General features: G+C 46.5%; 2 protein-coding genes across 3 annotated transcripts; one reads left to right on the plus strand and one right to left on the minus strand.

Moving 5' to 3' along the window:
* Positions 1 to 1,049: 1,049 nt before the first annotated feature.
* Positions 1,050 to 28,812, minus strand: KIFC1 (kinesin family member C1). Of its 2 annotated transcripts, none has more exons than XM_073561368.1 (17): positions 28,663 to 28,812; positions 19,099 to 19,212; positions 18,872 to 18,989; positions 18,309 to 18,359; positions 10,458 to 10,487; positions 10,007 to 10,220; positions 9,687 to 9,864; positions 9,240 to 9,407; positions 9,031 to 9,153; positions 8,841 to 8,957; positions 8,588 to 8,761; positions 6,365 to 6,532; positions 6,130 to 6,268; positions 5,640 to 5,779; positions 5,486 to 5,559; positions 2,060 to 2,135; positions 1,050 to 1,722 (listed from the first exon to the last, which is right to left on the minus strand). In XM_073561368.1, the coding sequence occupies exons 2-17, from the start codon at positions 19,201 to 19,203 to the stop codon at positions 1,678 to 1,680; spliced, it is 1,920 nt and encodes a 639-aa protein (XP_073417469.1). In that variant the 5' UTR covers positions 19,204 to 19,212; positions 28,663 to 28,812; the 3' UTR covers positions 1,050 to 1,677. The 2 variants fall into 2 exon arrangements, with proteins under 2 accessions (XP_073417469.1, XP_073417468.1); XM_073561367.1 differs by having other exon boundaries at positions 19,081 to 19,212.
* Positions 28,813 to 28,928: 116 nt separating this feature from the next.
* Positions 28,929 to 54,665, plus strand: LOC141073864 (uncharacterized). Its single transcript, XM_073561370.1, has 9 exons — positions 28,929 to 29,065; positions 45,102 to 45,212; positions 45,736 to 45,981; positions 46,161 to 46,283; positions 46,417 to 46,494; positions 46,591 to 46,725; positions 47,036 to 47,188; positions 48,935 to 49,045; positions 53,036 to 54,665. The coding sequence occupies exons 2-8, from the start codon at positions 45,108 to 45,110 to the stop codon at positions 49,010 to 49,012; spliced, it is 918 nt and encodes a 305-aa protein (XP_073417471.1). The 5' UTR covers positions 28,929 to 29,065; positions 45,102 to 45,107; the 3' UTR covers positions 49,013 to 49,045; positions 53,036 to 54,665.
* Positions 54,666 to 71,844: the final 17,179 nt, after the last annotated feature.

A 71,844-nucleotide genomic window follows, 5' to 3' on the forward strand; every position in this document is an offset into this window, starting at 1 on the left:
TGAGTGGAACAGGCTGCCACGAGAAGTGGTGAGTTCTCCTTCAATGGAAGTCTTCAAACAGAGGCTGGACAGACATCTGACTGGGATGATTTAGCGAATCCTGCTTTGAGCAGGGGGTTGGACCAGATGGCCCAGGAGGTCCCTTCCAACTCTACGATTCTATGATTGCCGAAATATGTAACCAATAGGAACTTCAGGGGCGTGAATAGAAATGTGAAACTTCCCTGCCCACCAGTGTTATTTGATCATCATGACACAGGAGTTACCAGACAAAATGGAGTCTGTTCTCTTACAGCATGTCTCAAAAAAAAAAAAAAATTTATATATATATATATATATATATATATATATATATATATATATATATATATATATATATATATATATATATATATATATATATATATATACACACACACACATACATACACACACACACACTGGATTGGTCTGCCATTAATTTTTTTTTAATACATTTTTTGATATTGAATTTTGTAAACCAGTGAATAGTGGCCCCACACCATTGCCATCTTTCTTGAGTCAGTTTTGATGCACTTTACATATGCATGTACATAACCATTTTATTTATTCTGTAGGCTATTTAACCCTGAAGCACAGTGGTTAATGGAGAAAAATAATGTTTTTTTTATGAATTTATATGCACACAGGTGTTTGCATAACTACTTGTATCAGCTTTCTTTTCTATTTTTTATGCTAGAGGGTGCAGGTGTATTTATTAATTTTTATACATTATTTTGGAATAAGATTTGTTTTCTTATACTTTGGATAAGTTCCATGGTATAGATCTGTAATACAGCAGTGTGCATGAGCTCAGTCATTGATGAAACACAAATCTAACATGTAAAGATAACTGATGGCAATTTACACTTTAATCTTTCATGATGCGAGAGGTACAGACACCATAATTATACTGCACCCAACACAGGCACTAATATACATGCAACGTTCACAAGTAATGATTGCCTATGCTCACGAAAGGGAACAGGGGGTCATATTCACACAAAAAAAAACTGAATAGGCCACAGATGTATGAGAAATGGCAAATTTATTTACAGCAAGTCACCTTATGCATGTATACATATGTACAGACATCTATAAAAAAGATTATTATTCTAAACAGCATTAGATAAAGAGTTTAAAATACATGGAGGAAAGTATTCACACAGTCATTAGACACATTATGTTTCTGACTTTTTTTTTTTTAAGTTTAAAATGCCTGATAACAGCAAGTGTACTTTATAGAAAACAATAGGACCTACCCATCCTAAAGTATATAGATTTAAAAGAAAAAAAAAGAAACCGCATAAAACAAGCTGCGAATGGTGTAGTATGAGGGATGGAAGTTCAATCTTCAATCCATTGGGGAGCATCTCCACTACATTGGAGGGAGACTTAAAAAAACACTTAAGGGCATTTGAAGCTTCTGCTTTTTTTTTGTTTTCCAATTTTCATATTTTAAACAGAGTAAAATTATACACTTAACACAGATACAGCTTCTGCTTTGTGAACTATCAGACGACCCCTCTATATTCAGGACCATATAAGCCTCCACTTACAGCTGATGTACAGCTCTTAAAGTTGGCCGCTGTAGATCACACAAAAAAAAAAAAAAAAAAAAAGGAGGTTTATAGATAAAACTTGCTTCTGATGAGCGGCTCATTTCCGGTTTGCACGTGCTGTGCCGATCACACATTCATTCACCTAAAACAGAATGTTAAATAAATATCCGTAATAATATCAATACTAGAGATGAGTGAATAAACTTACAGGAACCCGGTTCAGCACCCACCAACTACTGACCTGGCACCAGGGACCTGCACATTTATCCACTCATCTCTAATCACTATCATGATAACGTTGCTCAATGCAGTAAGGAAGCATCCATTATAGGTTAATAACCAGATTATAATTTAACTAAGTTGTTCTTAAATTCTTGATATCCAGATTACAAGTTACAGTGGAGGCCACTTCAGGCAAGAGCTTCAACAAAAGGGACTCCCCACAGTGATCCTTGAAAGCAAATCTCTCAATACCTTACCTTGCTGGCGAACCGTAAAGAGTTCACAGACTCTGCAAAGTTTTCTTCCAAAGGGGAAATATTAACAAACATTAACCTATAATAAAAAGATAATTACATATAGTAAGAAAAATAAAAAAAATAATAGATAATGAAAAGTAAAATTTTCAAGCTGCTTATACACATTACACAGCCGGCTAACTGCTGTCTCCCCCAAACATGGGAAGCGTTCCTGCTGTGTTTCCTACCAGAAAGCTGCTGGCAGAATCTTATGGCAGTGGGTAATCTCTCCACCGAAGAGCAGAACTGGATCATTTAAAGGGGCATTCTCAGGTTATTAAATCACCAACCAATCACAAAGCATCTTTCATTTCACCAGAGCTGTTCAAAAGAAGCTAAGCTGTGATTGGTTGCTATGACCAACAGTTTTCCCTGCAACCAATCACCTCCCATTTCACCAGAGCTGGTTAAAAGTAGCTGAGCTGTGTTTGGTTGCTAAGCGCAAAGTTTTCCCACTTGACAACACCTCAGCAGACACTGACATGGTGGGAGAAATCTAACATCCCCAGGAACATAAGCTCCAGCCATCGTCTGTCCCCCAGAAAGGAGCAGTGAGTACATGACAGAAATGAATCCCCCCCCCCCCTCCCGTGTGGTATCATTAAGGCTGTGTGCCCACGATGCGAATTTTTAAGCGCTTTTGCCGCGATTTTCGGCGCAAAAACGTTTAAAAATAGTGTACAGAACGCCCCCCATGCATTCCTATGGCATTCCGCACATGCTGTGCTAATGCTGCGCTTTTTTCCACGGCGGAATCGCATCGTGGGAAAAAAAAAATTGCAGTATGCTCGTTCTTTTGTGCGGAATCGCAAAGAATTGCCGCGATTCCGCACACATAGGAATGCATGAGAACCGCTTACTTCCCGCATGTGGCTATGCCCACCATGCGGGAAGTTAAGCGTCTCATGTGCAGTTGGTACCCACGGTGTGGAGGAGAGGAGACTGTCCTCCAGGCCCTGGGTACCATACCCCTGTAAAAAAAACAAAACAAAACAAAAAAAAAAAAAAAAAAAAAAAAATCGGGTATATTTACTTTCAGGCGTCCCACGCTGCATTCCCGGGCCTCAGCGTTCCCAGTAATGCCTTGCGAGACCTGTGATGACGTAGGTCTCGCGTGACTCTAGCGGTCTCGCGAGATCGCTATAGTAACGCGAGACCAACGTCATCACAGGTCTCGCAAGGCATCGCTGGAAACGCCTAGGCCGGGATGGCAGCGCGGGACGTCAAAAGGTAAATATACCCCGATTTTTTATTTTTTTTTTTAAATTATTTTTAACATTTTATCTTTTACTACTGATGCTGCATAGGCAGCCTCAATAGTAAAAAGCTGCTCACACTTGTCAAACACTATGTTTGACGAGTGTGACCAACCTGTCAATCACTTTCCAAGCGATGCTTCAAATCGCTTGGAAAGCGCTTGAGAAAATTGCGGCAAAATCCCAAATATAATCGCGGTAAAATCGCGGTGAAAAAGCCGCGCGATTTCTGGGAAGGAGTCCGGTTTTTAGTGTGCGTTTTAACACGCAACGTGGGCACATAGCCTAAGTGACACACATGAACGTAGGAAAGCGCACATATTAAATGTCATGTGGATTTAATATTTTCTCAGACACTTGCATTATTGATGCGTTACTGTGCTCTGATGCTGTGAGTTTTTTTAAAGTGTTACTTTCCCCATAATTCACATGAATATACCCATATAACACGTAATGCTTTTCCCATAACAATCCATTAAATATGATACTATACTGCATACAGATGCTGTACATCCATGAGCAACTCAGCTGGACAAATTACAAGTTGACGGTGCATGAAAATGTGTGTGTGAAGGTTTCTCTACTGTAATAATGTATAAGGTTTGTGCCTGTCCATTGGTGAAAAGCATGACTGATATTTATGGTGGCAGATAAGTGAGAATATCAGCCTGATCAGTAGAAAACTTGGGATCTTAGTGAACCAGGTTTCTGTGCAATTTCACTATTCTACTTTTACTAGCTCTGACGGGATGATGTGGGATGTTATAGTGAATGTGGCTATGCCGAGTGGGCGGGGCTCTACACTCAGATTAATTATAATATATATTTTTTGTTATAACTAACCGTAGTTAGTTACTATGCCCGGGCAACGCCGGGCTCTTCAGCTAGTGATAGATAAAAGGGAACAGTGTAAAGCTGGATTACATTGGGCTTGACCACTAGAGCCTGCCCGGAGTTACATTCCAGAGGAGTTAACTCATAACATACCCATCAGCTCTCTCCAGCCCATTGATTTCTCTACAGAATTTAGCTGTTCAGCTCCAGACAAGCTGCTTTTATAAAATCCCCAGCCGTCACCATCTGCTTCTGTCAGAACAGGTCTCCTAATTATGGCTCTCACTGTCCAGATCTGTGTGCTTTTTCAAACACCCTGTTATCTCTACGTGTACCTCCAGAACAAAACCAATAATTCTTTACAGCAGAACTGGTGTAAAGCTTTATAGTTCTACTAATACTACAGCTTTGCTACTCCCCAGACCTGTCACTTAAGGAGGAGAGCCCACCCCTTAGAAACCAGGAAGTGAATGATGGCAAAACAGTTTACTGCTCAAGAGACGAGAGGGTCCCATACACAATAGATGGCCGGCCAATCCTGACATAAGTGGTCCGAACACGTCATTTTTATCATGTGCACTTGGCCTTACAATAAAGGCTATATAGAACACTACATTTCTTAATGCATCCCTCCAATTCCCAGAGTGCAGGAGCATGTAGAGATCACAAGTGTATGGAAGAGGAGTACATGAAAAATATACTGTATTTTTCGGCTTCTTGCAGCTGCTGGGCGTTCCTGTGTGCCGGCTACTTAAGGCAATGAGTATTTACTGCATTCCACTCCCAACATCTCTTTAGTAGTGGCACACGTGAAAGCCCAGCAGCTGCAAGAAGCCAGCGGGTGCAGTTGACACTGTGCTCGCTAAAGAGCAATGAATACTCACTGCGCTCCACACACAGTCCCGGCGTGGAGAGCAGTGAGTATTCCAGCAGCTGTGCTTGGTTTCTAAGCAGCGCATGATGTCACAGCCATGCACTGATTGCAAACATAAAGCAGCTGCTGGCACCGGAGCAGGATGCTGCAATGACGTGCAGGGAAGGCAAGTGTTTATTTATTTTTTTTTTTCTTCTGCTGGTGCCACGCATACCAGGACGGAGATGGGTCCCTGCATACCAGGATGTGGATGGTGGCCAATCATACCAGTACAGATGAGGGAGCCATGCATACCAGGATATGGGATATATTAAGTATAAAATTGACCACATTTTTGGCTTCATTTTTTTAAAAAATTTTTTTATATTTCCTCCTTTAAAACCTAGGTGTGTCTTATAGTCCGAAAAATATGGTAGGACTTACACTTTTGAGTTTCCACCCAAGCTGTTCTGCAGCAGGTACGTCAACTTACTATTCCGATACGGTATATGGACATCCTGCCAGTAGAAGAAATTTTTTTTTAATGTTTGAAATATTACAATATAAGAAATATGTAATTATACAGACGAGTCTGTACCTTATTACATAATGAAGTAATAACCATTCCCAATGTGGACAGTGAAGTGTTAATGCTTTGTGTTTCCTTCAACCGATCTCCTGTGGAAAGAGATCGGTCCAGACGCTCACTCCCAGCAAGGTCGATCAGGCTTAGGACAGCTAAAAACAGAACAAAACCTTAGTAAAAAAATAAAGTATTAAACCTGACAAAAAAACCTTCCCATCACACTAAACCAGTATGTGACAGAGTGCTGCCGCGAAGCATCGCTTCCTGCTCCAGCTGGAGAATTCTCTTATTTGTGGCAGACCCCATCAGAGTGAATATTACACTGACAGTCATGTCAGTCCATAAGCATTGAGGAACTTCTACGTCCTACATGGTTACTTATGACATGAAGTACAGTACAGGACTTTAGATGACAATTTTGGAGCCTACTTGTTCTGGAGATCTGCTGCCTCCTCCTTGTAGGAGCCCAGATAAGCACACCTGTACTCTGCCCAAAACTTACATGATGTCCGGACATCTCTGAGACAGTTTTCTCCCTCTATTTTCAGCTGAAACACACTGTGGCTACGAGACGATCGGTCATTAAGAGCAGTTTTCGCCACAGATCGGTTTGTTTTTGCCATTTGCAGAAGTTCATGCACCTAATAAACAAATGCATTCAATTAGTGAAAAGTAATGAAATAAGGTGTAGTCTTATTCTACAGTGAGCCACGGTTAATATCACAGATCCTCCTCACCTCTTCCACGCTGGAAACGTCTACGTAACGCAGGTTGGTGACATGTACTTCATTGCTGGAAGGACTGACTTTCCGAATGTCATACTCTTGTTTCTTGTCTGGTCGGTTTACCAACAAATCCCTCAGGGTCTCATTATAAATCTCAAGGAAACTAGCCGTGAACTTATACTTGGGAAGACAAAATATTATATATATAGTAAATCAAACCGTCCACTTAGGAAGCAACACTGATTGACAATCAATTTCACATTTTGTTGTGCAAATGGAATAGACAACAGATAAAAATTATTGGTAATTATCAAGACACCCTCAATAAAGGAGTGGTTCTGCAGGTGGGATCCACAGACCACATCTCAGTACCAATGCTTTCTAGCTGATGTTTTGGTCACTTTTGAATGTTGGTCGTGCTTTCACACTCGTGGTAGCACGAGATGGACTCTACAACCCACACAAGTGGCTCAGGTAGTGCAGCTCATCCAGGATGGCACATCAAGGCAAGTGGTACGCAAGAAGGTTTGCCGAGTCTGTCAGCATAATGTCCAGAGGCTGGAGGCGCTACCAGGAGACAGGCCAGTACACCAGGAGACGTGGAGGGGGCCGTAGGCGGGCAACAACCCAGCAGCAGGACAGCTACCTCCGCCTTTGTGCAAATAGGAACATGAGGAGCACTGCCAGAGCCCTGCAAAATGACCTCCAGCAGGCCAAAATGTGCATGTGTCTGCACAAATGGTTAGAAACCGACTCCATGAGGATGTTCTGAGTGCCCGACGTCCACAGATGGTTGTGCTCACAGCCCAACACCGTGCAGGAATGCTTGGCATTTGCCACAGAACACCAGGATTGGCAAATTCTCCACTGGTGCCCTGTGCTCTTCAGAGATCAAAGCAGGTTCACACTGAGCACATGTGACAGACGTAACAGAGCCTGGAGACGCCGTGGAGAGCAATCTGCTGCCAGCAACATCCTTCAGCATGACCGGTTTGGCAGCGGGTCCACCAACGTCATGCTGCACCACAGACTATCCAGGAGTTGGCGGATGCTTTAGTTTAGGTCTGGGAGGAGATCCCTCAGGAGACCATCCGCTGCCTCATCAGGATCATACCCAGGCGTTGTAGGGGGATCATACAGGCACGTGGAGGCCACACCCAATACTGAGCCTCATTTTGAGTTGTTTTAAGGACATTACATTCCACTTTAATTTTGTGTGACTCCAAATCCAGGCCTCCATTTGTAATAAATTTGATTTCCATTGATGATAGATACAGTAATATATATATTTTACACACACACACACACACACACACACACACACACAGTATATTCGCGTATAAGCCGAGATTTTCAGCCCATTCACCCCCGGTCGGCGGGGGTGTCAGATCATACTCACTCCCTCCTGGCACGGTCTGTGCAGCCCCCTGCTCTTCCTGCGCTCAGCGGTCACATGGTACCGCTCATTAAATTCGTGAATATGTGCATATTCATGAGTCTACTGAACAGTACCATGTGACCGCTGGAACCTGGAAGAGCTGCCACCGACACCATAGAACAAGCAGGCGCCGCAGAGACCGTGCGCCAGGAGGGGTCGAGTATCACAAGGGAGGACGGGGAGCAGTGCAATATTCACCTGTCCCCGTTCCACCGCCGCTCTGTCCTCCGCGTCCTCTGACTGATGTTCAGGTCAGAGGGCATGATGATGCAGTCAGTGCGCGCCCTCTGCAGAACGTCACTGCAGAGACCCGGGAGACAGGGCGACGTGCAGCGATGGAGCAGGGACTAGTAAATATCGCCAGGGCTGGGGGGCCTGAGCCAGCGGCAACACCAGCACCTGGCCCATATAGCGCGCCAGTGTCCCCGCCTGCTCAGAACACTGGCACCTGGCCCCCAGCGATGATAGGGGAGTATTTTTTTTTCTTTTTTAAATTGCAGCAGCAATATATGGGGGGTATTTGTCTATGGAAAATCTTCTTGGGCCACCATTAACCCTTGTGCAGCATTTTCGGGGGGGGGGGGGGGGGGGGGGTATCTATGGAGCATCTTTTTGGACCACCATTAACCCTTGTGCAGTACCACCCTCAGCTTATACTCGAGTCAATAAGTTTACAGTTTTTTGTGGCAAAATTAGGGGTCTCAGCTTATACTTGAGTATAATATGTATATTATATCTAACCACAGCAGAATGTAGAGGAAGAACCCCCCCTTAAGACATGAGCACAAGGCACTGACCTGCCAGCCTTTACACTTCAGCTCATCTGCGCTGGTGAAAATCTGCCGGATAGCTCTAGGTATCATTCCCATGGTGTCCACGCATAGGTTTTCTGGACCCTCCATAGTATACGTCTTCCCACTGCCGGTCTGGCCATATGCAAATATGCACACAGGATATCCATCGAGGGCAGACTACAGGGGAGAAAGCCTAGGGTAAACTGAGGAAACATGGAGTGAAGCCACCGGTCGAAAACATGGATGTGAGCCTTACCTGAACCAGCAAAGAAATCTCTTCGAACACAGCCGCCTGACTAGTGCTAGGTGGGAAGATGCAGTCGAAACTAAAGTCATATTTGACAGCCTGACTCTTATCACGACCGATGTGAGACTAATGGAGATGAAAAAATAAGTCAGTAACCCCACAGGCAGCTCTGTCATTTCACTTTGGCTGATACGCTTACCTCCTCAGTCTTAGTTAATAGTATAGCCTTCTCATCACTAGGGGAGAAAATAATGTGCCCTGCAGGAGAAGGCTTCTCCGAAGGCAGCGTCGGCCGGACTCTGCAGAAGACACGAATGTTTCCCTAGTGTGGAAAGGACCAGATGAGGCAGAGGTTAGATAAGATCACTTACGATTAGAATAGCTGGCAGAGAGTCCGGGGTCACGTACCTTCAGCTCCTGCACAGTGTTGTGTAACCGTCTGCGCTCATTTTCCAGCGTGTATATTTGTGTGTCCATTTCTGTTACACGACATTTCAGATCATTTATCTCCTGGCTTTGCTCTCTGACCGTGGACTGCAGTCTTGAGTTCTCTCCCTCCAGACAAATCAACCGCCCCTACAAGAATCCAACAAGTAGAAATGATGTCCAGCGGTGAATGAAGGTAAAAATTAACTTTTGATTCGTCATTTGTTAAAACATGGTACAATGACTGTCCAGCACTGTGTACACACTCGCTCAAGAACTGGATAGATCTAGACATATGATTTGTTGGTGAGCCATTTTCTTTATACTTTTTGCCTCTACAAGAAGGTTTAACCAAATTGTGGTCAACCTGCACAAAGTGGCCCATGGGATCAGCAGGAATCATACAATGATAATCCACATATATTTCACCTCCTTGTCCTTTAGTTGCTGTGTCACACTCTGATTAGTGGTCCTGAGCTCGTCCACCACACATTTCTCAGTTTCCAGGTCCGATTCCAGCCTCTGGCTGAGCTCAGTCAGCCGCTGCACCTCCTTCTCAGTCTGCGACAACTTCTTCTGCTCAGATTGCAGCTTGGACTCTGATGAACTAAATTTGGGATATAACACAATGTTGTAGAATAAAAAGCAAATGGGGTAAGACTAGAGAAGCTTTATATACAAAGCCCTGCTAGGAAAGAGGATGCAAGATAAAGGACAGGGTGTATCGCAAGATCTAAGCCACAATTCACCGTAGCTGCTGGCTGAGGCCACAATTCTGGCTTGTAAGAAGCTCCACTTGCTTCTGTAGTTGCTCACTGGTGGCCTGGAGACGAGTATTTTCACCTGACAATGATTGTACTTTTCCTTTGTAATTAGTGACCTTGTCCTTCATGTCATTAACTTGGCCCTTCAGATCCCAGGCGGCACGTTTCTTGTTACCTGCTGAAGCTACAACCTGTGGAGCTGGAGGATGAGGAAAGAAATATGACAGTTAATATTCAGCAATATCGAATATTAGATGCTATAACTTCAGTCTTGCCATATTTATCCCACATCCCTCCAGTCTTATTCACTACTATGAGTGATGAGGCTGACAGCATACGATACACGGTCCTAATGTGTGTCTACTGCTGCGGAGGAGACGCACAACATTAGTATTAGCCTGCTGCAGCCCAGGTGCTCGCTAATATGTAAGCTTACCTGCTGCTTGTACTTTTACTTTAGCAGCACCTATAGGTGGAAAATAAAAGTTACAATATGCTAGATGTTAAGGAATTAAAGCAGATCTGTCACTAGATGTAAAAATATTAAATAGATATATATCTATCCTGGCCCTGATGAGGAGGAAGCGTTACATTGAACACTGACATTCTTTCTGAACACAGCATTTTATGAGTTCAGCTATGAACATTGCTAGATATTATGAGTCCAAGTGTAGTCGGTCTGCAATGTCCATCTCTGCCTACACGGCGTCTGAAAAAGAGGGATTTTTGGGTTCTTACCGTAAAATCTTCCTTGGAGCCTTCATTGGGGGTGTATGCTGCCACTATGCAAAAAAGAAAATTAGCTCCTCCCCGGCAGTATACACCCACCGACAGGTCCCAAGTACCTCAGTTGGTGAGAAAAGCAGTAGAACCAACAAAAAAACCTCTTAAAATAAAGTACCAACCCAACAAGGGACTCGTAAACCCAACATGGTACAACTTAAACAGGGAGGGTGCTGTGTCCCCCAATGAAGGCTCCAAGAAAGATTTTACGGTAAGAACCCAAAAATCCCTCTCTCTTTATCGCTTCATTGGGGAACACAGATTACCATGGGACGTCCCAGAGCAGTCCCGAGGGTGAGAACAGCAATTAAGGAGCGAGAAGGAAGGGCTTAGGTCGGCCGGTGTGCAACCACCGCCTGCAGAACTTTCCTACCTAAGCCTGCATCAGACGAGGCCTGGGTACGAACCTTGTAGAACCTCGCAAAAGTGTGCAAAGACGACCAGGTCGCGGCTTTGCAAAGTTGTAAAGCCGAAGCATGGTGTCGGACAGCCCAAGAGGCCGCTACAGTCCGGGTGGAGTGGGCTCTCACTCCCGGAGGGGGCAGTTTCTCCTGAAGGCAGTAAGCTTCCAGTATCGTAGAACGAATCCAGCGAGAGATTGTGGATTTGGATGCCGGGAGCCCTTTCCGGCGACCTTCAGAGATGACAAGCAGGGAATCGGATTGACGAAGAGAAGCGGTCCTGGCAAGATATACACGCATGGCTCTCACCACACCCAGTTTGTGGAGCGATTTTTGGACAGGCGCAAGACAAAAGGAGGGAAGGACGATATCCTCATTAATGTGGAAAGAGGATACCACTTTGGGAAAGGAGGGAACGGGCCTGAGAACGTCCTTATCCTGATGGAGGATTAGGTACGGGGAACGACAGGATAAAGCCACCAGCTCAGAAACTCTCCTAATGGATGTGATGGCAATCAGAAAAGTTACCTTCCATGAGAGAAGGGAAAGAGGAATGTCCTGAATAGGCTCGAACGGTGCATTTTGGAGAGCGCCGAGAACGAGATTAAGGTCCCACGGATCAATCGGAGAATGATGAGGAGGAGCCACGTGGGCGACTCCCTGGAGAAAGGTCTTAACTTGCGGTAAGGGGGCCAGATCCTTCTGAAAAAGAAAATCGATAGAGCCGAGACCTGGCCTTTGAGGGTATGAGGGACAGGCCCGCATCTAGGCCGGACTGGAGGAAGCCAAGTATGGATGGAATGGAGAACGACAATGGAAAAACATTGTTATCGTTGCACCAACGGAAAATAACCTTCCAGTACCTATGGTAAATGCGGGAGGAGGCTGGTTTTCTGGCTCTGATCATGGTCTGAATGACCTGGTTGGAAAAATCTGATTCTCTCAGAATCGCGGCCTCAACAGCCATGCCGTTAAACTCAGACTGAACTCTGGTGGTAAAGGGGGCCTTGAGAGAGAACATCTGGACGGTCTGGAAGCCTCCAGGGGACGTCCGCGAGCATGTTCACCAGCTCCGCACACCAAGGTTGTCTCGGCCAGTCTGGAGCCACCAGAATCACTGGGATGCCTTCTGATTTTGTTTTCTTGACCACCCTTGGGATCAAGGCAAGGGGAGGGAAAAGGTAAGTAAGTTGGAACTGGGACCACGGAATTACCAGGGCGTCGCAACCAACGGCCAGAGGATTCCTGGACCTGGCTACGAAGCGAGGAACTTTGTGGTTCATCCGAGACGCCATGAGATCGACGTCCGGGGTGCCCCAACGCTGACATATCTGACTGAAGATAGTGGGGTGTAGGGCCCATTCGCCTGACGCTAGGCCCTGGCAACTTAGGAAGTCGGCTGCCCAATTTTCCACCCCTGGGATGTGAACGGCGGAGATCGCCAGAACGTAACGCTCTGCCCAACGCAGAATCTTTGCTACTTCTGCCATTACTTGTCTGCTGTGAGTACCGCCCTGGTGGTTTATGTATGCCACGGCTGTGGCTTTGTCTGACTGAATGCGTACTGGTTTGTCTACGAGGAGAGGCTGCCAGTTGAGGAGTGCAAGGAAGATCGCTCTGATTTCCAGAAGGTTGATGGGGAGAAGAGCCTCCTGGGCGTTCCAGCACCCTTGGGCAGTTTTCTGATGGAAAACCGCTCACCACCCTAGAAGACTGGCATCGGTGGTGATGACTTGCCACTGAGGCGGGAGAAAGGACCTCCCCTGCAGGGCTGACGCAGGTATTGTCCACCAAGTCAGGGACTGCCTTACTCTGAGAGGCAGGAGTATGGGGCGATCCAGAGAGGCAGAGGTCTTGTCCCAGGCTGAAAGGAGGGACAGCTGGAGAGGACAAGCGTGAAATTGTGCAAAAGGCACTGCTTTCATGGAAGCCATCATCTTCCCCAGGACCCTCATGCAGCACCGAAGAGGAATGGGCCCTGTCAGTTTTAGGGATCAAATTCCCTTGCAAAGGGCTGAAAATTTGTCCTTCGGGAGAAACACCCGGGCAAGATTCGTGTCGAATTCCATGCCCAAGAAAGTCAGACGCTGAGTCGGAAGCAGGGTGGACTTTTCTCTGTTGACTATCCAACCGAGACGGGAGAGAGTATCCAGAGTTATCTGAAGACAGTCTTGGCAGGACGAGCCCTTGATCAACAGATCGTCCAGATAAGGGTTAATGAGGATCCCCCTGGAGCGAAGTATGGCCATGACTGTCGCCATCACCTTCGTAAAGACACGGGGAGCCGAGGCTAGGCCGAAGGGAAGGGCCGTGAATTGATAGTAGTTCTCCTGGATCGCAAAACGAAGGAATCTCTGATGTTGCAAACAAACAGGGATGTGAAGATAGGCATCCTGTATGTCCACAGAGCAGAGGAACTCTCTGGGTTCCATCGAGGCGATCACCAAGCGCAGGGACTCCATCTTGAAGTGGAGGATCCGCACGTGGCGATTGAGCAACTTGAGGTCCAAGATCGTGCGAAGGGAGCCATCTTTTTTTGGGACTACGAAGAGATTTGAGTAAAACCCTGAAAACAGTTCGTTTGAAGGAACGGGAACGATTACTCCGGTGGAAAGAAGGGAGGAGACGGCCTGAAGGAACCCTGGAGTCGGGGACTGCTGTCTTGGAGGTCGAGACAGGAAGAAGCGCCTCTTTGGAGGGGAGGAAAACTCGATTATGTACCCGGAAGTGATGATTTCCCTGACCCAAGCGTCGTCGACAACAGATAGCCACGCGTCCATGAAAGAAGAAAGTCTGCCTCCCACCCTGGAAGAACTTCTAGGTGGAGGTGACCCGTCACTTGGAGGAAAATCTACCGGAGCGGGAGCCTGACGACCTGGAAGGTTAGCCTCTTGATCTCCAGCGGGGAGCGTGTTTATGCGATGGTTTCCTCCGTTCCCCGGAGGTAGCGGGCCAGTCCTGCTGTGAAGACCCTTCCGTGGAAGAGAAGGAGCGAAAGGACCTAAACGGCCGAGAAGCTTTCCTGTTGAACAACAGTCTAGGCTGAGATTGGGGAAGGGAGGTACTTTTACCTCCAGTGGCGTCAGAAATTATCTGATCCAGTTTGGCGCCAAAGAGCCTAGAACCGTGAAATGCCAGGTTGGTGAGCGACTTTTTAGAGGTGGTGTCCGCACTCCAGGCCTTCAACCAAAGGATACGGCGTATGGCTACTATGTTGCTGTTAGCTCTTGCTGCGCACCCAGCCGCATCCAACAAGGCGGCCAAGAGGTATTTACCCGCATGATTGATTTGGTCTGCTAAGTCTGCTAGCTCGTCCTGAGGAGCTGACGCTAAGATGCCCTTGCGAAGAATTTTTGCCCAAGCTGAGATGACCTTAGCCACCCAGGCGGAGGCGAAATTAGGAGAGAGGCGCCGGATGCCTCAAAAAATGATTTAGCCAGCGATTCTGCCTGTCTGTTGGATCTTTAAGAGATGCCCCGTCCGGAAGGGATAAAACCGTCTTAGAGGAAAGAAGAGAAACTGGCAGATCCACTTCGGGAGCTTTGGTCCATTTTGTGAGAAGATCCGCTTCAAAGGGATATAGTACATCTAAGTACCTGTGGCCTGAGAAACGCTTGTCAGGGTGTTCCCAGTGTTTAAAGTAGTCTCGAACTCCTTGTAATTAGGAAAGGTTCGAGAGGGAGGTTTCGATCGTTTAAAGGGGACAGAGCATTCCCGAAGGGGCGTCTTATCCTCCTTTATTTTGAGCGTTTGGAAGATAGCTGATATGAGACTACCATGTCCTGTGTTTTAGACATGTCTGCCTCTGAGTCAGATCCCGATAGGTCAGACGATGATTCCCAAAGGTCGTCTTCAGAGGAAGGAGACAAGGAAAGTAGCCTGGGTGGAGCGGAAGTACCTTGCGAACTGGAAGAAGAGCCAGACAGAGCCCGCTTCCTAGAACTCCTACCCAATCTGTCCCTCTGGAGGTCGTGGTCAGGTGCAGGCGACTCACCGTGGAGGCGGTCGGCACACAGGTGGCTGTAAATAGCCGAGGTAAACGTTCTAAGACCTGGACCAGGGACTGGGAGACTTTAGTCAGGTCAGAGACCGACTGAGACATTGCCACGGCCCACTCTGGGGGGGGGGGGTGCTCTCATCCCGGGAGTCGGTGTGCTCCTGTGGGGCAGACATAGTGGAAGGGCTGCAAGAAGGACAGAAGGGGGACGACTGACCTGACGCCCACTTTTTACAGCGCGTGCAGGCGTAGTGAGTAGCGGTGGGTCTAGAATAGGGAGCCCTTGCAGGGTTGGGCATATGTGTAGTCTGTGGAATATAGCAGAACGCGGCTGAGAGATAACTGCCAAATTGAGCTAATTGTAGCCTCAGGTCTATAAACAGAGCAGAGCCTACCCAGTAGTATTCTGATGCGCAGCAGGTCGCCGATGTGTCCCCCAAGACGAGATTCGTGGAAGATGAGCACGAGATCCCAGAAGACAGAAGGACCTTAGTGGTGGGCGGAGCTTAGCAGCCATGCCGCGTGATTGGCTGAAGACTGCGGGGGCGTGGTTACAGGGGGGCTGACGGCAAGGAAGAGAAAGTAGCTCTGAGATAGGCTAATAAGGGCTAGAAAAGAACGCGCGCAGAGCGGGGAGGCAGCGGCGTCTAAAAGCAAAAGTAAAAAATGCCGGCTTTCGTATCTGGCGTATCTGCTGCCCAGGGATGCACCCGGAGCCCGTGCCACCGCCGAGATAAAGCAGGTACTGAATACGTGCCGAAAGCCCGGCTGTGCGCAGTGCGCTGAGAGATGAAGGCGCGCGCCTGTGAGGGCGGGAATTTCAAACAAGGGGCGTTGTAGCGGCTAACAGAGGCGCCAATCCTGCTGACTTCTATGTGGGATGAATGCTTCTAAGTGGGATGGATGCAGGGCCCGGAGGGCTCATTCAGACCGCTTACCTGACGTCCCTGAAGAGAATGACCATAGGGGCCCACAAATTGAGTGGAGGCTGCTGGGAGTAAAGATCCTCTGTACCCGCACCATATCCGAATAGTGCAGAAGACGGCACCAACCCTTTGTCAGAAGGGGAAAAGTCACCGCCGGTGACCACCGTCTTCCTCTCAGCCCTGTCCCGAGAGAGGGGTGAGGAGGGGAATCGGGTAGGACCGGCCACCTGTCGTCCGCCCTTAGCACCCGAGGGTGATAGGGAAAAAAGGTCCTGCCTGCGGTCCTGAGAGTTGCGATGTGGGTCACACCACATTGCTCGCTCAGCCGCCTGATATGGGAAAGCAGAATGAAAACCTACACCCCGTTTCCCGAAGCTGAATCTGAAAAATAAATGGGAAAACGTTAATACACACAACTAAAACCTAGAAGGGAAAAAAGGAATCATTAACTGCGGATCTGAGGAGATCCAGGTCCGCCTCCTACAGACACTAAGCACAAACTGAGGTACTTGGTGCCTATCGGTGGGTGTATACTGCCGGGGAGGAGCCAATTTTCTTTTTTGCATAGTGGCAGCCTCCTAGCAGCAGCAGCATACACCCATGGTAATCTGTGTCCCCCAATGAAGCAATAAAGAAATCACTGTTCTCTCACTGAATTTTGTCACTTGCTCAGAAGAAGCTGCAGTCTGCACAACGATGCAGGAATAAAGGCAACAGCCGCCATTCAGTAACCTTTGAACCAGAATTATGGCTTAAAAAAGTTTGACTTGATGTAGTATTTGGGGGCAATTTGGCATTTACGTGCCAGACCCAGACTCCAGCGCACAGTTCATCAACACTGGAGTACAAATGGCCATCCTCAATGAGCCGGGGCCCCAAGTCTTCCAGCAGCAGTCAGTGTGTAATTACAGTTTCTAACACCATCTTCTGCTAGAATCAAGTTCACCGAGGGGAGCTCTGCATACGTACATTGTATTTGTGTTACCTCAGGAAGGTCCTGGCTGTCAATCACAATGGCACGAGGGAGAGGAAATTAATATTTATTAAAACCCCTGTAGCAAAGCCAGGTGGGATAAAGCCAAGTACTGCAGGTATTAATTAGATGCACCTGCCTAGCCATGGCTTGTGTTCACTCGGTGTCAATCTGTTGGGTGGATCAAAGTAGAGTGTGCTGAAGCTGGTGAGTGACCAGCCAAAACGTGAGGTGTACCCAAGAAAGACATGCCAGAGTCCTTCTCTGAATGGAGACTGCATGGGTCAAATAGGAACGCAGAGCAGGCTGCATGTTGGAGGTGCAGAATAATGTGTGGAAGCTGCAACCTGGTCAGTGTGAACTGTGCTTGGAGATGAACACTTCTGTTTGGTGCTGGAAGCTCGGGCTGAAGAGGATACACCAAGATATGGTAGGATCGTACCCCTTCTTTGTGTAAAATTTGCTACTGGAGAAATGACTAAGCTGCTCAGGTGAGCCAGCACTTACATATGTGCTGCTGAATGAACGGTTTAATTGCTGTGATACCTTTGTACCCAGAAGAGGCTGTTTTTGATTCATTTGGAGTTTTATCAAAGCAATAAAACTGCGCCTGTTTGGGCCAAACTGCATTGCCTGTTTGAATGCTACTGAATGCCTACCTGAGAGCATAAATCCCTATACCCTCCAGGAATAAACCTTATTAAAAGGACTGAAAGACCCTAAAAACAATTCAATAAGCCTTATGAGGTGTTTAATGCCCCAACACTGACATTAGAAGTGCACGGTTGTTTCAATCAGCAATGTGCTTTAACAGAAAGAATAACTTACATTGACTGTACAAAAAAAAAAAAAAAAAAAAGGGGGCATTTGATCCAGCACTTTCAATAAAATGTAAAGTTTTATTCCATCAATAAAAACATTGTTCAAAGGAAATTCCACATCAATGAGCAGTTATATCATCGGAGGAAAAAGTCCCAAGAAAAAAGATACAGGGTCCTGGGAGACATGTTTCGAAGGACCCTGAATTTTTTTCCTTGGATGATGTGGATTTTCCGTTGAACAAGGTTTATTGATGGAATAAAACTTTACATTTTATCGAAAGTGCTGCCCCCTTTTTTGGACAGCATTTCCATGAATCCTGTGCACTTGTGGATAGGTGAGCTGATCATACTTTCCATGTTTCACAATATACATTGACCTCGCTTACCTCCGCTGTTCACCCGGTTCTTCTGCTGTAGGACCTGAAGAGACTGTCGACCTGCAAACGAGAGAATAACTTAGGTATTCTACTACTCTGTGCTAAGGATCTGCACTGGTTATCAGAAAACCTCTATTACTTTATTTCCCAAAGTCAAGCACTTCTATATCTGCCCAGGCACAAGTAGAAAGAGGAATATTCACTTATTGTTTGATTAAAGGCCTCAGTCACATAATGAGTCTTAATCCCGAACTGAAAAGATGATCAGCAACGATTACTGGTAAATAGCCAAGTGATTTAACTGCATAATCAGGGACCCACGACAACCACTTTCCTTTCATATATCAGAGACCCTCTCTAACTATTTTTGGTCACCAAGACCCCCTCCCCCCAGTCCGTCTTGAGATACAGAGTCCCACATGAGTGACCACCAGTCCCTATATTGTTTATGAGAGTAGTGGTGACACATGTGCACTACTGCTCCATTCATCCTCAAGGAACAGAACTCATCCCCAGTGTTACCAGAGCCGGACAACGCTGCATCACAAACTGGAAGTCCTGAAGTCACTTACCAATCACTTGTGGCTTAGGCAGAGCAACAGCTGAAGTGACACGGGGTCGGAAAGAGGCAATACTGGCAGCTACTCGCGCCTTTGGTGGCTCACTGATTGGGGACGATTTCAGACGTTTCTGAGGAGGGCAGAGAAGATGAATCGTCACCTTGACCAGACACCAGAGTGAAGACACGAAGGGTAAAAAAAAGAAGCAGCATGAAACACACCCCCAGCTCTGCCTTTACCCTGGATGACTGCTCCAGGTTCTCATCACTCCGAGACCGCTTTCTGCTTGGAGGGACAGGGAGACGGGACATCTTCAATGGCTGCTGAGACTTCGGATTCTCCATAATCAGAGACTGAAAAAGCAAATGATTGGACACATCAGAATATGGACAAGCACAAAGACTCCATAAGAAGGTCTGTACATTAACAGAAGGTATCCCCTCCATGATCAGCGCCCTCCAGAAGTGGCAGTCACAAGCGGCCACCCCCTATGGCGGCATTTCTGAGCCTGTTCTCAGGATCAGTGGGGTTCTCAGAAGCTGGCTGTGCATATCAGGAATAACTAAGCAGGTAAATTATTGTTTTCCACCTTCCAGTTACTAGGACTTTTCTCTCCTCGACAGAAGTAGGAAGGATGGTGTATTTTTTTTTGTCCAGGACAAGTATTTTTTGGGCACAACATATTTTACTGGGAAAAAAAAAAAAGTGAACTCCTTTATGGGTTTCAACTGAAAAAAAATAAAACAAAGAAGCATTTGAGAGTTCTACCAATTTTGTTCTTCGGATCTAGACAATGACATATAAAGAAAAAAATAGAATTAGTCTTACCGGTAATTCGGTTTCTAGGAACCTTCCACGACAGCAGTATCGGAGGATGTCTCCCCGCCCTAATAGGGGACAGGAAATGCACAAGAGGTTAAATAACCCTCCCCTTCCTATTACCTCCAGTGTTTTTTCTGTACACGCTAGCATGTATAGTTACCACCAAGGTGCAGGAATCATCCGGTAGGACATCAGGTAGGGAGGGAAATTGGTGGTGTCGTGAAGGTTCCTAGAAACCGAATTACCAGTAAGACTAATTCTATTTTCTCTAGTCACCTTCCACGACAGCAGTATCGGACAAATACCAACAACTAATTTCTTCGGGAGGGACAACAGTCTGCAGAACACGTCTGCCAAACGTTAAATCCCTGTTGAAATTTAGTCTATAGTGCCTGGTGAATGTGTGGACAGACGACCAGGTGGCGGCTCTGCATATCTGCTCTGTAGATGCGTCCCCTCTTCCTGCCCACGAAGTTGCTACAGAACAGGTAGAGTGTGCTTTTAATGATGTAGGAGGGGAAACGCTCTGCGACGAGTAGGCGAGGCAGATCGCTTGCTTGATGCAATTGGCGATTGTATTTTTTGCCGCCTTTTTGCCTCTATTTCGGCCTGAAATCTGAACAAATAGGTTCTGATCAATTCTCCAACTTTCCGTCTGCTGTAGGTAGAAGAGGACTACTCTGCGTACATCGAGGGTATGGAACCCTTCTTTCGCATTGGAGGGATTTGGACAGAAGGAGGGTAATACGATGTCCTGGCTCCTATGAAAGTTCGAGGCTACCTTCGGCATAAAGGAGGGTGTCTAATCTTAGGATGATGCTTCCATGATGGTTAAGTATGGCTCCTGTATCGAAAGGACCTGTAGCTCTCCTATGCGTCTTGCGGTAGTGATTGCCACCAGGAACACTGTTTTTAGTGTCAAGTTTTTCAACGTCGTGGAAGCCAGAGGTTCGAACGGTTTGGTTGTCAAGCTTTTGAGAACCAGGTTCAAGTCCCAGGGGGGAATCTGGCTACAAAGTCTGGGACGGATCCTAGACGCTGAGGTCATGAACCGTTTAATCCATCGATAGCTCAATCTTCGATCAGGACTTGGCGAGCTAAGGGCTGACACTTGTACCTTTAAAAAGGTACTGGGTGTGAGGCCCAGATCTAGGCCATCCTGGAGGAACTCTAAGATCTGTGCAATCTTGGGACAGAAGGGATCCGGAATATTTGCGGAGCACCAGGACAAGAATTTCTTCCAAACTTTCCCGTAAATGGCGTTAGTCACTGGTTTTCTACTTCTTTGTAGGGTTTGGATTACCTTGTCGGATAAGCCCTTAGAATTCCAGCTTCAGTAGCCAGGCCGCCAGGTTCCATTTGTGCGGATCTGGGTGAAGTAGAGGGCCCTGGCGAAGGAGGTCGTCCCTCTGGGGCAGGGGTATTGGACCATCCTGGGCCATGTCTTTCAGGGCTCCGTACCAGCTCCTCCCCGGCCACAAGGGAGCTATCAAGATTGTAGTGACTCGTTCTGCCCGTACCTTCTGTAGTGTCCTTGCTATCATGGGGATTGGAGGGAAGGCGTAGGCTAGGTTGAAGTGCCACGGGTGGGAGAAGGCATCTACTTTCCATGCTCCGTCGGTGGGGCTGAGGGAGACATATGTTTCCACCTTCGCATTCTGACCACTGGCGAACAGGTCCACCTCAGGATATCCCCATCTTGAGACCAGCGATGAAAATACCGACTGATCCAGGCTCCATTCCCCGGGATGAACGTCCCTCCTGCTGAGGAAGTCCGCTTCCACATTGTCCACTGCTGATATGGACAGGTGTTTTTCTGCCCAGGAGAAAATCCTCGCAGCCACCAGCTTTAGGTTGAAGAATTTTGTGCCTCCCTGGTGGCGGATGTTAGACACAGTCGTCATATTGTCTGAGTACACGCGTACATTATGGTTTTGGACGAGGGCCACTGCTGCCTTTAGTGCCTCCTCTACTGCTATTAGCTCTCTCGTATTTGAGGAGCTGGAACTGACATCTGGGTCCCATAACCCCTGGAAGTGTGATTTTTCCACTGTCGCGTCCCAGCCTCGCTGACTGGCATCCGTGGTGATGATCTTCAGGGGTAGCTGATCCCAGCCGACCCCCCGCTGAAGGTTCTGGCGGTTCAGCCACCATAGAAGGCAGGCTTTCACGTGTCCGGGCAGAGGAGTTTTTCTGGTCAACATATTTTGGTGCCTTCTTGAACACCGAAGAACGTAGGACTGCAGGGCCAGAGTATGGGCTTGGGCCCAGGAGACAGCTTGGATACATGCTGTCAGTGATCCCAGCATGGACATTGAGTCTCTCAGGGTCGGTGCCCTTTGGTCCCTGAATGTGGAAATCCTCTGGACCAGGTCGAGTTGTCGTTCCCTGGGTAAAAAGGATGTCCTCTCTCCTGAGTCCAGGAGAACCCCCAGGAACTTTTTCCTCGTTGATGGATGAAGGTTTGACTTCTCTAGGTTGGGGATCCAACCCAAGGATTTCAGAATCTGTAGACATTTGTCTACATCCTGGTTCAGGCGAGGCCCGGATGGAGCTACTATTAGAAGGTTGTCCAGATATGGGACGATACAGATCCCCTGTTGGCGAATGAAGATTATTGCCTCCGCCATCACCTTGGTAAACACCCGAGGGGCTGATGATACCCCAAACGGCAGGACGTTGAATTGGTAGTGTCTAACCTGGGACTCCTGTGATACCACAAACCTGAGGAATCTTCTGTGGTCTGGATGGATCGGGACGTGATAATAAGCGTCCCTTAGGTCTATTGTAGCCATCACCCAATTCTGTCCTATAAGAGGGATTGCAGTCCTGACCGACTCCATCTTGAACCGCCAGTATTTTACCACTTGGTTCAACGGTTTTAAGTTTATAATGACCCTGTGTTTCCCTGAGGGATTTACCACTACGAAGAGGCGAGAGTAGTGGCCTTTGCCTATTTCTCGTTGTGGAAGCGGGGAGATTGCTCTTGCTTGTAGGAGTGTCTTTATATCTGACAGCAAGGATCTCTGGAGGTGCCTCTGCAGGGAGGTTATTCTCAGGCATTGAGGGGGGAGGACTCTCGAATTCCAATCTCAGTCCGTCGCGAGTAGTGCGAAGAACCCACTAGTTTGATGTTATGGACTGCCATTGCTCTATGAAACTCGAGAGTCGCCCCCCGACCGGAATACAGTCATTGCTTCTCTGTGGGTTTTGTTGTTGCTGGGACTGGGAGTCCAGAATATTTCTGCCTCTTCCTCCCTTCAGATAGCTCCACCTGCCCGTTTTGCCCCTCCCTTTGAACTCTCTCTGGGAGGGTTGGTCACGGGGGGGGGAAGAGAACGAAAAAACAGTCTTCTAGGTTTCCGCTGTTCTGGTAGCGACTTCTTTTTATCTGTGGCCTTCTCCAGGATATCATCCAGGGCTGGGCCAAATACGTACTTCCCCTGAAAGGGAATCGCACAGAGCTTTGATGTGATGTCTCCTCCCCACGATTTCAGCCACAGTGTCCTTCTGGCTGAGTTGGAGAGGACTGCCGATTTCACTGCTACCCAAATGGACTCCGCAGAGGCGTCGGCTAGAAACCATGTTGCTTTTTGCAATAGCGGTAGGGAATCCAAGATCTCTTCTCTGGAGGTTCCTTGAGAGAGGTGGTCCTCCAGTGTACGCAGCCAGCAAAATAAGGACCTCGCTACACACGTAGAGGCTATATTAGCCTTGAGCAGGGTTGTGGAGGCATCCCATGATTTCCTAAGTAGGCTGTTTTACGATCCATAGGATCCTTGCATTGAGACGAGTCTTCGAAGGGAAGAGCCGTCCTTTTCGTCACTCTGGATACCTGCACGTCTACTTTGGGGATCTCCCATAGGGAGCAATCCCCCTCCAAAGGAAATCTGTTCGTCATGTCTGATGGGGTAGTGAGCCTTTTTTTCAGGAAGGGCCCATTCTTGCATAACTAAATTTCAGATGTTCTCATGGATGGGGAATCCCTTCTGGTCTTTGGGTTTCAATCCCCCAAACATTTCATCCTGGACTGAGTATTCCACCTCCGTCTCCTCTAATCCCATGGTGCCCCTTACCATGCTAAGTCCCCCATGTCTTCCAATGAAAAGTAATATTTTTTGTTATCAGGCCTGGGGGTAGAAGTGGAACTCTCGTTTCCCCATGCTTCCTCTGAGTCAGAGGCATCAATTTCGCCCGAGTCTGAGTCCGACTCTGCCGGGGGCGCTTTCCTTTTCCTAGTAGGAGGGGGTTGTGGTGTCGGGGTCTGGGCACTCGTCATCATAGAAGATTGCATTTCTTGCTTGAGGAGGGATTTTATACTGTCCAGAAGGAAAGGTTGTTCTGCGCGGATTACTTCTTCCGTTCAGGGCTGACAGTTTTTTTCCTGTACGTCGAGGAGAGTTTGGTACCGCACACGCACTTGCAGCTTGGTTTCTTTATGGGGTCAGGGGCCTTGTCTCCCTAAAATAGAGAGAGAAGGCATACTAAGTCACCTCGCCATTTGGACAGAATAAAGGAGGACTGGTCCTGCTACTTACAGTAGGAGGGTGCACGCTGGGCTCCGCAGAAGCAGAACGAGAGGGCTTATCACCGTCCATGGTCAGTCTGTCACAGTCACTAGCCTTACCTGGCCTTAACTGGACGCCCTCTGCCAGGTTCTTAAGTAGCCGAGGCTCCACAGCGTTTTCGGTGCTCCTCCTCCCCTGGTCAGGTGGGGGAAAAAAATCATGATTACCCCTCCTTACGGCTACTTCCCAGCCGTCCGTGGTCAGCCTGGAGTCACCACCCCGCCTCCTCGAACTCCCGCCACTGCCTGGTGCCGCCCCTGTATCCTCTGAGCCCACCATCAGTGCCCATCATTCAGGTAAATGGGCAGGTGGGTGGGTGAACAGGCAGCGAGTGGGCGGGTGGACAGCGCGTGGACCGCGTCAGGCGGGTGGACAGCGTTGCGACTCTCACCTTCCCAGAGGCGCCGCTCGCGTTCCCTGGAGGCCGCCATGTTGCCCGCCCCGAAACCAGAAGTACGCCGCCGCGTCACTTCCGATGCGCCGCAGTCGTGGGGAGGACACAGGGGAGCTACAAGAGGACCCCGGCTGCACGTCATCGCCTTGCTTTACCCCGCGGAGGGGGCGCAGGAAAGGTGGGCAAGGGGTCCCGAGTCACGCCAGCAGGCGGAGACGGGAGCGGCCAGATCCAGGAGGGAGGAAGCGAAGTCCCCGACCGTCGGCCGCCCGGCCCAGGTAAGAGATGGGGTGCTCCGGTAGCCGGCCACGGCAGCACCATCGGACCTCTCATGCCCCCATAGGGGACAGGAAAAACACTGAAGGTAATAGGAAGGGGAGGGTTATTTAACCTCTTGTGCATTTCCTGTCCCCTATTAGGGCAGGGAGACATCCTCCGATACTGCTGTCGTTGAAGGTGACTAGAGAAAAACGCAATTCAGATATGGTTCATTTTGTTTTGGTGTTCACTGTATGGGAAAAATGGTGGCTACATGATTCTCCAAGTCAGCATCACTGCTGTGATTGATCAGGCTGTACTGGGAGAAGTAGAGAAGTCCTTCCCCACCAGTCAAAACTGATGATTTTTTTTATTTTTAAATCCAAGTAGATGTTCACTCAATAGGCGCCAAATATTTTAATTACTCAATGAAGAGGCAAAAAAAACAAAACAAAAAAAAAAAAACCTTTTTTCTGCTCTGCAGCCACTTAGGCCCTTTCACATGTCCTTATAATACCAGTAACGGCGTATTCAGTGTTTTGGATCAATGTGCCATCCATGTGCTGTACAGGTTTTACCCGGACCCATAGACTTGTATTAGCCCTTGTCATCCGTGCTGCTGGTAAAAACAGACATGTCTCCGTGTGAGAATCCAGACATGTGAAGATCACTTTAGAGTTTGAACGGTATGCGTCTCCGGTAAGTGTGAAGATGGATTCCACGCGTACATGTGTAGGGGTCTTACACTGTGTCCAGTTAAACATGACACATTTAATCAAGGGTCCTCCGTAATGACATTGGCTGGACGTTGGGGGTCGTTGTCCGGCTGCAGGATAAGTTTGGAGCCGATCAGACGCCTTCTATGGTATTACAAGATGGATAAGAATCTGCCTGGATTTAATTAATCCTGATCAAATCCCAAAGTATATTCGCAGAAATGCAGCCACAAACTTACAGACCCTCCATCTTGTGTCACTGCTCCTGCAGACCCTCATTGTGCTGCTCTCCAGCCTCCAGGGAACAATCTGCTTCTGTTACAGACAAATATTTCACATCTTCCTTCTCACTTCGAGGACCTGCTGACAATTTCTGCCCCCAGTTCCTATATTTCGGTGCATAGTTGAGTCACTTGTCCTCGTTTCCATGTGGAAGGTCTGGATTTTGGCTGTTATTCCTCTATGAAGACTACTTCTGTCGTGACTTCTCCAGACAGTAGACGGGTGCTGCATGGTTCCTCTGTAGCTGCTTTACTGCACTGATGGCCCTCATGGACGTGTTCTGATTATGAACAGAAGTAACAGGATGGCCCCGATTCATAGGGACCCATGAGCTGGTCCTGATGTGGTGCCTGAACGTGATTAAATGGCAGCAACGGCCACTGGCTCCGGTTGCTGCTTCTTGCAGGGAGATGCCAGCTGTATACCTCAGCCGAATGCATGGTGCGGGCTCAGGTCCTCAACCTGCTCCCAACAGAGAACGCACAATTACATTTTACGTAGGGAAGAGGAATAAAATTCTGCTACATACACAATCTGCACCCATATCACACATTTACATTTGGTAACACAGGGGTTAAAGCATCTAAAGGAACTTCTTAGGAACTCTGACAGGTGACATAATAAAACCATCTACAACTAAGCAAGACAAGGACTAAGGCTGTGTGCCCACGTTGCTTTTTTAAAGCGTTTCTGCCGCTGCGGAAACTCTTAAAATAAACGCATCCCATGCAATCCTATGGGATTCCGCAGTTGCTGTGCCCATGCTGCGGAATCGCGTAGTGGTAAAATCTGCAGCATGACCATTAATTCTGCGGAATCGCGGCGATTCCGCTGCCATAGAATTGCATTGAAACGCTCACTTTACGCATATGACTATGCCCACCATGCGTGAAGTGAGGGTTTCATGTGCGGATGACTCTCCTCCATGCCCTGGGTACCATATTCCTGTAAAAAAATAGAATTAAAACAAAAAAATAGGGATATACTTACCCTTTGTCGGCCCCCTGAGTCCTCCCAGTCCTCAGCGACGCTGCCGGCAACTTCCGTTCCCAGGAATACATTACGCGAATGACCTCTGATGACGTTGTGGTCGCGAGATGCTACGTCATTAGAGGTCATTCGCGCAATGTATTCCTGGGAACGGAAGTTACCGGCAGCGTCGCTGAGGAACGGGAGGACTCAGGGGGCCGACAGAAGGTAAGTATATCCCTATTTTTTAATTTTTAACATTCTGTCTTTTACTATTGATGCGGCATAGGCGGCCTCAATAGTAAAAAGCTGGTCACACTTGTCAAGCACTATGCTTGTGTGTGACCAACCTGTCAATCACTTTTCCAAGTGATGCTTCAAATCGCTTAAAAAACCGCTAGCATTCTGCAAGCTAAAAACGCTTGTTTTGCTGGAAAATGGGAATTTTGCATGCGGTTTACCCGCGGCGGGGAGTTGCAGAAATGCTGCGTGGGCACATAAGATTGACATTTCTCTTCCAGTGAGGGACACAATGTTTCCTCTGGTATTAACCCCGAGGAGGCGCCACATCTTGTCCATTCCTCCATGACTGACAGTGTGAGGTTATACTTGGTGCTTCTTCACCGAAACACAAACTCTTGCTTCCCTCATCCACCTCAGGTCCAGCACGGAGCCTCCGCCACTGCTCACAGTGTCTTTTCCTGCAGTGTTGCCGTCATGTCAGCGATATTTGCGGCTCGCACTGTCAACTCGACCAGAACTCAGCGATTGTCTGCAGTGCTGACAAAGTGAAGTTAGCGCTGCAAGCAATAACAGACACTGGGAGCATTGGTGGAGAGTCAGTCTCTGACCTGGGGAGTGTGAGGAAAGTAAGGTTGTTTTGTTTGCTTTTTGTTTTTTTTTAAATCATGCTACAATGAGAAATCAGAACCCCACCTGATCAGAACAGACTGTCAGCACAGCCGCCCTTCTCTGATGGCTGCAGCCCGCTCCAGACTATGTGCACACATCTGCCATAAATGTACCACAAGGGGAAAAGAAATATCCACGCCACTGACACATACAGTCCCCTGACCACTGCAGCCAATGACTGGCCTCAGCCGTCATAGCGCCCAGTGATTGGCTGCAGTGGTCACATGTGTGGTCGTGCCATCACCCGCCATGTAAACAGAGCTAAGTGGGGGAACATAGCAGACCCCCGCCTTCCCCATCATTATTTCTTATAACCGAAGATTAAAAACTAATTCCTGAGGACGACGCTGAAGTTGGCTTCTTATTCGGCAGATCCTTCTCTTTCTGTTTTTACAAGTTTAACAACAAACGTCCAAAATCACAATAACATACAATACAGCGAGGAGCCCTGATGGGAATATGCTCAAAAGCTGCTAGGAAAATTATAAAACTGGCACAAAAATGGGCATCAAAGTGGGCACTGAAGGGCGTTACTGAGAGGGTTAAATGACTTTGGGCCACTGATGTCACAGCCCCAGTACATACACAGTGATGGCCGCATCATGTTCAGGTCACTCCAGCCCAAATGTGTTCTGGGCATCAGAATGGGCAAGTGTGGAGTGTAGCTATTCGCCCACTTTGATGCCCAGAACACATTTGGGCTGGAGTGACCTGAATATGATGCGGCCATCACTGTGTATGCTCTGGTGCGCGGGGCACATGAGGTTAGGACCTGTGGGACACATAGCAGCACTGACTGGACAGCGCCGGTAACCGTCATGTGTGTGAACAAGACCGAGGTCGGCCTCCTTCCCGTACCCACCGGCTCAGCCCCGCACGTACCTGCACGGCCCCCGGCTCCGCTCGCCTCACAAGCCGCAACTGTGTCTTACTCTTCAAATTCAAACCGAGCGTCAGTTAGATCTTAAAAGTCCCGCCTTAGTGTGAGCGACCAATGAGAGCTCAGTGGCGACGGCAGCAGACTCGCTTCTATTGGACGCATATTCAAAATAAGATTCAGGAGAACGATTGCGTCAGCCAATCAGAGTCCAGAGGGTCAGGATTGGCTTCCTGTGATTGGTGGAGGGCTTCCCAGTATTTTCTCACGGGTGCCGCAGGGAGGAAGTGACGAGGCGGAGACAGGACGAGGCGGGCGGAGGACAGAAGCTTTGTGCGCAGCTCTGAGAAACGGTCCGGCACATCCCGGCGCTGGCTGAGGCTCCTCCGAGTGGCGGCTCCTGCGACAGTGAGTGCAGAGCGGCGCACAGTGTGAATAGTGGGCTGGTCGGGTTGCGGTTGACGGTCGCCTGACATGCAGATTGAGTGGCTGTAAAGTTTGTGATGATCGGCTGCACGATGAGCGCAAACTTCTGCGGGTTTCTGGGCAGATTTGTCCGCGGCGCCCCGGTCCTCTCCGCAGGGCCTCCGCCGCTGTCGGTTGTGTCCGGGGCTTTTCCCCTCAGATTTCATCCTTTCTGTTCAGCGCTGAAATCCGCAGCACATCCGCCTCGAGGCCTCCTGGATAGTTGCAGATTTTTGCTGCGGATCCGCGATACAATCCACGAGAGACTTTACACCTGAAAACGTGCACAGTGATTGTAGTTGTGACTTGTGCAGAGAAATCCACGTGGGGAAACAAGTGGGAGGGAAATCCGAGGAAGCCATGCTGTGTACAGCCGCAGCGCCCCCTACACGTGGGCAGCCCTCTGTGCATGGCGAGGAAAGGGTTCAGCGTTTAATAAAACCCCCTGGTATCTGCCTGATGTGAACGAGCGCTACTATCTCACCCCCCCCCCCGAGGCCGAATATGGGGGTGATGTGCGGGATCAGCTGGGCTCAGAGGTGAGGTGGTCCTCAGGGAGCCGCGTCCTGATCATCGTCTATTCTCTCGTGTCAGTAGCCACGTGATGGTATAGTGTATGTACTCTGCTACATGAGAGGGAAGCCGAGGCGCGCGTGGGGGGCGCAGTCTCCCTGGCCGTGGCATGGGGGGCGGCGCAGTCTCCCTGGCCGTGGCATGGGGGGCGGCGCAGTCTCCCTGGCCGTGGCGTGGGGGCGGCGCAGTCTCCCTGGCCGTGGCGTGGGGGCGGCGCAGTCTCCCTGGCCGTGGCGTGGGGGCGGCGCAGTCTCCCTGGCCGTGGCGTGGGGGCGGCGCAGTCTCCCTGGCCGTGGCGTGAGGGGGGGGGGGCGGCGCAGTCTCCCTGGCCGTGGCGTGAGGGGGGGGGGCGGCGCAGTCTCCCTGGCCGTGGCGTGAGGGGGGGGCGGCGCAGTCTCCCTGGCCGTGGCGTGAGGGGGAGTGGCGCAGTCTCCCTGGCCGTGGCGTGAGGCTGAGAGGAGGGCGATGGCGTGTAGCCGAGAGGGGTGGGGGCGGTAGCCGTGGCGTGTGGCCGAGAGGGGGGGCGGTGGCCGTCCCGTGTGCCCGAGAGGGGGGGTGGGGCAGTCTAATTGGTGTGTGGCTGAGAGGGTGGGGGAGATCGGTCTTCCTGGCTGTGGCGCACAGGTATGGGGGGGGCGCCTTCTTGGCTGGGGACACAGCTGGCACACTCTGCCAGGCGCCCTACAGATATCAAGCAGTTCAGTCTCGGTGATCTGCTCTGTACGATCTTCATTGTGTCTTTCTGTACGTGGTTTCTGAAGTTTCAGGCACTGACCCCATTAGTGAGCAGAAATATGCGATTTTGTGGTGGTCACTAAGGGGCTCCTTTCTGACACATCCCCCTCATAGAGCAGTATATGTCGCAGTGATCGGGGGCTGCTGGTGGTCCACCCGACGCCGGTTATCTCCTGTGGGTTTCATACTATAGTCGTGGTCAGTGCTGCCTCCCATCTCGTCACGCCCTGACTTGTCATGTAAGTCAGCGATAAACCACGAGCCCCCTGAACGCCAAGAGGTGACCCAGGACCATCAGTCACCCTCCTGGAGGGGATATCTGTATACTAGTACACCCAAGATGGAATGGCTAATGAACATTAACACTGCCTCTCCAGTGCTTCATCTCTCCAGTCCGCCGGATGTGACATAAGGGGTCTGTGTGTAGAATCTATATATCTATCTTTAGGTCGCCCAAAACAATTAGCAAATGTAATATGTAATCTCTATTGGTGCCATTCTTGATGGCCCACATCAATTTCAGGTCACTCCAACCTGGCCCGAATGGGTCCTGGGTAGAGTTGAGCGACTTTTGGTTTTTTAGGGTCGCGTTTCGTTTCGTGAAACCCGACTTTTCCAAAAGTCGGGTCGAGCAAGATCGTCCGATTATAGGGAAAAGTCGGGGTCGTCCCGAAACCCAATGTAAGTCAATGGGGAATAAAAGTCGGCAGTGAGAGGAGGACAGGAAACACACAAACAGTGCCCATTTGAATGCCAAAAGCATCAATTCTTCTTACTTAAGCTTGTCAACCTTAATTAACTTCATAATATAAGTTACGCACTGAAAAATGGGTGTTATTTGGCTAAAGTTGTGGGGGGGGGAGGGCTGGCTGCAGGTTTTCAGGTGCCCTGGGCGAAAGAGCGCCCCTTTAACACATACCACAACTCATCATGCTCCGATACGGCAGATAAATAGCGGTATAGTACAATGAAAAATACCTCACTTTTTACATCTCATGACGAGGCCCATCTATTTCTCCATACAGAATCATTGGTCCCATATAATGTTTGAAACAGTATATGATGAGCTCCACATAATGCTACAGTATATGTTGGTCCCCATGGATGAAGCTCCACTGTCTTATGGGCCCAAATAATGCTCCAAACATAATGGGCCCCATTTCTAATGCTCTAGTGTATAATGGGCCCTGTAAATGCTGCTCCAGTGTCTGATGTCCACCTTTGGAATGTTCCAGTGTATGGTGGGCCCCATCTATCATTCTCCAGAGTATAGTGCTCCCCAAAAATTGCTGTCCCAACATTGAAAACAATCAAATAAGTCTCCTCGCTAGGGAATCCCTGTACTTGTCTGGACAGGTGCTGTAGCTTGCTTAACAGCTCGCCAGCCGTTCTCACGCCCAGTATGGATTGCACGTGATTGCACAAAGGTTAGAAAGGGTACCGTATCCCTGGATAACATGTATGGATAGCGTACACATTCAAAATATATGTCTATACAGCATGAGGCAGGCTCAGACGGTGTTAGGCCCAGTATGGATTGTACGTGATTGCACAAAGGTTAGAAAGGGTACCGTATCCCTGGATAACATGTATGGATAGCGTACACATTCAAAATATATGTCTATACAGCATGAGGCAGGCTCAGACGGTGTTAGGCCCAGTATGGATTGCACGTCATTGCACAAAGGTTAGAAAGGGTACCGTATCCCCGGATAACATGTATGGATAGCGTACACATTCAAAATACAGTGGGGAAAAAAAGTATTTAGTCAGTCAGCAATAGTGCAAGTTCCACCACTTAAAAAGATGAGAGGCGTCTGTAATTTACATCATAGGTAGACCTCAACTATGGGAGACAAACTGAGAAAAAAAAAATCCAGAAAATCACATTGTCTGGTTTTTTTTTCATTTTATTTGCATATTATGGTGGAAAATAAGTATTTGGTCAGAAACAAGCAATCAAGATTTCTGGCTCTCACAGACCTGTAACTTCTTCTTTAAGAGTCTCCTCTTTCCTCCACTCATTACCTGTAGTAATGGCACCTGTTTAAACTTGTTATCAGTATAAAAAGACACCTGTGCACACCCTCAAACAGTCTGACTCCAAACTCCACTATGGTGAAGACCAAAGAGCTGTCAAAGGACATCAGAAACAAAATTGTAGCCCTGCACCAGGCTGGGAAGACTGAATCTGCAATAGCCAACCAGCTTGGAGTGAAGAAATCAACTGTGGGAGCAATAATTAGAAAATGGAAGACATACAAGACCACTGATAATCTCCCTCGATCTGGTGCTCCACGCAAAATCCCACCCCGTGGGGTCAGAATGATCACAAGAACAGTGAGCAAAAATCCCAGAACCACGCGGGGGGACCTAGTGAATGAACTGTAGAGAGCTGGGACCAATGTAACAAGGCCTACCATAAGTAACACACTACGCCACCATGGACTCAGATCCTGCAGTGCCAGACGTGTCCCACTGCTTAAGCCTGTACATGTCCGGGCCCGTCTGAAGTTTGCTAGAGAGCATTTGGATGATCCAGAAGAGTTTTGGGAGAATATCCTATGGTCTGATGAAACCAAACTGGAACTGTTTGGTAGAAACACAACTTGTCGTGTTAGGAGGAAAAAGAATACTGAGTTGCATCCATCAAACACCATATGTACTGTAAAGCATGGTGGTGGAAACATCATGCTTTGGGGCTGTTTCTTTGCAAAGGGGCCAGGACGACTGATCCGGGTACATGAAAGAATGAATGGGGCCATGTATCGTGAGATTTTGAATGCAAACCTCCTTCCATCAGCAAGGGCATTGAAGATGAAACGTGGCTGGGTCTTTCAACATGACAATGATCCAAAGCACACCACCAGGGCAACGAAGGAGTGGCTTCGTAAGAAGCATTTCAAGGTCCTGGAGTGGCCTAGCCAGTCTCCAGATCTCAACCCTATAGAAAACCTTTGGAGGGAGTTGAAAGTCTGTGTTGCCAAGCGAAAAGCCAAAAACATCACTGCTCTAGAGGAGATCTGCAGGGAGGAATGGGCCAACATACCAACAACAGTGTGTGGCAACCTTGTGAAGACTTACAGAAAACGTTTGACCTCTGTCATTGCCAACAAAGGATATATCACAAAGTATTGAGATGAAATTTTGTTTCTGACCAAATACTTATTTTCCACCATAATATGCAAATAAAATGAAAAAAAAACAGACAATGTGATTTTCTGGATTTTTTTTTCTCAGTTTGTCTCCCATAGTTGAGGTCTACCTATGATGTAAATTACAGACGCCTCTCATCTTTTTAAGTGGTGAAACTTGCACTATTGCTGACTGACTAAATACTTTTTTTCCCCACTGTATATGTCTATACAGCATGAGGCAGGCTCAGACGGTGTTAGGCCCAGTATGGATTGCACGTCATTGCACAAAGGTTAGAAAGGGTACCGTATCCCTGGATAACATGTATGGATAGCGTACACATTCAAAATATATGTCTCAGGAGGCAGGCTCAGACGGTGTTAGGCCCAGTATGGATTGCACGTGATTGCACAAAGGTTAGAAAGGGTACCGTATCCCCGGATAACATGTATGGATAGCGTACACATTCAAAATATATGTCTCAGGAGGCAGGCTCAGACGGTGTCAGGCACAGTATGGATTTGACGGCCCAGATTACACAGCGGAGGAGCAGGGAGAGGTAAAGATTGCAAATGCTGGGGCCCTGCCCAAGCAAGGGGGGCCCACTCGTGGGCGTCGGTACTGGCACTGGGCCCCTCATAGTACAGCGGTGTGTCTGACGGCGGGTGTGCACCACCGCCGTCAGACACACTTGATTGCACTATGAGGGACCCTGTGCCAGTGCCCGCGCCCAAGAGTCGGCCTACCCACCTGTCCAGGGCAACGGCACTCGCACGGTGTCGTGCGGTAGGTGGTGACCCCGGCCATGGGGGGGGGGAGGCAGCACAGTTAGGGTGTTTTAGAAAGTGGCATATGTTGATGTTGGACATTCAGCTGATGCAAAAGGCGAAATAGGTGAAGTACCAGGAAGAGGTGGACCAAAGCAAGCCATTTTTCTGTCACCCTATGTGTCATCAGGGGAAGGTGGGACAAAATCCTTGGAAACCCATGCATGGTTCATTTTAATGAAGGTTAGATCATCCACATTTTGGGTTGACAGACGGGTCCTTTTTTCTGTCAGGATTGATCCAGCTGCACTGAAGACTCTTTCCGATAGCACACTTGCAGCTGGGCAAGCGAGCTCCTGTAAGGCATATTGGGCCAATTCAGGCCAGGTGTCCAGTTTAGCGGCCCAATAGTCAAAGGGGAATGACCTGTGTGGGAGAACATCGATATGGGAGGAAAAGTAGTTTGTAACCATAGTTGACAACTGCTGTCTCCTGTCACTTTCCATCGATGCAGTATTACCAGTTGTGTGAGCGGTATTTGAAAAATCAGTCCACAACATTGTCATGAAACCCCTGTCTCCAACGCCACTTCTGCTGTGTGCACCACGAACACCTCTGCCAAGCTGCCCCCGGCCCGTACGGCTCGTGTGATAACCATCACCGCTGCTGTGTGCTGGGAATGCCTCAAGCAACCGATTTACCAGAGTTGCTTGTTTATTAGCCAATATTAGGTCAAGGTTCTCCTGTGGCATGATGTTTTGTAATTTGCCTTTATAGCGTGGATCCAGGATGCTGGCCAACCAGTAGTCGTCATCGTTCATCATTTTGGCAATGCGGGGGTCCCTTTTTAGGATCCGCAAGGCATAATCTGACATGTGGGCCAATGTTCCCGGTGTCAATGATGCACTGCGAGTGCTGGGTGGAGGAGCACTTTCTGGCAAATCCACATTCCTCCAGTCACGCACAAACCCTGTACCAGACCTTGCCACGCCAACATTTTCACTTGCCCCACGAGATGCATCCTCCTCCCCTAAGTAATCATCCTCCTCCTCCTCCTCCTCTTCTTCCTCCACTTCGTCCAGGAGAGGTCCCTGAGCAGACAATGGCTGAATGTCATCAAGGATTCCCTCCTCCTCTTCCTCCTCATCAACATTGGCTGCAGACGCCTGCTCCTTAAGGTGTGTCAAAGTTTGCATGAGCAGACGCATAAGTGGGATGCTCATGCTTAGGATGGCGTCGTCTGCGCTTACCAGCCGTGTGCATTCCTCAAAACACTGAAGGACTTTACAAAGGTCTTTCAGCTTCGACCACTGCACGCCTGTCAACTCCATGTCTGCTCTCAAAGTGCCTGGCCGTGTATCCTCCCACAAATGCATTATGGCCTGCCTCTGCTCGCACAGCCGCTCCACCATGTGCAGGGTGGAGTTCCACCTTGTTGCAATGTCGATAATGAGGCGGTGGTTGGGAAGGTGGAGCAATCGCTGCAGCTTCTGCATACGAACGGAGTGTACAGGCGACCGGCGGATGTGCGCGCACAGTCTTCGCACCTTCTGGAGCAGGGCTGTTAACTCCGGATAATTTTTGAGGAAGCACTGCACCACCAGGTTCAAGGTGTGAGCCAAGCAAGGTATGTGGCTGAGTTTTGAAAGGGCTATGGCTGCCACAAAATTACGGCCGTTATCACTAACTACCTTGCCTGCCTCAAGATGTACACTGCCCAGCCATGACTCAGTTTGTCGCTTCAAGTACTCGGCCAGCACCTCGGCGGTGTGTCTGTCGCCCAAACACATCATCTGCAACACAGCCTGCTGACGCTTTCCACTAGCTGCTCGATAGGGGGACACATCGTGTGCAACAGTGGCAGCTGCAGATGGAGTGCTCGTACGACTGCGCTCTGTGGACGAGCTTTCGCTTCTGGAGGAGGAGGAGGAGGAGGAGGAGGGTCGAACACCTACAGCCAACTGTTTCCTATACCGTGGGCTAGGCAGCACTGTCCCACCACCGCTGTCCCCTGTGGACCCTGCATCCACCACATTAACCCAGTGCGCAGTGATGGACACGTAACGGCCCTGGCCATGCCGACTGGACCATGCATCAGTTGTGAGGTGCACCTTTCTGCTCACTGACTGCTTGAGTGCATGGACAATGCGGTCTTTCACATGATGGTGGAGGGCTGGGATGGCTTTGCGAGAGAAGTGGCGACTGGGTAGGTCATAGCGTGGTACTGCATAGGCCATGAGTTCGCGGAAAGCTGTGCTTTCCACCAACCGAAAGGGCATCATCTCAAACGAGATTAGTTTGGCAATGTGGGCGTTCAAACCCAGTGTACGCGGATGAGAGACTGAGTACTTTCTTGACCTACTCATAGTGTCTGGGAGAGTGAGCTGGACTTGAGAGCTGCATATGGTGGAAGTAGCGGTGGACAGGGCGGACAGAGAGGGTTGATGATGGTGATGGAGTTGGTGTTCTTTCTGATGGCCTAGAATCAGTCTTTCGTTGATATAACAGTGGGATTCCCTGACTGCTGTGGCCTTGCAACGACACCTCAACATTTGCTGCTGTGCTAACCGGTGGGCTTACAGTGGGGGAAACAATGTAGCGTTGCTGACTACCTTCGTTGTGATCAGTTGCACATGTGGCACTTGAGGTTTGGTGTTGTGTCCACGCTTGCAAGTGCATGCTGGTTAAATGTCTAAGCATGCAACTGGTATTCAAATTTTTCAGATTTTTCCCTCGGCTAAAGGTCTTTGCGCACTTCTTACAGATAACCTTGGCCTGATCATGAGGATTTTGTTCAAAAAAGTGCCACACTGCACTCTTCCTACTTTGGCAGACATTTTGCGGCCTAGCACGCTGTGATCTTTAGACCCTCTGGACAAGCTGTCCAGCAACTCTTTTGATGTTTGGAACCTGTCTTTGGAGTGCTCCGGGCCTGCCAGATAACAGCTGTTGCGATGTCGATGTCTGCTGTGGATGCTCCTCATCTGAGCTATTGGAAGCAGCACCCTCTTCCCCCAATGGATGCCAATCTGGGTCAACAACTGGGTTATCCATCACCTCCTCTTCTATGTCATGTGCACCTTTCTCTGTGTCACCGTGTATGGTGGTATAGTGTGCGGGAAGGGGAACCTGAGTCTCATCAGGGTCAAAATCTGGCTCTGTACACTGCGAGGACAATGTAGTGCTCTGAGTGAATGTACCAGCAGAATCATCCATCAGCGGCTGTGCATCAGTGCACTCCATGTCAGATTCATCTTGGCCTGGGTAATTCACCATTTGACTTGATAATCCAGGCATGGTATGTGAAAACAGCTCCATGGAGTAATCAGTAGTATGGCCTGCGTCATCCTTCAATCTTGGTTGGGGTGAAGGACACAAGGAAAGGTGTGGTTCATGAACATGAGCCTCCAATGACGACTCAGTGCTTTTACTTTTTACAACTGAAGAAGAGGAGGCGATAGAGCTGGAGGCTGAGTCAGCAATGTAAGACAAAAAACTTTTTCCTGATGCTCTGCCTTTAAAAGCGGTTTGCCAACTCCTAGAAAACTAAGCGTTCGAGGCCTTACGTAGCCAGACGATGACGCAGGGTCAGCACCTCCTGCATTCGGTCCTATTTTGCTCTTGCCACTACCATCAGATCCACCACCAACACCATCATTACCAGCTGCCAACCCCCGCCCAATTCCACGGCCTCTTCCACCAGCTTTCCTCATTTTTGGTAGAAATGTAGACAAAATCCAACAAACTATATAGTAATGTAAAACAAGGTACAAGGTGTCTATAGGACAGGGGAGATTTAGAATTTCTGCACACACTTGTGGACAGTGGACACTTTTGGATTGTGTGAGGCCCACTGATATCTGAGCGCTATGTGACACGCTCGATGGCACAGCTGCCTGTGACCAAAGTGACGAGAGGATAATGGAGATTTTGAATCTCTGCGTACACTTTTGGACACTGGACACTTGTAGATTGTGTGAGGCCCACTGATATCTGAGCGCTATGTGACACGCTCGATGGCACAGCTGCCTGTGACCAAATTGACGAGAGGATAATGGAGGTTTTGAATCTCTGCGTACACTTTTGGACACTGGACACTTGTGGATTGTGTGAGGCCCACTGATATCTGAGCGCTATGTGACACGCTCGATGGCACAGCTGCCTGTGACCAAAGTGACGAGAGGATAATGGAGATTTTGAATCTTTGCGTACACTTTTGGACACTGGACACTTGTGGATTGTGTGAGGCCCACTGATATCTGAGCGCTATGTGACACGCTCGATGGCACAGCTGTGACAAAAGTGACTAGAGGATAAGGGAGATTGGATTGCTTTTAAAAAAAGCAGTTTGCGGAGCAGTGGGTAAACAGCAATGCCAGCGTGTCAGGAAGCCTTAGAAGGCAGCCCAACAACCAACACCACTGATACACCACAATATAGCCTCCCCTTGCACTGCACACACAGTGACTTGTGTGTTGTGCAGGCCAAATCGCTAGCAGCAGAAGCAGTTTTTTTGTCTTCTTCCCTGCCTAACGCTCTCCCTACAGAATCAGCAGCAACCTCTCCCTATACTAAGATCGGCAGAAGTAAGATGGCGGTCGGCGTGCACGCCCTTTTATACCCCCTGTGACACCCACCAAAGCAAGCCAATCACTTGCATGCCCTTCTGAAAGATGGTGGTGACCCGTGCCTAGGTCATCACGTTGCCCACAGTGTCCGTGGATCCTGATTGGCTGAAAAAGAGTGCAAAACAAACTTTTGAAACGCGACTTTGGCGCGTAAGTCGCCGACCTCGTGGCCGACATCCTAGGGTCGGGTTTCGTTTCATGAAACCCGACTTTGCCAAAAGTCGGCGACTTTTGAATTTTTTTCGACCCGTTTCGCTCAACTCTAGTCCTGGGCATCACAGCCGGCAAATAGCCAATTTTCACAGATTTGAATATGTAACTGGTGCTTTTCAGAGGTTAAATGAGTGACCTGAACGTGATGCGGCCATCACTATATATGAAATGGTGGTGGGAGATCAATGGCCCAAAGTCATTTAACCCTTTCAGTAACCCCCGTCAGTGCCCACTTTGATGCTCATTTTTGTTCTATGACTTTTGTAGCCGCGGTTAAGCTTATTCCCATCAGGGCCATCGCTATATTGTATTTTATTATTGTGATTGGTTGTTTTGTTTTTTTGTCACTAAACCTGTGAAAAAGAGAGCGTGAAATTGCCGAATAAGAAATCACAAAATCCAAAACGACTCCATTGGTTGTGTAACAGAAAACGGGGGAAAAAAATTCGAAGTGCGGTGAAATTGCAAAAAAAAAAGTGCAATCCCACACTTGTTTTTTGTTTGTTTTTTTTGCTAGGTTCACTAAATTCTAAAACTGACCTGCCATTATGATTCTCCAGGTCATTACGAGTCCATAGACACCAAGCATGTCTAGGTTCTTTTTTATCTAAGTGGTGAAAAAAATCCAAAGTTTATTTAAAAAAAAAAAAATCCTTTTTTTTTTTTTTTTTGAGACCCGTGGCGTCTTCATTTTTTTGTGATCTCGGGTTGGGTGAGGGCTTATTTTTTACGCACCGAGCTGACGCTTTTAATGATACCACTTTTGTGCAGATAAAATCTTTTGATCACCCGTTATTGCATTTTAATGCAATGTCGCGGCAACCAAAAAAAGTAATTCTGGCGTTTTAATTCTTTTCTCGCTACGCCGTTTAGCGATCATTATTTTATTATGATTATTTTTTTATTGATCGGGCGATACCAAATATGTGCAGGTTTGATTTTTTTTTTTTTTTTTTTCCCCAATTTTGATTGGGGCGAAAGGGGGGTGACTTGAACTTTTATATTTTTTGTTATATTTTTAAACCTTTTTTTTTTTTTTTTTTTACTTTTGGCATGCTTCAATAACCTCCATGGGAGGCTAGAAGCATCCACTAGTCGGATCAGCTCTGCTGCGCCGACCACAGGGTTGCGCTCATAGCAATCCATCATCAACAACCATAGAGGTTTCCAGGAGACCTCTGTTTGGCAATGCATCGCTGACCCCTGATCACGTGATGGGGGTCAGCGATGTGCGTATTTCCGTCCTGGTGGCCAGGAGCGCTTGTTAAATGCCGCTGTCAGTGTTTGACAGAGGCATTTAACGAGTTAATAGACGTGGGCGGAACGCAATTCCGCTCACACCTATTGCGGGCACATGTCAGCTGTTGAAAACAGCTGACATGTCGCGGCTTTGAGGTGGGCTCACCACCGGAGCCCACCTCGTACTGCCAGCTGATGTACTATTCCGTCAGCTGGCAGAAAGGGGTTAAAGGTACTTATTCCTCAGTGCCTCTTTTTAGTGGCGCTGATAAATAAGTGTACAGTGCCCCCAGCGTCGGAAAATCTCCGGGGTCTCTGCTACCGGGGATAGCGGAGGCCTTGGGCAACATAATCAGGGCTGTTTGTTTTTGTTTTTTTTACAGCCCCCGGTCACGTGATCTCCGTTGTTCACTTAATAACGGTGATCACAAAATAAAAGTTTGATTTACAATGGATTTCTCTCTCCTCTGTTCTGATCTAGCATATTAGAGAAGAGAGAAATGGGGTCCCCTGAGCCCCCCAGATACCTTTGCTATCCCCGGGCCCCGCGTCCTCTTCCTAGAAGAAAATGGCGGGCACATGTGCAATGTGCCCTCAGAGATCTGCCGACCGCTACCCGTCAACAATAGGGGATTTTTCCTATTGTTTCCTTTTGATCACTGATAGATCCTATCATAGCGCTCAAAATTAAAAAAAAAAAAAAAAAAAAAAAACCAGGCCCCCTTTGTCACTTCCTTATTTAGATAAAAATATATGTATATTTTTTTTCATTCTTTGCGGTTTGGGAAGGGAAGATAAAGTCTCTTTAAATTGGCACCAGGCGGTGGTCGATGGCATCTCTCATCTTCTCCACCTAACTGATCTGAGGCGGCTGACGGGTATAGGGTGTCTGGAGAGAGAACCTGCTCCCCAGCACTGCTTTCAGTAGGAACCAGGGCTGTGGAGTCGGTAAGCCAAACCTGCGACTCCGACTCCTCAATTTCCCTTACACCGACTCCACGACTCCGACTCCGACTCCCACACATATATTGCTTATATTTAAGTGAAAAATTTATTGTAGTACAATGTGAACCTCAGACATTTAATCATTTTTATGATCCAATAATCAAGATATTTAGAAAGAACAGAATATATATTGGTGTACTACCCGGTTTTCATTCTTTTTGGTACAGATACGATATGGATAGACAGATATGGATAAATGGATAGATAGAGCAGATTTCTAATCTGCTTTTGCTATTGAAAACATTATCTATGAGCTCAAAAACCTTTCAGGTGATGCAGTTTTTTAAAAAGATGATCAGCTTTTGCAGCTGAAAAACGTATCCTCAAAAAACACAGGAAAAACGCTGTGTGTGAATGTAGCCTTAGATCAGGAATATAACAGCCATTTATAGGACATTTCATAACTTTCCCAAACTCCTATGAAAAAATATTCAGCACATCCTGCATTGAATTACTGTACCCAATTTATTATATATTTTAGGAGTCGGTCCATTTTATACCGACTCCGACTCCACCAAAATGAGCACCGACTCCGACTCCACGACTCCGACTCCACAGCCCTGGTAGGAACACATCAAACTCTTCATTGTGGCCAACGTGAAAGACGTTACTTTTGATGTTTCCCAAAATGAGTTGGATGTCGTCATGTTCTCTCCCATGGGTGCCCCCCAATATCAGCTCTTTCCCCTGTAATGAGGTCTAGTCTATTGGGGGTGCACCCGCACATTTTATTTCAATATTGAAAGCAGCAGTTGGACGATATGGAGATTCCCGGTAAGATTAGATCAGGTTGGAGTTTATTTAGAGCAGGGTTCCCCAACTCCAGTCCTCAAGGCCCACCAACAGGTCATGTTTTCAGGATTCCCTGAGTATTGCTCAGGTGATAATTGCATCACCTGTACAATGCAAGGGAAATCCTGAAAACATGACCTGTTGGGGAACCCTGATTTAGGAAATGCGTTATAAATGAAATGTGGAGAGAAACTCTGTATACAATCATGCATATACCTAAAGAAAATCCATCATCAAATAGATTAACGGCGTGTCCTAAGTGTCACCTTCCCATCTCAGACCTCATATGCGACCTCTGGCCCTGCACCAGTTTCATTCTGGGGACTGGTATCAAATAAGATTGGGGTCATGTGGGGTTCAGGGTGCACCCCGTCACCTTCTCTGGCCTTATTGTGTTATTGGAGTAATAGGTAAAGAGGAGGCCCTCCCAAACGGCTGCTGCATATACTGGCAAAAAACTGCTTCTTAAATATTGGCTAGAACCAAATAACCCCCCATCACAGAATTGACAGCACAGATGATACATTTCATGGAGGGGGAACAACGGGATGCCTAGGTAATGAGGAAACACGAGCAGGTGCATTCCTTCTGAAGTGTTGCTGCTCATTTGAGGATAAAAAGAATATGGTTGAACCATTTCCCCCTACAGCATTGTATATGTCACAGGATCGCAATAATAATCTGGGACAATTATGTTTAACTTAGAATTAGGAACAGAATGGGGTCTTGGATCTATAGGTTAGGGGGTTTTGTTTTGACCATCGAATGATGGTCTTTTCATGAGAATATTAATAGGACACCTTGACGGCTACATCTTTTGTCATGCTAGTTGATGTCTGCGCTAGTGTTTTTAAGTTCCTATGTTTTGCCAGTCAAACCTGTGAAAGATATTATTATATGCCCAGTCTGCCTACGGGCATTTGAGTTTCTTCTACAATCCGTTTAGTTTGTTATATGTAAAAAAAAAAAGTTAAGTTTCCAAAATCTGGCCTGGTCTTTAAGGGGTTAAAGGTGTCACTTTGCACGGTACATCCCGTTACTGTTCCTATGCCTCTGTTGGTAGCATTGCCCCATAATTTGGAGCAGTGACTCTGGGGTCTGGAGTCGTGCCTGGTGCCCTCCCTCTGGCATCGGCTGTGCAGCTGCTGCAGGGGGAGTCAGGACGAGGCGGGCACAGCTGGCCAGCATTGTGCAGATCGCAGCTCTGAGGCTTCCTGAGTGACAGCTCTGCAGCACTGAGTAGGTGCATTCTGCTTTGCAGATCCTCTCTGTAATCAGCTGAAGAATCCTTCTCACCCTGATTATATGAATTGACTCATCCATCTGGACTGCACTACGTTTTGTTGCTTGTAGGAGGTTTTTTTTTTTTTTTTTTTTAATTATCCACATTAAGCAGTGTGATAAGTGTCCATGTGCAGAGCGCTGGTGCTGCGGTTGTCAGTGACGGGAGGATTAAGCAAGTAATAGTGTTATATGATCACGTGCGTGGAATGATATAGAAGAGATGACTTCATGGGCCAAGCCTTCCCGGCAATGCTGTAAAATAAGGCTCGCGATGCCTCGCACCTCGGGGGCAGGGTTATCAGTTCATGACCATTCTCCAGTATCCGTAACCACAGATAATCTGATGTTTTCACAATGTTTAATAGAAAGTTCTACCACTTTGTAAAAGTTATCTTTCAACTCATTGTTCTCAGGATGACCACTTGCTGTCAGTGCCTTCTCCCTTCCACCTAATCTAGACTTGTTTTCACCATCTGCAGAGACAAGAATGTTTTCTAGTCACTGACAGCAAGCAGGGTAGAAATTTGTAATAATGGAAACATCTAGTGCGTTGTAGCATTTTCTGAACATGTGCGGCCATATCCCTGACTGTACAATGTCCGGTGGTCTTGCTTTCTGTATTCCACCCTCCCAAGGCTGTGGAGTCGGTAAGCCAAACCTCCGACTCCAACTTCTCAATTTTCATGACGCTGACTCCACGACTCCCTCATACCAGGGCTGTGGAGTCTGTAAGCCAAACCTCCGACTCCACAATTTCCATGACACCGAATGCAAGACTCTCTCATACCAGGGCTGTGGAGTCAGTAAGCCAAACCTCTGACCAGGGCTGTGGAGTCGGTAAGCCACACCTGCGACTCCGACTCCTCAATTTCCCTTACACCGACTCCAACTCCGACTCCACGACTCCGACTCCCACACATATTGCTTATATTTAAGTGAAAAATTTATTGTAGTACAATGTGAACCTCAGACATTTAATCATTTTTATGATCCAATAATCAAGATATTTAGATAGAACAGAATATATATTGGTGTACTACCCGGTTTTCATTCTTTTTGGTACAGATACGATATGGATAGACAGATATGGATAAATGGATGGATAGAGCAGATTTCTAATCTGCTTTTGATATTGAAAACATTATCTATGAGCTCAAAAACCTTTCAGGTGATGCGGTTTTTTAAAAAGATGATCAGCTTTTGCAGCTGAAAACGTATCCTCAAAAAACACAGGAAAAACGCTGTGTGTGAATGTAGCCTTAGATCAGGAATAGAACAGCCATTTATAGGACATTTCATAACTTTCCCAAACTCCTATGAAAAAATATTCAGCACATCCTGCATTGAATTACTGTACCCAATTTATTATATATTTTAGGAGTCGGAGTCGGTCCATTTTATACCGACTCCGACTCCACCAAAATGAGCACCGACTCCGACTCCACGACTCCGACTCCACAGCCCTGCCTCCGACTCCTCAATTTCCATGACACCGAATCCACGACTCCCTCATACCAGGGCTGTGGAGTCGGTAAGCCATGACACCGACTCTGACTCCGACTCCACAGCCCTGATCCAGCCCCCCTATATAATGTCATCTCTCTGCAGGTCATTATGAGCGCTCGCAGACTGAGCACGAGCTCTAAGCGGAAGAGGTCAACGCCGCAAAAGCTGAAGAGCCGGAAACTGTTTGCCGTCTCTGGAAACGATCTAGCAGAGGTACGGTATACACCTCACATGCAAAGTAATGCCGTTTATTTGACACTACAAGGGGTTGTTCCCTTTCAATTAGAATTCATCCATCAATGCAATTTTTTTTTTTTTTAAATGAAAGCAAAGCATGTTGTACTCAACTTCCCCAGGTCCACCAACAAGTCTCTGCTGCTGCCCCCGGTGCCTGACTGCGGTGCCGACATCTCACATAGATAGTATGCAGCCAATCAGTGAGCTGTATGGGGAAATCCTATATGGTAACACCGTGCGGAGTTCACTGAGTGGCTGTCGACATGATGTCTGTGCCAAAGCCGGACACCGGGTGCAGCACTGAGACTCTGGTGGACCCAGGGAAGGTGAGTATAGCAAGGTTTGTTTCTTTATAGCATTCTGCAGCCAGAGATTAACTTTTAATGAAAAAGAACAACCCTTTAATTGATGTGATCTCAGTGTCAAATTTTGACTTGTTCATGAAAGTCTGTTATCTCTTTGTGTTGTTTCTTATTATCCTTTTCTATTCTTCTCTAAGTCAGGAGATGGAGAAAATCAGGACACTCAGCTCTGCTTGTCACAAAGCCCCGAAACACTGCACAACCGCGAGAACGTGCCGAAATCCCCCCATCAATCTCCGTCAAAGAAGGAAAGCCTGACAGAAACCCCACAGAACAAAGAGAACATGCCGGGAAAATACTCCAGCGACTCCGAAATGGCACCTAGAGGACGGGGGCGGCCGAAGGGGAGCAAGAACAAGACCTTCACTTCATCAGTCACCAGGGTGAGATCCTCACACTTTCCCCAGCCGTCACCTCTATATGGCCAACCTTTATTACAGAAGTCGGTGATTTTTCTTTGGAGAACATCGGCTTGTAGCTGACATTGAACTGGATGTTGACCAGTAACATTGCTGCTCTCCTGGTGTTTGTGGTCCTAGTGATGCCTCTGGTTCCTTCATAGGTGTACTCAGTCCGTGAGGGAAAATCGCCAACATCTTCTCCGAAAAAAGATAGTGATCCCCAGCAAGAAAATGGAGTGATAATCCCACATCGAGGCCGAGGGAGACCGAAGGGAAGCAAGAAGGTGAGTGAATGTAAGGCAACATGTGGTTCGACAGGAGATCATGCTACTAGAACTTCAGGATCTTCCAACGTTTCAGTCCTGATCTTGTGTTAGAACACGAACCATTTACTGTAGATCTGTGTAATAATGTCAGGTAATCCCCAGTGGTGAAAATACCCCAAAGAGATCAAGGGGAAGGCCGAAGGGAAGCAAAAACAAGAAGCCGTCCAAGGTATGGTGAACTCCGTGCCATAAGTCTGACACACGCAGCCCCCAATATCTGCGCGCTTACTTTCCTAATACTGCGCCCTCATCATATTCCTCACAGAAAGGAAGTTCTGGAGTCCAGAAGGCAGGCCGGGGGAGACCACGAAAAGTGCCAGTTACAAACGAAGTCGAAACCCCAAAACGAGAAAGGGGGCGACCAAAGGGAAGTTTGAACAAAGTTACTAAAGCCAAAAAGGTGAGGTGTGCCCCGAGTGTGCGGATTTAAGGGGGTTACCCCCACTATCATCCTTTTTCTCCCAATCACTGAAAGGTTGAAACTTGTCAAGCCTATATGAAGGTGCCGGTCCCTGCACCCGTGGTCGGGGCCGCCCTCACCTTCGCTTTATTGCCCGGTCTGTCTGACAGATCACGTGACTCCTGCTTTTTTTTTTTCTGGAGACATTTCCCATAAGACCTTGCACCTCCTCTCGGCTGCAGGTGTTTTCCACAATTCCATAAATCGCTCAGTCTGACAGGTTCTCGCCCATTTCCGCTTTCTTTTTCAGTTAATTATTTCAACTGGGACAAAAGAAAAGAGGAATCGAGGGCGTCCAAAGAAGATAGTTTTGCATCAAAGTCCTGTAGTGCCCTTAGGCCCAAAGCGTCCAAGAGGAAGACCAAAGAGTATTACCAAGCACGTGCCGGTGCCCAGTCCTGAGGTAAGGGGCTGCAATGATACTAGAAGCTCCAGCCCCTATACGTTCTGGATTTAATACACTGATTGTTGCCCTCTGTCCTGTTAAGTAATCACCCCGCTCACTTTTCCCAGCTATCAGAAGAAAGCCCCAATTCCTAAAACGCTCATGTGGCATTGCAGCTTAGGGTTTTGTTTTGTGTTCCAGCGCCTCGCTTGCCCACAGGCCATGTCTGGTATTGCAGCTAAAGCCCATTCCAATTGCCTTCCAGAAAGGACAGGGGATAATTTGCACAACATGGCTTCCTCCCTCTATAATGTAGTAATGACCAGGTGATTAGTCTCAGGATAAGGATGGGGAAAGCGTGAACAGCTCGGCTGATGTACGATTACATCAGAGCCGGTCGGGATGTATAGAGTAAATCGGCTCAACCCACCACACAAGGCAGGTGCCAGGAGGGCTACACAGCCAGCATCTGCGTCCAGCGGCAGCAGTGACCGGAGCCAACTCCTGAAAGGCGCATTTAACAGATCAATCATTGACAGAAGCAAATAACCTGCAATATCCTGCCCATTTCTATCCCTCGACATGATCACAGGTTGCCAGTGGTTAGTCGTGGCAGCTGGTGCTCGCTATGGTGATACTCGTATGAACACCAAATTAAAGGGGGAAAAATGGATTCTCCCTTTTCCACATTTCAAAATCATTACATTTAAAGAGTCGGTGGGCTTCATTTAAAAAAAAAAAAGTCTACAGTGCAGGAGTGGAGTCCACACTCTACAGATTGCTCTCCCAGCAGTGGGCTCCAAGACAATGGCTGCCTGCCGTGACCATACTCCTGGGACACCACCTCTTCCCATCTCAGGGCTTATAGCATTGGCCCACTCCGGCTGGCGCCACAGCCTCATTGGTGTCCCCGCTCCAAAACCTTCTTCAATAGAAGAAGAAGCTCATGCGAAACGCGCGTCGGGGAACGGTTGCCACCCACAGGTCAGGTATTCACATTGAGCTGCCATGTATATTTAACTGTTTCAGCTGTGCTTTTGCACTTTTCCACATAGCGATATGTCTTTTCCATGGTAGGAGACTTTCTGATTTTGCGACTTGTCTTCTATGCACTGCCACTAGGCTATATAATATCTTTATCTTATTGCAGTTTGCACTTAGCACTTTTGAATGAAGATAGATATATAATTCTTATACATTGTCAGCCTTCTCTAGTTCTGCCATGCACTAGCTAGTTTGGGAAGATTTAGCTGGTGGTTTACTATTTGCACATGTTACTTGGCAGTTCCTCCTTTTATAATCATCCTATACTACATGATAAATGATGTTATTGGGGATTTTGTTTAATATTTACATATTCAAGGGGGGTGCATTGGTGTAACTATACATTATATATTGTCAGTATTGTTTTGCAGATAATAATTCAGTGCACCAGAATAAAATCATATGATAGTAACATTTTCCCTGCACTTTTGTCCATGTGATACCTTTGTTGGTGGTTCCATTGTGCACACTGTATTTATGTATACCTTTTGTGATCCATACAATGAGTATGTATTTTATTTGACTTAATAAACGCTGTTTTTAGCTAACTGCATGTCCTTCTACAGTGTTATTTATACTTCCTCTTTTTTCTGGATTGTAGTATATATTATAGGAAGCTTTACATAGGCCTTGTTATTTGAGAAAGTGTAAAAGTAGCCTAATAATGACCGGGTGATTGCGGGGCGGGATGAGCGCGCTTCTGACTGTTCTCTTTTGCAGCTGAAACCCTCAAAAGAAGAATGCTCCCAGGAGGAGGACTATGATAAGAATGATGAGGATGACGACTCTGATCAATAGATGGCAGCGGTGGGAATGATTCTTCTTGAACTGGTAAGTGATTTGTATCCTGCCATCTACAGATCCTCAAATCTGCCTGTCGGAGGAAAGGAGTTCCCACATGTGTTGGGATTCTTTTCCACAACCGGACTTCCAGTGGACTTCTTTTGTTAGGGGTGGGTGCTACTCCTGTAATTGTTTATCAGAAATTTTATGGAAAGAATAAGGGTATGGCTGCAGGATCACATGATGAAGTGGTCTGTTACCATGGAGATACACTGTTCTGATTAGTCCCTGCCTGCACAAAGAAATACAAGCTTTTTTTGGCTGTATCTATATAATACACACACAGGCTGAAAAGTTTTCATACCCCCAGCAATTTTGGCTTTCTTGGCATTTTTTTCAAAGAATATAAATGATAACACCAAAACTTTTTCTCCACTCATGATTAGTGGTTGGGTGAAGTTAGTGGTTCTGGATTGTGAGTCATGGAGAAAGCAAAAGAATTGTCAGCGGATCCACGGGAAAAGGTAGTTGAACTGTATAAAACAGGAAAGGGATACAAAAAGATATCCAAGGAATTGATAATGCCAGACAACAGCGTTCAAACTGTGATTGTCCACAGCTGCCAGGAAAATTGTTCAGGATGCAAAGAAAAACCCACAAATAAGAACAGCTGAAATACTGGACTCTCTGAAAACTAGCGGCGTGGCTGTTTCAACGTGCACAATAAGGAGGCACTTAAAGAAAAATGGGCTGCATGATCGAGTCGCCAGAAGAAAGCTATTACTGCGCAAATGCCACAAAGTATCTCACCTACAATACGCAAATCAGCACAGAGACAAGCCTCAAAGCTTCTGAAACAAGGTAATTTGGAGTGATGAGACAATAAACATTACATTTGGAGATAGGTCAATAAGGCCTATGATGAAAGGAACCATTCCTACTGTAAAGCATGGGGGTGGATCGCTGATATGTTGGGGATGTGTGAGCTACAAAGACACAGGAAACTTGGTCAAAGTTGAAGGAAAGATGAATGCAGCACATTATCACCAAAACATTTTGATGTTTTGAGTTGTCATTATGAGTTAAAAAGAGAAAACACAGTAGTTTGACAATAAATGGCTTCACCCAACCACTAACCATGAGTGGAGAAAAAGGTTTGGTGTTATCATTCGTATTCTTAAAAAAAAAAAAAAAAAAAGCCTGCAAAGGAAAATATTCTGTTGGGGTTTGTAAACCTGCAGATTGGCAGTGATCCAGGTCCTGAGACCTCAACTGACTGCTCAAAATATTTCTTAGGATGTGCTTGAAGCAAGCAGAAGTGGTCGCACCGCTGTTTGGCCGTAACATTTAGTGTTGAGCCCGTACTGCTCGGAGCTGAGCACTTTTAACAGTCTTCTGAGCTATTAGTGGGAGTCCAGGGACCCATACCCCCTCTGTTGTGCAGGACATTATATATACACACACACACCATATAACATTCATTCACTGACTGAGGTGGACTAATACAATAAAATATAACTTTATTATTACTCAATAAAACTTAATTTACAAATTCACCGTGCTCCATGCAGTTTATATACTGTAGTCCTAATACACACACCCGGGGCCTAGTGTAGATACAGTACGGGGTAATAACACCCTTGTGTCGTGTCCTGTTTATTCCATCATTGCATCTTCTCGGCTTACTACCTGCAGCATTGACCCTATTCCTGCACATCTCCTTCAGTCTCTCTTTTTCGGCTGTCACCACTCCCCTAACTAAAATATTTAACGTCTCTCATCTGGTATATTTCCCTCATTTAAACACGTCAGCATGCACCCATTATTAACAATCATCCCTGGACCAGTGGTTTCTACTCTTTACACTCTACTGAAACTGCCCTCACTAAAGTCTCTAATGATCTACTAACAGCTAGATCAAATGGTCACTACTCCATGCTAATTTTCCTGGTTTTCCTCCTACCTCTCTGACCACTGGTTCCTCTTCTCATTTTCCCCTTACTGTTGGGGTTCCTCAGGGCTTAGTCCTAGGCCCCCTCCTCTTCTCTTTGTACACTGCCCCTATTGGTCAAATAATTAGTGATTTGGTTTTCAGTACCATCTCTATGCTGATGACCCAGTTATGCACATCATCTCCTGACATCACCCCTGCATGATTTCATAATACCAGTAACTGTTTGACTCTCACATCATGTCCTCCCTCTATCTGAAATTTAATCTGTCAAAAACTGAACTTGTGTTTTCTCCTCCACTAACCTGCCTGTGCCTGACATTGCCATCTCCGTGTGTGGTTCCACTATTACTCCCCAGCAACATACCCGCTGTCTCTGGGTCATACTTGATTCCGAGCTTTCCCTCACCCCCACATCTGATTACTCACTCCCTCGTGTCACATACGCCTCAGAAATATCTCTTGAATTTAACTTTTTCTCACCTTTGATTCTGGAAAATCTGACTGTGGCTCTTACTCGTTCTCATCTGGACTATTGCAACTCTCAACAGATCCTTCTTACTCACTATTCTCTCCCCTCTGATCCGTCCTGGATGCAGTAGCCAGGATCACATTCCTCTCCATCTGATGCACTTTTTATCATTCGTGTCCCCCCTATTTCCGCATCGCTGTAGCTTGTGAGCAGCGGGAACCTCATTGCTCCTGTATCGGAGTTATGTTATGCTCTAATGTCTTTGTCTGTACAAGTGCTGCGGAATATGTTGGCGCTATTGATATTGTAATAATTTGATAAGAAGAATTTAATATTCTTGACCTAACCCCTCTGTATTTTTAGGAATATTGCATTATGCCTTCATTGCCTATAGAGCACAACTGTTAGGCAAATCCTAATCTAAAGAAATTCCACTCCAGGTTATTCTTTGGATCCAGTTATACAGAGACCTAAATGCCAGCATTAATTGCCCATGTGTGACCTTACAGGACGGTCCTGTGCACACTTACATCGCTGTCCGAGCAGTCTAATTGTCGGGGTGTAATAGACCCCAGCCCCGGAGCTGCATCGCCTCAACGCGTTCCACAGGCGATGTACAGATCTGCATCAGGAGTCTATAACAGTGTGCGCAGGACCGTCCTGTAGGGTCACCCCTGGGAGGGGAATCTTTTCAGATTAAGATTTGCCTAACAGTTGTGCTCTATAGGCAATACGAGCATAGTGCAATATTCCTAAAAATACCCCAGTAGGATAGACTGCACAGTTTTCCAGGTCGTAATTCGGTGATTTTCACCATATTAAATACCAATATAAAATGATAGCTGCACTTCAGACTAATTGTAAAGTCTTTTTTTTTTTTTTTTTGGTGTGCTAATGTTTACCTTTAAAAATCCTGTAAATTAAAGGCGTTCTAGGCCCGAGGCTGCTACTCTAGAGGACTCTGACGATGACGTGTATTGTTTTGTTTTTTTTTTTAATCCGATTTGCTTTGCTCTTGTTCAGTCATTCTCCAAATAAGATGTATCTAGTGGTGTGTGTGTGTATGCACACGTGAAAGTGTTTGCCCCTCCCTGATTTCCGATTTTCCATATTTGTCACACTTTGTCATATTTTCAGATCACCAAACAAATGTAAATATTAGACAAAGGGAACACAAGTAATCACAAAATACAGTTTATAATGAATGTAGGTCTTTATTATTAAAGGAAAAAGAAATCCAAACCTACAGGGCCCTGTGTGTAAAAGTGATTGCCCCGTAAACCTAAGAACTGGTTGGGCCGCCCTTAGCAGCAACAGCTGCAATCAAGCGTTTGCGATAACCGGCAATCAGTCACTTTTTGCCTCGTGGTCCTGTAGGTTTGGATTTCTTTTTTATTTAATAATAAAGACCTTCATTTATAAACTGCATTTTGTGTTTTCTTTGTGTAATGTTTGAGATCACCAAACAAATTTGAACATTAAAGTGACAAACACGCAAAAGAATAGGAAATCAGGAATGGGGCAAACACTCTCACACCACTGTATACTTACTTTGAAGTAGAAGATACAGGTGTTTGTTGCAGTCTCACTTATTCGCTTCCTTCCTCTTCTGTAGGAAAACATTTGGCGCAGGACCCGGCGGTGACATTAGAAGACGCCGGCGCGGCCGGACGGTATTTTGTAGTAATGGGCAGAAAAGGATGTACATTTTGATGTGTAGTGATGTTGTGTTTTTTTTGTTTTTTTTTTTTCCATTGTGGTCAGCCTCAGATATACTTTTGTTACCATTGCTTTATTGTAATTTTGCTGCCGCAATGTAATTTCTACCAATGTGAATTGTACCGAGGCAGAGTCTTGCTTTCCCTCCTCTTCCCATATTCTCTTTATCGTAGTCAGGATGCTCTTTTCTTTCTGTCGGTGACTGTACGAGCTCCGCTTCCTATGTGTTCAGTTATATTTTGTTACAACGATACCTGGGGCCATTTACAACCTGCAGCACAGCACAATCACTGACCGTCCGCTGTAACTATACCGGCGGCTGATAGTGTACAAGTACCAACCGTGGTAAGGCGTACATGTATAATGCAGGCTGGACGTAACGGGGCCCATGGATAGAAGCTAAAAAACAAACATGCCGACATACCAAAGAAATGTGCTGACGGCTTGCTCCATAGTTATATCCCACAGTAAAAATGTATATCCCGTAGTAAAAATGTGAAGATCCAGTAAATGTCGAAGCGGAAAGGACACTGACAGTAAGAGATCCATGAGAAAAAGTAGAACCACAAGATGAGAACCTGACAACCAGTGTGGGGGGCGCTAGGAGTGGCGACAGGTGCTCTAGAATCGGGGAAATGATGGCTGTGCCAGATGCACTGTGATAAATTGCAGCAGAAATCTTCTCCCACTCAGATGGGGGATGACAGGTAAAGGGGCAGCTCGCATCAGGGAGCTTTCATGAAGACTGGTACACGAGCACCAGCCTTTATGGATCGGCCCCAGTAGAGCAGCCAGAGACCCCGGAAGGTTTTATTGTAAATGTTATAGACACAAAGGCTGGACGATACAAGAATCGGTCAGGGGCCTGAGGCACCACCATGTAATTTTTTTATTTTTTTTTTGTACACCTCATTCATTAAAATCAGTATGAGTGGTCTTAACCCTTACATTCATTGTATCTTATTAAGGCTTTTATGTCTGCAGCCATTGGATGTTCTGTCTGTCCGCACAGGATCTCCTCTTAGTTTCCGGTGTATCTCACCTATTTGGACCTGTCGTGAGTATGGAGTAAACTTTGGTTTGTTATAAATGAAATATTGAAATATGCAATTATTACACTTCACGTGGAGGCACAACGGATATTAGCGGAAACGTCCCCTCTGTATAAGGACAGTCCCAGCATTACACTGAGGACGGAGGTGGCGACCGCGGAGTCTCAGCGTGTTCTTGTACAGTGGAGATCTGATTAGTATAGCGTTCGCACGGAAACATTTTATCATTAGTTTTTAGACCCAGTTCAGTAATGATTGCACTTAATCTGATGTCAGCGATCAGTGGCAGCGGTATAGGAGGCAATGTGCGGGGACACGTTCTGCAGGTACACTGGGTGGATGTGCTCGGCCCTGCAGGTGTAAATCGCCCCGGTGTAAGCAAAGAAAGTCGTTTCACTTTTTATTCTGTGCTTTTCAATATAGTGCTGCGTCTTGTAATCGGTTTTACAAAAATAAAATGTCAAGTTAATTTTTCCTCCTTGTTGAATTATTTCCTCCGTCTTCTGTACAGGTTTTATTATATTAAGGTCTCAGATGTAGTCACAGTTCTGCAGCCTTTATGGCGGAGATTCCTGGGGTGTTTAGTGATGGACTGAGATGTGACTGATGACCTGAGCACTCTCGGCTGAGATCTCACTGTGGGGTCCGGCCCCTCTATAACACTGCTTTTTTTTATTGCTGCTCATCAATAACACTGATCAACACCAAAATTGTAAATTGAACAAAAGTATCTCATCCGTATAGGTGTGTGTGTGTGTGTGTGTGTGTGTGTGTGTGTATATATGTATATATATGTGTGTGTGTGTGTGTGTGTGTGTGTATATATATATATATATATATATATATATATATATATATATATATATATATATATATATATTCTCAAAAAATAAAAACACTACAATCCCACATCCTAGATATCGCTGCATAAAATATTCCAATTTCAAATCTTTACATAATGTAATGTGTTGAGAACAATAAAACATAAGAATGATCAATGTAAATCAAAATATCCCATGTAGGTCTGCATTTGGAATGATTCTCAATATCAAATTGAAAAATCAAATTACAGGCTGATCCAACTGCAGTGGAAATGCCTCAAGACAAGGAAATGATGCTCAGTAGTGTATGTGGCCTCCATGTTCCTGTATGACCTCCCTACAATGCCTGGGCATGCTCCTGATGAGGTGGCGGATGTTCTCCTGAGGGATCTCTTCCTAGACCTGGATTAAAGCATCAGTCAACTCTTGGACAGTCTGGTGTAGTGAGTGTGGCGTTGGTTGATGGAACGAGTCATGATGTCCTAGATGTGCTCGATTGGATTCAGGTCTGGGGAACGGGCAGGCCAGTCCATAGTATCAATGCCTTCATCATGCAGGAACTGCTGACACACTCCAGCCACATGAGGCCGAGCACTGTCATGCATCAGAAGCAACCCAGTGCACCTGCATATGGTCTCACAATGGGTCTGAGGATTTCATCCCGGTACCTAATGCCTACCATACCATTATTGACTTGCTGCCAAACCGGTCATGCTGGGGGATGTTGCAGACAGCAGAACGTTCTCCATGTTGTCTCGAGACTCTGTCACATGTGCTCAGTGTGACCTCAAGACACTAATGTATCTGCCAGTCACTCTGCATTGTGTTGGGCTGTAAGACCAGCAACCACTTGTGGACGTCGGGCCCTCATACCACCCTCATGGAGTTTGTTTCTGACAGTTTAAGCAGACAGATGGATGTTAGTTGCCTGCTGGAGGTCATTTTGCAGGGCTCTGGGTTGTGGCCCTTTTACGGCCCCCTCCACATCTCCTGCTGTACTGGCCTGTCTTCTGGTTTCTACTCCATGCTCTGGACACTGTGCTGACAGACACAGCTACTCTTCTTGCCACAGCTCGCATTGATGTGCCATCTTGGATGAGCTGCTCTACATGAGCAACTTGTGCGGTTGTAGACACTGCCTTACGATACTGAACAGTACCCCTAGGGCTGAGAGCAATGACAAAATGCAAAAGTGATCAAAACAGCCAAAAAGAATGAGAACAGAGAAATGGTCTGTGGTCACCCCCTGCAGAACCACTCCTTTATAGGGCTTGTCTTGCTAACTGCTGATCATTTCTACCTGTTGTCTGTTCCATTTGAACAATAGCAGGAGAAATTGATTCACACTCGGTGGGGCTTCATAACTGGGCAGGTTGATTTCACTGAAATCTGATTGACTTGAAGTTACTTTGTGTTGTTTAAGCATACATATACACTCAAAGCATCAAGCCTGCTGTAGGATGACAGTCGAACTGCCACGGCTGAACAGGGTGACTCACCCCACACTGTGGGAGGGCCCGGGGTCAGATACTGCAGGGAAAGCTCAGGCAGACAGGCCCTGGGACTCTGAAGGTAGCAAGCAGGGAAAGACCTACGATCATGTGACCGCAGGGGGCGGGGCTTAGCGTCCTGCTGCTGGAGATGAATGCAGGATTCTACTACAGGGATCCTCAGGTCAGACAAACGGGGGTCATACACAGAGAGGGCGGTGCGGTACAAGAGGGATAAGCAGAGAGTAGTCAGAACGTAAGCAATGAGTCATACACGGAGATAGCAGCACAATACAAGAGGGGCAATCAGAGAATAGTCAGGACATAGGCAATGAGTCAGAAACCAGAGAAGCAGATACACAGTACAGAATCAAGAGACAAACAACAGGGGACAGAACCAGGTCAGAACAATATAAGCAAGCTAGAAGACAGGCACACAGGGGTCACCACACTCGGCCAAAGGCAAAAGTATAACTGACTGGGATTGGAGTTTCCTAGGGCTATAAGAAGCTCTCCTTGAACCAAAGAGAGGCCACAATAATTAACCCCAAGCATACAGGTCCAAGCCTGCACTGGTCTCAAGACATTAACCCCTGACGTGCAGGTGAAAACCTGCACTGTGATCATGACATATATAATTTATAACCTGACCGTTTTTAGCATGGATACATTTGCTTCTTTATATTATGCGTTAGAAAAGAAAAAAATATGCAAAGCTTTAATAGAACGGTTTCTGGTGTTAATAGTGTGGTGTATACTCACTCGCCCAAGAGGATCCGTGGCCGTACAAAGGATTACAGTATTTTTTTGTATGAAATTATTTTTGTATATTTTTTTTCTTGTAAGTAAAATTTTTTTTCGTTAAGTAAAGTTTTTATATCTTTGCACCTTATAGACTGCCGGCCAATCGAAGGGATTGAAAAAAAAATGTGTGTTTATAAGAAATAGGGGTTATATTGTGTTGGGACAGGTACTCTCGTCTTTATGAACACGGTTTGGTTGCGGGACCCATTCCAGAAGGTGCATACCTCCCATCGGTTTCATTGGTAATAGGAGTTAACCAGGATAGGGAACTGTCCTGTTTGCCAGGGCAAGATAAAGGTACGGATATCCCTTTATGCACAATACTCCGAATATATGTAGCCACATAGACTTAAAATATAACAATCTGAATATAATATAAATAAGAGGATGTAATGGTGGCTTTGGCATGTTACTATATAGCACACTAAAAATCGCTCTAATACTCCACTATATATATTGGAGATATATCATATAAAAGGGAACAGTGGCCCTTTAAGAAACTGGGGATGTGTAATATATATGGAATTCCTATTTATAACTAGCCACATCTAAGATGGTGTGGGAGTGTCTGGAATGTGGAAGTGTGCCCTAGAAGTATGATATATATACACACAGGGTGGGCCATTTATATGGATACACCTAAATAAAATGGGAATGGTTGGTGATCCAGATCTTTGCGCTGAATTTGCAGTCCTGGCGAAAAAAAAAATTGGAACAGGACCCTCAGTTTACACAGAACATTAAGTTCATTGATGAGGCAAACTTTTTTGGGTGGGCCATTTATATGGATACACCTAAATAAAATGGGAATGGTGACAGTTTTCTTACGTAGGGTGTCTTGCATTGACATCTGCTGCAATGACCCGGGTACTGCAGTCACCAGACACCAACATAATTTCTATCCGCTCCTCACATCTTAACCTCTGCGACATGTCAATGGCTGTAAACAAAGAGAAACTTGTAAATAACTAATGAACGAATAAAGTTACATTAAAACCAAGCATACCACTGTTTTTCTTGTGAAATTCTCAATAAGTTTGTTGTGTCACATGACCCTCTTCCCATTGGAAAAAATAAAGTTGGATTCAAAATGGCCAGCTTCAAAATGGCCGCCACGATCACCACCCATCTTGAAAAGTTTGCCACCTCTCATATACTAATTTGCCACAAATAACATAGATAGATATATATATATATATATATCTATCTATCTATCTAATAATAAATGCGCTAAGCAGCTTCCATCCGGTTGTAACTTGGTGACGTCACATCCAGACAGAAGCTGCCTTTGGCGGTAGCACTGTGCCTCTTCTGCTCCCCGACACCATATACAGTACCTTCCTAACACACACCTTCCTCACCATGCCAGCCGTCACCACACACCTCTTGCCATGTTAACCCTCAACACACACTCCTCAATACACACACCTCCTCAACACACACTCCTCTCACTGTTCACCATCTCCACTCACGTCCCCCCCCTCTTTCACTCCACATACGACCCTTTCTCTCACTCCGTCTCTCATACTCACGCCGTCATCGCCGCTGCTCCACGATCGCCGTCGGCATTGGCACGATCCCCGACATCTTCCGCCGGCGCCATCCTGGATCCAGACGTCCACGCCGGTGACATGTTCTTGCGGTGACGCCATCTTGGATCGGCGAAATCCCACGATACTCAAGATGGCGTAGGCCATCCGTAGGGATCTTGGATCCCGCGGAATTTCGTCATTTACCTCACGCCGACTTGCTGTGCGGACGTGTTGCCTTGCTCCTCTGCCTGTTCACTGCCGGTGTCTAATTACAGGGCCAATTTGCCTCTACCTCTTCATAACTACTGCTGGGCAATTACATGGCCAATTTGCCTCTACCACTTCATAACTACTGCTGGGCAATTACAGGGCCAATTTTGCCTCGACTAGGAGGACACCAGTTTCTTCAAACGTTAAGCATAACTACAGGAGGACCCCAGTTTAAATCTTCTGCATAAAATTACACCAGTTAAGTCATTTATCTCACGCCATTTATATGCCCTGTTTTGCTGTACCCCACTTCTATAAGAAGACTATAAGTACTATAAGTATCTGTTTATACTACAATACTCCAGGACGCCTTCTTCACTGCCAGATAACTGCCAAGTAGACTCCTTTACCTGTGCCAACATGAGTAATACCAAAAAGTATGCCAATGCCAGTGAAAGGAAAGCAGCTTTAGCACTACGTCAAAAACAACGCCGTGCTAATGAGACTCCTGAGAAAAAACATCTCCTCAAGGTGTGCTGCTCACAGTGCCGCACAACACATGGTCAACGCTACATCACTATCCTCCCGATGCGATAGCATCGGGCCTTAATCTAGTATATATAATATACAGCTCTGGCAAAAATCGAGGCCACTGCAAAATTTTCAAATTTTAAGTTTCTTTGATTTTTCTCTTTATAGGTGAATTTTTTGAGTAAACTGTACATTGTTGTTTTATGCTATAAACAACATCATGTCTCTGTAATTTAAAGCTAAAAATTTATTTATTTGCAGCAAATGAGAAATCAACAAAATAGTTAAAAAGAAACAGTGCTTTCAGACCTCAAATAATGCAAAAACAAGTTTTTATTCATGTAGAAACAACAATGCTAATGTTTTAACTCAGGAAGAGTTCAGAAATCAATTTTTTGTGGAATAACCTTGATTGTTAATCACAGCTTTCATGCGTCTTGGCATGCTTTCCACCAGTCTTTCACACTGCTTCTGGGTGACCTTATGCCACTCCTGGTACAAAAATGTAAGCAGTTATTTGATGGCTTGTGACTATCCCTCTTCCTCCTGTTTACAATCCAGAGGTTTTCTATGGGGTTCAGGTCTGGAGATTGGTCTGGCCATGACAGAGATTTGATGTGGTGGTCCTTCATCCACACATTGATTGACCTAGCTGTGTGGCATGGCACATTGTCCTGCTGGAAAAACCAGTGCTCAGAGTTGGGAAATATTACCTGGGCAGAAGGAATAAACTCTTTTTCCAGGATAACCTTGTATGCGGCTTGATTCATACGTCCTTCACAAAGATTAACCTGCCCAATTCCAGCCTTCCTGAAGCATCCCCAGATCATCACCGATCCGCCACCAAATTTCACAGTGGGTGCAAGACACTGTGGCCTCCCCAGGTCTCCGTCTAACCATTAGATGACCAGGTGTTGGGCAAAGCAGAAAATTAGACTCATCAGAGAAGATTACCTTACTCTAGTCCTCTATGGTCCAATCCTTATGGTCTTTGGCAAACTTCAGCCTGGCTCTCCTTTGCTTCTCATTAATGAAAGGCTTTTATCTGGCTTTACATGACTTGAGCCCTGCCTCTAGGAGCCTGTTACAAACTGTTCTTGCCGTGCACTTCACCCCAGCTGCCATTTGCCATTCCTTTTGTAGGTCACTTGATGTCATCCTGCGGTTGCTGAGTGACATTCGAATAAGATGACGGTCATCCCGGTCAGTGGAGAGTCGTTTTCACCCTCTGCTGGGCTGTAGCTTTGTTGTCTCCAATGTCTGCTGCTTGACCCTGTTATAATGGACTGCCATCTTAGAAATTTTAAGGATGGAGGAAACATGATGCTCACTGTATCCCTCTGCTAGTAAAGCCAGAATTGAGCCCTTCTTTTCCTCATTCAAGATTTTTCTTTTCAACTCCTTTGGCATGGTTAAAAGTTATTTTTTCATTCCTATTACTTTTGGGATATTACTAGCACTTGTTTTGCCATCCAGCTTGTCCTATTGCAAGAGGATTGTGAACCCCCACAGCAGGGTTTTTTTTTATACTTTCCTTTGTTAAATAAGATTTGGTTCAGGTGATCACCTAATCAGAAGCACATTAAGTAGAATGAGGTGTACTCTGTTTGGAATTCAACTGACACAGGAATGGAATGGCTGTCAGACATAGAGAAGCTGATTTTTATAAAACTCTGCAGTGGTCTCTTAATTTTTTGCCAGAGCTGTATATATGCACATACACTTCACAAAGCATCAAGCCTGCTGTAGGCAGACAGTGCCACTATATAATTTATAACCTGACAGTTTTCTGTATGGATACATTTGCTTCCTTATATTATGTGTTAGAAAAGAAAGAAAAATACAAAATAAGTTTTTTCTGGTGTTTTGCTACTTGGGGCAGCTGGAACAAATAGAACACCATGAGAGCGGAGACATAATCCCTTCCTCACAATGGCCTGTAGATGGCGCCTCTTCACAACACACGTTAATAGTTGGCTTTACAAATGTTCAAAAATGAACATGCACATTGCGCACCTCATCGTACTTTTTCAGGTTGAAAGTAGACATAAATCCATCGAGTTCAACCTATATATAACATAACATGTTGATCCAGATGCGGGCAAAGATGCTAATGGCTCCACATTAGAGGAAAATTTCCTTCTTAACTCCACACATGGCAATTAGTCTACTTCCTTGGATCAATCTCCCATCCCAGAATCTAGCACCCATAACATAATATTATTGTTGTCAAGAAAGGTGTTCTGTTCAGGCCTCCTTGAACCTTCTTTTTTTTTTTTTCTTTTTTTAGTTCTTCATGATATCATGTGTGTGACAGTTCAATAATTTCACTGCTGTTATCATAAAGAATAAAGTGTCACTGCTTATACAGTAGAGAATCCATAGTCTCACTGCTCTTACAATAAAGAATCCATAGTCTCAATGCAAGCAAAGGAATCCATAATCTCTCTGCTCAGCCAGTAAATAATCCATAGTCTCACTGCTCAGCCAGTAAAGAATCCATAGTCTCACTGCTCAGCCAGTAAAGAATCCATAGTCTCACTTCTCAGCCAGTAAATAATCCATAGTCTCACTGCTCAGCCAGTAAAGAATCCATAGTCTCACTTCTCAGCCAGTAAATAATCCATAGTCTCACTGCTCAGCCAGTAAAGAATCCATAGTCTCACTGCTCAGCCAGTAAATAATCCAGTCTCACTGCTCAACCAGTAAATAATCCATAGTCTCACTGCTCAGCCAGTAAATAATCCATAGTCTCACTGCTCAGCCAGTAAATAATCCATAGTCTCACTGCTCAGCCAGTAAATAATCCATAGTCTCACTGCTGAACCAGTAAATAATCCATAGTCTCACTGCTGAACCAGTAAATAATCCATAGTCTCACTGCTCAGCCAGTAAATAATCCATAGTCTCACTGCTCAGCCAGTAAAGAATCCATAGTCTCACTTCTCAGCCAGTAAAGAATCCATAGTCTCACTGCTCAGCCAGTAAAGAATCCATAGTCTCACTGCTCAGCCAGTAAATAATCCATAGTCTCACTGCTGAACCAGTAAATAATCCATAGTCTCACTGCTCAACCAGTAAAGAATCCATAGTCTCACTGCTCAACCAGTAAATAATCTATAGTCTCACTGCTCAACCAGTAAATAATCTATAGTCTCACTGCTCCTACAGTAAAGAATCCATGGTGTCACTGCTCAACCAGTAAATAATCTATAGTCTCACTGCTCAGCCAGTAAATAATCTATAGTCTCACTGCTCCTACAGTAAAGAATCACCATCTGTGATTATGGTTGAACCTTCTTTCCTCTACAATGTAGAGGATGCCTCCTTGTCCCTGTTGCTGGCCTAAGTGTAGAAATCTCATTACACAGATCTCTGCACCATCTCCTCATATATTTGTACATTATTATAAAGTCGCTACTGAGCCTTCGCTCTTCCAGACTGAATAACCCGCAGTCCGATAACTTGTCTTCTGCAGTCACCCATTCCCTTAGTAACCCTGGTTGCTCTCTTCTGCCCCACTACAGTCCAGCTCTGTCCTTACTGTACACTGGACACCAAAACTCTATCCAGTATATAACGAAAATCCATGGTCTTGTCATGTACAGCTCTGCCTTTTACAGCAGCCACCACCCTCCTCCTCATATTAAAGTTTTTATCCTCTTAATATACTGTAATCAGGGCTGCCACTTGGAATTTCGGGGCCCCATACTGGAAAATTTTCAGGGCCCCCTTGAGACTCCACCCAGGCTCCACCCCAGCCCCGCCCTCCAACCCCCAAACTGTACACAGTCCCACCGCTCTCTCTTCGATACAGGCAGCACGGTGGCTCAGTGGTTAGCATTGTAGCACTGGAGTCCTGGGTTCGAATCCCACCAAGGACAACATCTGCAAAGGAGTTTGTATGTTCTCCCCGTGTTTGCGTGGGTTTCCTCCCACATTCCAAAGACATACTGATAGGGAATTTAGATTGTGAGCCCCATTGGGGACAGTGATGATAATGTGTGCGTGTGTGTAAAGCGCTGCGGAATATGTTAGCGCTATATAAAGATTATTCTTTATTATATTGCCACCACATGGTGATCAATACCACATACAAGGAACAAATACAGCCATGACCAGACCACATATTACCACCAGTGACTTAGTGTCTATAGTGTCTCAGTGTCTGTGTACAGGTAATACAGTGGTCACCAGTGACCTTACACACAGGAGCTCTGTATATAGTGTCAGTGTACAGGTAATACAGTGGTCACCGGTGACATTATACACAGGAACTCTGTATGTAGTGTCAGTGTACAGGTAATACAGTGGTCACCAGTGACATTATACACAGGAACTCTGTATATAGTGTCAGTATACAGGAAATATAGTGATCACCAGTGACATTATACACAGGAGCTCTGTATATAGTGTCAGTGTACAGGTAATACAGTGATCACCGGTGACATTATGCACAGGACTTCTGTATAGTGCCAATTTACAGGTAATACAGTGATCACTGGTGACATTGTACATAGGAACTCTGTATATAGTGTATAGTGTCAGTGTACAGGTAACACACCGACTCACCAGTGACATCTCTAGGTGAAGTCCTTCAGCTTCGCTTTTCATCTTTCATGCCGATCCTGCCCCATCTGTCTACATCGTATCCATCCTGCCCCATGATCCTGCACCATCTGTCTCCCATCCTGCCCCTTGTGTCTCGCATCATGCCCCCTCCTGTGCCTCACATTCTGCTCCCTCCTGTGTCTTACTGTCACATTCTGCCCCCGTGCCTCGTATTCTGCCCCCTCGTGTCTCACTGTCACATTCTGCCCTGTGTCCATTCTGCCCCCTCCTGTGTCTCACTGTCACATTCTGCCCCCGTGTCTCAGTCTGCCCCCGTGTCTCACATTCTGCCCCATGTTCATTCGCCCCAAGTCTCAAATTCTGCCACAAGTCCATTCTGCCCCCGTGTCTCACATTCTGCCCTGTGTCTCACATTCTGCCCCCATGTCTCACATTCTACCCCGTGTCTCACATTCTGCCCCCAAGTCCATTCTGCTCCCGTCTCACATTCTGCCCCGTGACCATTCTGCCCCCTCCTATGTCTCACTGTCACATTCTGCCCCCTCCTGTGTCTCACTGTCACATTCTGCCCCCTCCTGTGTCTCACTGTGACATTCTGCCCCCATGTCTCACATTCTGCCCCGTGTCTCACATTCTGCCCCGGGCCCCCGGATTGCCGCTTTCAATAAAAATAAATTAAAAAAAAAGCACGTTCTTCTTACCTTGCCGCGCTCCTGTGGCAAAGCTCCCTCCATGCAGCTGAAGTGCACACTCGCCGGCGAATGACAATGACGTCAGACGTGCATGCTGCGGCTGACGTCAGCTGCCAGTCGCCAATTGACTGGCGGCTGTTAACTATTGACATGCGGGCCCGCACGTCAATAGAGTTGAACTGCCGCAGCGCCGCTAGGGCCCGGTTTAGCCTGCCAGTAGGGCCCGGTGAGCAGATGAGACGGGGCCCGATGCGTATCCCCTCTGCCCACCGGGCCCCATATGCCAGTCAGGGCAGTAATGCCCTGATGGAGACCCTTATTGTAGTCACCATATTATATAACACTTTCCTTACAAGTGCTCTTTCTACTCAAATAATTATTTGCTCTATGTAGAAACAGGAAGTCTCTCGTCCCTGCATTTATCATTCCCCTCTTCAGCTCCTCCTCCCCCCAGGGACTTTTGCAGTGACTCATGACTCATGCAGGGAAAATTTACCTCCTGTTTCTACATAGAGCTTAGAAGGATTCAGCTAGTCAGTTATTAATCACGTGATGTCATAGTCCTAATGAAAAAGAGAAGAATTATCAGGGGAAAAAGGAGCAATAAGTACACTGCGCTGTATAATATGATGACTGCAATATACTAAGAGGAGGAAGAGGAGGAGTGTTTCTTTAAATGGAATCTGTCACCCCTTGGACGTACCAAAGCTATTAATATGGGCATACAGGTTCTAGAATGCTTAAAATAGTCAGTCATGCATTCACAGGCAACAGGTTCGCAAATGGAGTCCAGAGACCGAGTTTCCTTCCGACACCGCACACCCCAGAGCCTAGAAGAACGACAACATAAAGGATTAAATGATGATTTGTGAAGAATGAGACGGCAGATAAGAGGCGCACAGGTAGGACTGTTCTATGTATTCCAGTACCTGTATGCCCATAGTAATAGCTTCTGTCCAAGGGGGTGACCAATTCCCTTTAATACCTCCTATTTTTATATCTGCCTTGCCAACAGCTGCCTGACACCGGTCACTAAAGTCGAGTTTGCTGTCCATCCAAGTCTTTCTCAGTCGCAGTTTTACCCAGTGTTTTACCATTTACATAATTGTACATTTATTTTCCTTGCCCAAGTGCCTGACCTTACACTTCTACCATAACCGTCAGTCGCAATCTCTTGGCCCGCGCCTCCAGCTTACAAAAATACCCCCGTACTATTACAGCTGCAGACAATCTACGCACAGGGCAAAATCTCTGTTAGGGTGAGTGCACACGTAAGCGTTTTTTTTTTGCGTTTTTTAAGCGTTTTTACTGGCAAAAACACTTAAAAGCGCTTAAAAGAAGCATCCTATTCATTTTAATAAATTCCGCACTTTTTGTGCATATTGATGCGTTTTTTTCCGCAAAAAAAACGCATCTCGAAAAAAACGCAGCATGCTCATTAATTTCGCAGAAAATTCCGCATTTCTAGCTATTTTCTATCCAATAAATTTTATACCAGGCTATTTGCGCTCCCGTAGGTGTAGGATCCAAGGCTTCTTATTATCCAAAAAAGGTTTGTAATATTTATCAAGAAAAAGCACATACAACGCGTTTCGACGGTATAAAATGTCTTCCTCAGGTATATTGTGATCCTACGATCTAATTTTACATTTAGATCGGTGCGCTTTCTTTCTTTCCTACCCTTTTACCAGTAGCTATTTTCTTTGAGACTGGGACCGCTCTGGAAAAAACGCATAAAAAACACACATTTTTTGCGCAGAAAACGCGCTGAAAAAACGCGCATTTTCTGGTAAGGAGTCCGGTTTAAATGCAGAAATTTTCCGCATACGTGGGCACATAGCCTCACTAAGGCTTCCATAATTTGTGTCCAGTTTGGTTGTTTTTCTGTTGAACCAAAAGCAAAAACCGAAAGTCTGATTCTCATTATTGATATTCAGTAAACTTCAATGGAAAATTACTTTTGTGCGTTTCAAGTTCTTTCAGTGACCATTGTGGGTTTTTCTTACTTTCACAGAAGGTACAGATACTTTTGACCACGTCAGCAGGCACTTGCCCTATTACTGCCATCATCGCTTTCTCATACTTTTTTCAGATAACCTTTCTCACCTTTTATTAAGTTATATTACTACACTGGACACAAATATCAGCCCAGCACTTTTGTTTTTTTCTCCCATTTCTCATGAGCTGAACTCAAAGATCGAATGTGTCAAGATCTTTGTTAGTGAGATCTTCTCCTCTGCCGAGACCATCTGTCCCCCTAACAGGGGTGGCATATCCTGATGCTGATTAGACACCGGATACTCACTGGTTCTCCGACCCCCAGATCACCCATATTCTGTAAAACTGCACATTTTAGGCTACTTTCACACATCAGGTTTTCGGTGTCAGGCGCGATCCGGCGTCGTGCCGGAACGCCGGATCCGGCAAATGTTTCGTAAAACCGGATGTGACGGATCCGGTTTTCTGCCGGATCCGTCTTTTTCTTGACAGACAAAACCGGATCCGTCTCATCCGGTACATCCGTTTTTCTATCCATTTTTCGACGGATTACGCCGGATCCGGTTTTTAAAATTGACCCTTGTGGCCTTCCGAACGGGATTGGCTACTGGAAAACTATATATAGCATGTTCCTACAGCCCTTCTTTGACAGGTTGTAGAGGAGAAAGTGCAGGTTGGAGAGAAGAGCAAGTTACTGGCGAAGATGGATGTTGTCATTGGAAATATTTTGACGAATTTGGCGGATTTTATAGCGGAGGCGAATCGTTTGAGGGTGATTGTTCTGGAGGAGAGAGCGAGACAGCAGCGCATCAGGCATCGTAGACGACGTTTGTGGATCCACCCCATCACAGCCAAGAGAATGACGCGTGGGGTCTATTCTACACTCTGCATGGACCTTCGACGAAACCCGGATACATTTTTTGGATATGTTAGGATGAAAATGGAGAATTTTGATTACTTGGTGGAGCGCATTGCACACCTCATAAGAAAAGCGGACACCTATTGCCGCTTCTCTGTTTCACCCGCAGAGCGTCTGATGGTGACTTTAAGGTAAGCCACATTTATTGGATATGCTCGCATCAGAGCACACTTTCACTGCAATCTTGTTGGTGGTAGTTTGTATCTCCAAGTGTAGGTCAGTTTTGGTATGTAATGCTGTGATTTAAAACTAATTTATTGTTTTTTAATTCCCCACAGATTTCTTGCAACTGGAGAATCCCTTTCGTCACTGCATTTCCAGTACAGACTCGGGATTTCCACCATATCTGGAATTGTGAAGAACACATGCCGTGCACTGTGGGACTCCTTAGCTGAAGAGTTTTTACCAGAGCCCACAACAGAGAGGTGGATTGAAATTGCTGACAAGTTTCAACAGATATGTCAGTTTCCAAACTGCTTGGGCGCTGTGGACGGGAAACATATCCGCATTGTAAAGCCAGCTGGATCGGGATCGGAATATTTCAATTACAAGAAATATTTTTCAATTGTCCTCATGGCCATCGCTGACGCGGAATACAAATTTATTGCGGTTGATATTGGGGCCTATGGCCGCTCCAATGACTCTCAAGTTTTCAAACTGTCTGCCATGGGGCGTAAACTGTATGGAAACACCTTCCAGTTCCCACCACCTAGACCGCTGCCGCAAACATCTGGTCCACCTATGCCATTTGTCTGTGTAGGGGATGAAGCCTTCCAGCTGTCAGAACACCTTTTGAAACCGTACTCTAGCAGAGGATTGACAAGACCAAAACGCATTTTTAATTACCGCCTCAAAAGAGCAAGAAGAATGGTTGAATGTACCTTTGGTATTCTGACAGCCAAATGGCGGGTCCTATTGACTGCGATCAACCTCAAGACAGAAACTGTGGACGAGGTGATCAAAGCTTGCGTGGTACTCCACAATTTTGTTATCTGCAAGGAACCTATTTCCATTGAGGACACCTCTGAAGAAACCACCTTGCAAGATTACCATGACATTACCACTAGAAGTTCTGTGACGGTTTCAGTAATGAGGGACAATTTTGCACTATACTTTATGTCACCTCAAGGCAGAGTACACTGGCAGGATGACAGAGTGTGAAATATTTGTGCCCTAACCAAACTTGTGTACCTTCTGTACCAACAGTATATACCTTTGCCAACCAAAGTTGGCTATCTTGTCATGGTCTTACTATTTTTAGCTTTAGGCCACAGGTGTGTACCTGGTTGTGTTTTATGCAAAGTATTTCACCTTGTAACAAAAGTTGTGTACATTGTTAGGAAATCACCAACAATAAACACAACTTTTTAGGTGAAATACTTTGCTTCAAACACAACCAGGAACACAACTGTGGCAAAAAGCTAAAATTTACCCACAGTTATATACCTGGTTTTGAATACCTTTTTACCTTTGAAATACCCTGTATTTAACCTTTTTTTTAAACATAGTTCGCCGCAGAAAGAAATGACAGACAACCATTGTGAAACGATAATTTAACTTTTATTTAAAATTTTTTTTTTTTTGTAAAATGTTTTTAAAGTGCAAAAAACTTTTTTAATAAAGGTTTTAAACCCAATGGGCATTTTTATTAAAAAACACACATTACAAATCTGTGTAGTGTGGGGTGGAAATACTGCTGGAGGGGCTGCGGGACACTTCGACACTGGGTGTGTGGAGAGAGGACTGGGATCGTGGTGGGGAAGGAACAGTTAGAGGTGAAGGTGTGGAAAAAGCTACAGAATGGGTGGACATGTGGGAGGCAGAAGAGGTGGTGGGCGGTGGAGTGGAGGGTTGGGCAGGGACTGTAGGAGCAGATGATGTTGATGGAAAGTTGTATGGGGAAGGAGTTTGGTACGGGGAAGGAGTTTGGTACGGGGCAGGTTGCTGGAAGTGGGGAGATGTCTGGTACTGGGGAGGTTGCTGGTATGTAATAGGAGGGGGAGGATGGAAAGTGGCTGGAGGGGGTGCAGATGTAATAGGAGGGGGAGGATGGAAAGTGGCTGGAGGGGGTGCAGATGTAATAGGAGGGGGAGGATGGAAAGTGGCTGGAGGGGGTGCAGGTGGAGGAACTACAGTGGTGGGAGGTGGAGGTTGGGAGGTAACCTGCTGGAGAGCAGCGTGGCACGAATGCATTACATGCATCTGCTGGGTAGGAGATAGTGTTGCCATGCGCTCCACAACAGACCTGAAAAAGGTGTGGTTTGGCGAAGATCTTGCTTCTGAATGCATGGTTTGCAGAAGTGTCTTCACCTCCAGAATGCTGGAGTTGATCTGCTGAAAGCCTGCGGAGATTTGCTCTGACAAGACTTTTAGACAGTTCTGGAAAGATGCATTCAGATGCAAGAACTCTTGCGCATAACTCTTTTCCTGACCCCTCTGCCGCTGTCGCCCAGTACCCGCAGGTGTACTAGAGGTGGCAGGGGCAGAAGGGTGGGGTAAAGGGAAAGCGATCTCCTCACCAGCAGCTTCATGTAATGTAGGCGGCCACGATGCTCCTGTGCTGGTGGATGGGACAGATGGGTCGAATGTGTGGGAAGGCTGGGAAGGTGCAGATGTACCGGGGCGGTCGAAGTGTCCCTCGGTGCCGGTCTCCTCAGGGATCGCCTCAGAAGGGTCCAATCGTGCAGGCTCCCGAGTGCTGCTCACCGTGCTGTGGAATAAAGAGAAAAAAAAACAATTAAAATAGTGACATGGTATGGCCCTGGCTGAAAAAAAAAAAGTTACATCTAAACATTTTTTTGTCACATGTGGTGTGTAATATTTACCTTCTGGTGAGCATTGTTTCCCGGAGGAACGACAGGGCTTGTGCGTACTTGTACTTGCTCCTGCGTCCTCCAGATCCACTCGGGGCCCGCATCTCTTTATTGAACTCCTTCTTGAAACGATCCCTCACAGACCGCCACCGCTTCACAATTCTGTTCCCTGAAACGAGAAAGGAGTGGTTAGTATACAACATCAGTGTTTCACAAACTCCAGTCCTCATGGTCCCCAGGGGTCATGTTTTCAGGATTTCCATAGTAAATAGAAATCCTGAACACATGATCCGTGGGGACCACGAGGACTGGAGTTCGGGAAACACTGGTTTACATCAAGCAACCGGTACTGTATATACTTACGCTCTTTAATCTGGGCCCGAACATCGAGGTCCTCCCAGCGGCCCACAAGGAGTGAACAGATTTCCTCCCAGAGTCGTCGGGTAACGATAAGGTCAGCGTGGCGGCGGTCAGCCATATTCCAGAGCGGCTCCCTTTCTCTGACGAGATCGATGAGGTGGTCCACATCGAGTCCTCCATCCTCACCGTCAGAGTCGGGAGCACGCTGTGAAGGCTGTTAAAGAAAAAGACAAAAATAACATAATTAGCCTCCACAAAAGAAATGAAATAAAATGCAAAAAAACAAAGCAGAAATATTTATACTTACACGCTGGTGACCGCCGCGTTGCTGTCGCCGACGACCCTGGGAGGCACTGCTCGGACCTCTTGGCCGAGCACCAGATTGGGAAGACCAGAGAAGAAAACAAAAAATGTTATGTCTTTGGATGTAGGCATTTGTTTGCTGTGTGTGGTCTGCAGAACATTGTTTTCTATGTGTTGTGTGTAGTGTGATGTTGTGTTTCTGCATTTGATGCAAAAAACTTACCAATTGTGAGCCCACTCCAGGTGTCTGTCCACCCCTTCCTTCTTCTTCTGGGAGCTCCTCTTCATCTTGTGATTCCTGTTTTGAAATAAAAGTCAATGAATAGACATATATTACAGAGATGATGGATTTTGGAAATAAAAACTTACCGTCAAACGCTGACGATGCGAGGGAGGGCTCCCAGAAGAAGATGTGCTGTCCTGTTGATGGCCAGACTCCATGGCTGTGGGTATTGCTGCTGCTGTTGCTGCTGCCAGTGATGCCATTTCTGCTGCTGCTGCTGCATCTCTTTGGCGGCTGTTGAATAAAGAGAAACAAAGGGCCAATGAATATCTTGATATTCCATGGCCCTAGTTTGGAGGAATGGGGGATTTGATAATTACCGTCT

Source organism: Dendrobates tinctorius, unplaced genomic scaffold, assembly GCF_039654945.1.
Source record: "Dendrobates tinctorius isolate UK_male_01 unplaced genomic scaffold, ASM3965494v1 ptg000315l, whole genome shotgun sequence".
NCBI classification, from domain to species: Eukaryota; Metazoa; Chordata; class Amphibia; order Anura; family Dendrobatidae; genus Dendrobates; species Dendrobates tinctorius.

Excerpts from the sequence above, each read along its gene's own strand:
- LOC141073864 (XM_073561370.1), top strand. The coding sequence starts at position 45,108 with ATGAGCGCTCGCAGACTGAGCACGAGCTCTAAGCGGAAGAGGTCAACG. Across the intron at positions 46,284-46,416 it reads GACCGAAGGGAAGCAAGAAG|GTAATCCCCAGTGGTGAAAA; the intron begins GTGAGTGAATGT and ends TAATAATGTCAG. Across the intron at positions 47,189-48,934 it reads TGCCGGTGCCCAGTCCTGAG|CTGAAACCCTCAAAAGAAGA; the intron begins GTAAGGGGCTGC and ends TCTCTTTTGCAG.
- KIFC1 (XM_073561367.1), bottom strand. The coding sequence starts at position 19,203 with ATGGAGAATCCGAAGTCTCAGCAGCCATTGAAGATGTCCCGTCTCCCT. Across the intron at positions 8,762-8,840 it reads AGATTTCTTTGCTGGTTCAG|TCTGCCCTCGATGGATATCC; the intron begins GTAAGGCTCACA and ends TCTCCCCTGTAG. Across the intron at positions 5,780-6,129 it reads CAGAGATGTCCGGACATCAT|CTGTCCTAAGCCTGATCGAC; the intron begins GTAAGTTTTGGG and ends TTCTGTTTTTAG.